General features: G+C 40.6%; 1 protein-coding gene across 1 annotated transcript; it reads left to right on the plus strand.

Moving 5' to 3' along the window:
- The first annotated feature begins 4,287 nt into the window (after positions 1-4,287).
- KDR (kinase insert domain receptor) lies at positions 4,288-48,650 on the plus strand. The gene is made up of 30 exons (XM_073608435.1): positions 4,288-4,582; positions 6,585-6,657; positions 12,204-12,400; positions 13,670-13,800; positions 17,093-17,261; positions 17,354-17,493; positions 19,328-19,493; positions 21,435-21,549; positions 21,632-21,786; positions 21,894-22,050; positions 24,377-24,500; positions 27,136-27,244; positions 28,326-28,664; positions 28,771-28,917; positions 30,335-30,466; positions 33,646-33,752; positions 34,141-34,276; positions 36,065-36,169; positions 36,247-36,360; positions 37,803-37,891; positions 39,146-39,299; positions 39,535-39,629; positions 42,250-42,372; positions 42,466-42,577; positions 43,770-43,869; positions 43,957-44,062; positions 44,205-44,350; positions 45,161-45,254; positions 45,350-45,435; positions 48,247-48,650. The coding sequence occupies exons 1-30, from the start codon at positions 4,471-4,473 to the stop codon at positions 48,458-48,460; spliced, it is 4,047 nt and encodes a 1,348-aa protein (XP_073464536.1). The 5' UTR covers positions 4,288-4,470; the 3' UTR covers positions 48,461-48,650.
- The last annotated feature ends 23,439 nt before the right edge of the window (positions 48,651-72,089 follow it).

The raw sequence follows: 72,089 nt of genomic DNA on the forward strand, positions 1-72,089 counted from the left end.
ATAACCACATGGGTCACTTGACCGCCATGGGTTGCATGGGGTGATGATGTCACATGCTCCACCTTGTCCAATTATTCTTTGGGTAGCATAGTGGCTAGGTGGTTTGCACACCTGCCTTGCAGCACTAGGGTTGTTGGTTTAAATCCCAACCATGACACTACCTGCCTGGAGACATGCTGGTAGGTTAATTGGCTCCTGTCTAAATTGGCCCCAGTATGTGTACCTATGAATGTGAGTTAGGGACCTTAGATTGTAAGCTCGGCTGGTGGGTGTTTTCTTTGGGGGGGGGGGCCGCAAACAACCACCCCCCCTCGGTTGGCGGACGGCACCCCACCCCCCATCCCTGTCTGCCATTGTCAGTCGGTCGGTCACCGCACAAACCCCCCCCCCCCCGTTGGTTGGTCATCCAGCCCTGCACTTACCCCATCTAGGTTGCAGACAGGCAGTGCTCCTACGGGTGGCGGGTGGCGGCTCCTATCGCATCTTCTTTCCCCTGCATCATGGCGGCTTCCGCCGTGCGTCTCCTCCCTCCTCCTCCTAGGCATCTAATAGGATCGCCTGTCCTTTCACCTGATCCTGACCTGCTTCACCTGATCCTGACCTGCTTCCTGATTGGCCAGGAGGAGGATCAATGTGGCAATAGTGAATATTCAATATTCACTATCGTCACACAGTTCTCTGTGCCCTGAGCCCACCCTTTTTTGAAACCTATTAGAGCCTCTGGCTCTAATCACGTGCTTCAAACCTCAACCCTGCCCCCCCCCCACCCCCATTGGAAGCCATGTGTTCCGGCGCACCGCATGTAGATCAGGAGGCCGGACGCATGGATGGAGGGGCGGTGCCCGTGCACCCCTAATGGACGCCACTGGTACTGATGTGAATGTACAACATATATGTAAAGCACTGCGTAAATTGTGAGTTTTATATGAGTACCTCTAATAAATAAAGAAATAAAAAAATTGAATGAGAAAATGCAAACCACTCTCTGAATGGCTTCCATGCCAAGTGAGTGACCCCCTGTGTTCACTACGCAGCACTGGTCCCCGAAGACTGCGAGGGTCACTATAGTATTAGTGGCTACTACACTGATTTCCAGCTTCCACGGGGATCTCAGAGGTATGAAATATGTATTCTTAACAATGGTCAAAGCTGGACCAATGTAACTATGCAAAAAAAAATGGAGTTCAGCTTTAAAGTGAAAACCCCTAACTATTAATAAAAATGTTCCTTCCTTCCTCTCACTTCTTGAATATCCTGTATAAAATAGATCTGTGAACTCACCTATTTTTAATCCAGTTTGGTTTGGTCACGTGATCCTGTAGCTCTGACTCCCCTGTGTCAGTGAGCAGCCGTTGCCGGGGAAACAAGGGCGCACTAACAGTGGCTGGGTTAAGGGAGCCTATGGGTGATGTCACTGTTTCGGGAACTCATAGCTGTTGTCGATCGCTCCTTTACATGGGGTAGCCGGAACTGCTGAGTCACATGACTGGACCAGACCAGATTAAAAATAGGTAAGTACACAAATCTTTCTTATACAGGGTATGCAGGATAGGTAGGAAGAGGGAACACTTCTAAGATTAGTTAGAGTTAGGCGTTACTACCACTTTAAAGTGGTATTAAAGCGGAGTTCCATTCAAAAGTGGAACTTCAGCTTATCTGTCTCCCCCCCCCCCCTTCCGGTGCCACATTTGGCACCTTTCAAGGGGAGGGGGGAACAGGTACCATTCGGCCCCGTCTCCCACAAGTTTGGTTCCTTCCTCCGTCGGCGAACCAATTAGAAAGAGAAGCGCGCTTTGCGCATGCACAGTAGGGAACCGGCTGTGAAGCTGAAAGGCTTCACTGCCGGGTTCCCTTACCAGGAATGGGAATGGGATGGCGGCTGCACCTGACAGCCGATCCAAAGATTGGCTGGGGTGCCGACATTGCGGGCTTCCTGGACAGGTAAGTGTCCATATATTAAAAGTCAGCAGCTACAGTATTTGTAGCTGCTTTCTTTTAAGTTTTCGTGGGGGGGCTGGACCTCCTCTTTAAACCCAAAATAAACATTTATTTAATTGCAGCTTGCCAATTCTTAGATGTGATGGCTGCATTAGTTTTCTTTTTAGACTTTCTTAAAATTTTTCCTGGTGATCCAGCCGGTAAGTCTGTTGTTTTTCAACAGAACAAGCTTTCCTGCAGATGTAGCAGTAATATGGATGTGACAAACCAGCAGGGGTGCTTACAATGATCAGCGTTTATTCGTTTATTTAAAACCTTTATTCCAAGAGAAAAAAAACTGTTGCTGTAACCGATTAAAACGTTTTGGCTTCAAGTTGTTAGAGCACTACCATTGCACAGAGCATGTTTTTTATTAAAAAGAAAAAAGTAAGCCTATACAACCATAGTAATGCCACTTTAAAGCAGAGCTCTGCCCAAAAGGCCTCCTCCCCTGCTCTTCTTTCAATAATGGCAGTTATGGGGGGGGGGAGCGGGTCCCGGTTTTGACAGGTACCAGCTCCTACTTCCACTCTAGGCAATCGGAAGAGGAAGTTTTCTTCTCCCCTCCCTCCCGCAGTCTTTTGGGACACACCACAGGTACCAGGAGGCTACAGGACCATTCACAAAGTGCGGCTCGCGCATGCGCAGTGGGCACCCGGCCGTGAAGCTGCAAGATGTTACAGCCACTTGCCCACAGTTAAGATGTCGGCACCAAAGACAGAAGATGAGAGGTAAAAATGACTGGGGTGAGCATCAAACTCTTGCTATGGGGCCCCATGAATCCTAGTTATGCCCACTTACTGACACGGCGCAAAAATGACCACAAGGGGGCTAATGCAATCACGCACAATAACATGATTCTAAATAATTAATGGGGGAGATTTAGACCCCTTTCACACTGGGGTGTTTTTCAGGCGCCTCTCATGCCTCCCCAGTGTGAAAACTCGAGTTCTTCCACACTGGAGCGGTGCGCTTGCAGGACAGAGAAAAAAGTCCTGCAAGCCGCATCTTTGGGGCAGTGTGGGAGCAGTGAATACACCGAACCCAAAACGCCCCGCCCTTTGAAATGAATGGGCAGTGCTGCCAAAGTGCCTGCAAAGCACTTCGGCAGTGCCGAAACATGGGCGCTTTTAACCCTTTCTTCGTACGCTAGCGGGGGTTAAAAGCACCCCGCTAGCGACCGAAAAGCGTCGCTATAACAGCTAATGCCGGCACCGCCCCAGTGTGAAAGGGATCTTACTAAAACTGGTGCAGCTGTGCAATTACATACCCCCCAACATTTTGAGATGGAGGAGAATTAAAGCGGAGTTCCACCCTAAAGTGGAACTTCCACTCATCGGATTCCTCCCCCCCTCCAGGGCCACAATTGGCACCTTTCAGGGGGGAGGGGGGTGCAGATACCTATCTAATACAGGTATCTGCACCCACTTCCGGGCTTAGACAGCCGCAGAATATCCGCAGATGCCCCCCCCCCCGTTGTGTGCTGGGAAACACACAGTTCCCAGCGCACAACAGGGACCAGTGCAGAGACGCAGTGCGACTCGCGCATGCGCAGTAGGGAACAAGGCAGTGAAGCCGCAGCGCTTCACTTCCCGATTCCCTGACCGAGGATGGCGGCGGGGGCAGCCGAGAGCCGAGCGATTGATCGGCTTCGGCTGCCGACATCGCTGGACCCTGGGACAGGTAAGTGTCCATTTATTAAAAGTCAGCAGCTGCAGTATTTGTAGCTGCTGGCTTTTAATATTTTTTTAAGGTGCAGCTCCTCTTTAAGAGAAAAAGGTTAATTAAATCCACAAGTGCTTTTTTTTTACCACTACTATTCCTTTATATTGGCTTTTAAAATGTACAAATGCAGAAATTTAGAATTTGGGTGAAAGGTTTAGCACTGGGAAACACTTTCTGAAAGATAAAAAGTGCATTTTATATACAACTATATGGATCAGACCAAAATGAGGAGGAAAGAGGGACAGGGGGGACAGTGCTCCAAATCAGGGACAATCAGGAGCTATGCAATTAGCAAACCAACCAGCTGCTAACTTCAGCTTCTTCAAAGAAACTTTAACTTTAAAACCTGGAAGCTGATTGGTTACTATGCACAGCTACACCAGATTTTATGTGCATCAGTTTTAGTAAATCCCCTTCAATGTCTATACTAAAAGAGATTAGTTATAGAGTATCTGATGTAAAGTGTAGAGAGGCTGGATAGGTGATGGAGCTCAGGATGAAGCTTGTACTTTCTTTAGAGGGGGCGGGGCCTCCCTGTGTGGGCGGGGCAGATAAGTTCAGGGAGTAGATGAGTCTGCCTGGTAGACTCGCACATAGAGATACAGGAGAGATAGCCGAACAGAGAGACACTCCGTGTGTGTTGTATGGTCGTCTCCACCACTGGGAGCGGCACCGAGGAGCTGACTATCACTGGGCACAGGAGCTGACCATCGTCTAGTACTGGGGAACTATACATTACTATATTGTCATTGCTGGTGTGTTCTGTACATGAGAGCCCCTGGACTGGGATGTAATCTGTCTACAATGGACAATCTGAGGATTAAGATGATGCTGCTGGGAATTCTGCACTGCTGTCTGATCGGATCTCTGATGGCATCAGGTGAGAGATCAATAAATGAAACTGTTATTAATGAATATTTTGTTAAATATGGCAATGTGAATGTGTAAAAAAATAAAATAAAAAGTGTATCTTGCTCTAGGATGGTTTGTGTAAAAGTATATTTTATAGAAATATATTGTTTACATTATATTATTATACACGATTTATATAGCGCCAAAAGTTTTCTCAGAGCTTACAATCTATAGACACATACACACACTGCTGTGTATATTAGTTGCTTTATATTACTAGACTTATTTTCAGAGACTATTGTATTATTGTATTGTCAGGGCTGTTCATTTCAATGCTATTTCACCTAGATTTTTATTTAAGAATCTAGTTTTTTTAGTAGTAAAAAACAGTATAACATTCCCTAAGTAGCAGGAGAAATAGTTCCAAAATGTTAGGAGAATCTTTCCAAAATTTTAGAATAAATTGTAGGGAGACTGTTCTGTAAGGACACTCCTCTGCTGAGCTGTGTACCTACATATGATCACTGCTCCATCTCAGTGGATGACATCCTCCAAGCATATTTACCAAATACGATTAAAAAATATTTAGAAATCACAACAAAATTACTTTTTATTTTTTTTAAACAGTGTGGATGAATTACAACATCCCCATAGCGGAAATTTTATTGTATAATTGTTCAATGTTCAAAATCCTAACACAATTCACCTGGACAGATCTTAAAGAGCTGTATTTAGATATAAGGGACCGTTAGGAAAGCAAATATACGATTCTTCCCCAACCCACCATGATGAACGGTTTATTACCTGATCATATTATATATTATTTGCACCATATGGAACCTTTTATTATAAACTTAGCATGTATTTTTTTTATAAGATCCTAATATGTTATAATATGTTATAATCCAATGACATATGGAGTGTGGATAACAAGTGTAGATCCTTTTTACTCGTTATTCTTCATTCTCTTTTATAAACTTCTCTCCGCTTACCATTTACTTTTCTGTAATTTATGCTATTCCATTCGTAATATATATGTAAGCTATATGTATATGTAAACTATAGATAGATAGATAGATAGATAGATAGATAGATAGATAGATAGATAGATAGATAGATAGATAGATAGAAATATATGTCTGTGTGTTACCAACTTCCCAACTAAAAAAACTAAATAAATATATAGATATATATATATATATAGATATATAGTCCTCAAAATGTTTCTACACTTTTATATTTTTGTTGGAAATGGTGAGGGTGGGAGGAGTTCTGATGATGGCATTAAAAAGTTGGTACGATGCTGGGAAAAAAGCAAAGCAAAGGAAGGTGTCTATGTAGAAAAGTGATGTAATTTGTTTTTGAAATTCTTAATAAAGAGTTTAAAAAAGTTCAGAAAATTTTTGAAGAGCCCTTGTATATATAGATATATAATATATATCTATATAGATCGATCTATATCGATCTATATAGATATATATATATCTATATATTTTTTTTTACACCTTTATTAGTAATACTGCCTGCATTAAGTATTAGTAATCTTCTGGTTGCGTTATACAACATTACGGGAAAGGAGATGAGAAAGTACGGAGTACACGTCACTTTCTGTAAAGTACATAGGAAGGGTGTTGGGACGCCACAGTGGGAGAAGGACAATGGTCACATGCTACCTCAGTGTGACAATATAAGGCCAGGTCCATTTTGTCTGCCTGGTATTTAGAGGTCCAGTTGTTTTATTATATCAAAAGTATTTTAGCGTTGGTCCAAACCAAGTAAGCTCATCAGATGAGGACTCATTAATTCCAATGTCACACATCCGTTATAAGGGACATTGGAACTAGCCTGGCAGAATAACAGGAACTCCACCCAAGTCTAAGAATTGATTTGCTTTGCATTTCTCCCAGGACCATCTGCAGCACCTTCCTGTTATGATAAGCTGAGTGGTGAAGGTGCACAGCGAAGAAGTTATCATGTGGATGTTTCACACACTTTTCTCTTACACCCTGTTGTTTTTTTATTCTTTGCAGATTTTCCAACTTTAAGTACTAAGGAGAGTAAGCTGGTAATACCTTCAAACAGTACACTAAACATCACATGCAGGTATTTCATAGATATACTCCAAATACAATGTTTACACTGGTTTGGTACTTCAGATATGGGTTGGGTGCCATGTGTTGGTCTAAATGCATTTTCCATGACTCAGTCTCCAGTTTTGTTACTAATGATGTTTTTTTTAAGCTAACCACTGCAATAGAAGGTCCTTCCTGTGTCCTAGAGAAACAAGAGTCAGCTTGACTCTGATACTGCAAAATGAAAGATAAAAAATTGGTATGACTCTACTTTTTTTATTCATAAGGTGATCTTTCCTTCACACCTGAAAATGCAGGAACCCCTCACAGGTCATAGTGTAACAATATAATTAAGCAACTTTCTTGAGAAATCTGATACATACATCCCTTAGGGTAAAAATGCTCCTCGGATATACAAAGACACACCCTCATTTACAGCTGAACTCCATTAAAAAAATGTTTCTCCCATTCAGGGGGGCTGAACCCACACTGCATGGTACAGCCCCCCTGTCTAACTGCTCATTTTGTCTAGGTATGCATCAATAGGCTATACTTACCCAATCCTTCGATCTTCCGTAAAACCGTTTTTCCCCACGTCCAGCGGTGGACTCTTCCAGGAAAAGTCCTGTTGTCCTCACTTCTAGAGCCGGTCTATGGGCGGGATGATGTCAGGAACAGTTCATTCATAAGACCGCTAGCGTGCGGGGGGGGGGCAGAAGCGTCAGGGACCAGTCTTGCGCTGAGGATCCGTGGATTAGGTAAGTACATCTCCGCTCTGCAGTTCCCTAGATGAGAACGAGCAGTTAACCCATACAGTGCAGGCACATGCCCACTGCATGGGAAAATTAAAATTTGGGGTTTTGAGTTCTTCTTTAATGATGGTTATGGATGCACTTGGGCCTTAAACTGACCCTGCAGACTTAAGGCCCTTACACACAATAAGATAATCGGAGGAAAACAATGCATTTAGTGAGTGATTTTTCGATAATCTGATCATTAGTAAACAGCTTTGGAGAGCCAATCATGACGGTTCATGCTAAAATTTCCGAAAGGAACAAACACGAAAAATTTTCTCGAATGATAACAGAATGAATGATTTTCGTGTAATTCGTATAGTTTTTGTACAAAAAAATAGTGTGACCAAGATCATGCATGCTCGGAAACAAAGAATACATTACAATACAGTACAATATATTACATCACTTCCGAAGTTGTATTCTGTCTTATGAGAATTTTTGTAACTTTAGTAACCCATTTGTTTTTGATTTGAGACTAGGTATTAGGGCAGGCATAGATAACTCGAATTTCAGCCATTCAGTCTGCAAGAGAGGGAAGAAGAAATCAATTGATTTCCCAATCCATGCTAACAGTGTGGATGGAGGAATCTCTATTGTATTCAGGCAGCTGCAGCATCCGTGGCTGATGGCACTGCCGAAGAGCGACTTTATTTCATAGGATGCAGTCACAGTTCAGCCAGCCACATCATGTAATGCTTTTCTGGTTATCCGAAAACATTAGTTGTTTGGCTGTCCCAAGACAGCCTTAGCATCTATTGAAGCTAGTGACCAAGTGGACAACTAGCATTTTCAGAAGTCAGCAATGGCTACCTACATATTTCTGTCATAGTAGGCTGCCTTTAATCTCTTACTCATTTGCCTGGTAAATAGTAGGTATATGCTGGTACAGCTAGATACACTTTTTCTTACATGATATGTTTTGTTTTGGGTATGAAAACTAATCACTATAGTCTGGGATCTTCTTGACTTACCATCAGTTAATACAACCCTCAAAATGTCACATTAGGCAAGTGGAAATAATTTGAGGGTTGAGTGTGGAGCTGCATCGGAGTAGGGGGTGGGTGGAGCCAGCAGGCAGAGTTGAAAGGGAGCTGAATCTCCTCCCACCCTCTGCCCCCTGTCATTCTCCTAGCAGGGCCTGGCATACAGCAAGTGTCGGCAAAGAACTAGATGAGGTGGGGGCGGGGCGGGGAGTGGGGTTGGGTGGGAGCTGCCAAAGTTTACTTTTCCTATTAACAGGCTGGTGATTGGTTGCTCAGACTGCCTAGCAACCAATCACCAGCTTGGTAATAGTAAAAGTTAACTTTGGCAGCTCCCGCTCCCCTGCCCAGTACTTTGCTCCGCTACAAGTCTCTTTGCATCCTAAATCAGAGCTATTCATTGGATTTAGTTTTTTTAATGCTATATTTAATATAGCATTAAAATATTTACTTACCAAGGCAGTAATGATGTGTACAGTGCCTATAGTAGCCAATCATATTTTATGCTTATTTTATTTATCACAGTCAGATCAATGGAATATGCTTTTTGTTAATATTGTTAAATATGTTGTTAATATTTATTTTTGTAACTTAATTCTGCATAAAACATTTAACAGTGTAATTTCATGAGATCATTTACTAGGATGTGTGTAGGGGTGGGATTATGGGCAGGGCAGGGTAGGAGTTGGGTGGGGCAACTGGTGGCAAGTAACTCATAAGGACTGGCTAGTAGCTCAGGACTTGAAATTTTGAGCCCTGAGTTAAAACCAATGCTAAATACTTCTAGTACCTTCTAAAAAATATATTCATAGACAGAAGGTATGATATCTTGTATCATAGCTAAAAGCTACAAAGTCTGGACATTTTCAATGTTTTACTTGCCTACAAATATCGGTTGCACAATGGCAACATAATGCAGTTTACCTACCACATACATTATATGGCTCACTCAAAGGATTGCGTTTGGGTGTTTCCAGTGAAGGTACTGTTAATGTTACTGTGAAAAAGTATACTAAGAGCCGGCAACTCGAATATCCTTATTCAAAACTTTATTGGCTACATAGTGGTGATATTAAAAGAGCAGCTTACACATTTCGGCGAATAGCCCTAATCATAGGATAATACATACTGAACAAACTTACCATTTATACAACCCCTACCCATTAACAAACAGGTGTAGACACATTGGAAAGAAAACATACAAAAATAGTTCCAAAAATAATTCAAACTGTGTATAATATATGTGATATAAATAATATAACAGAAGCAGGCCCTGGGATAATATTACTGACAAAAGGCAGAATTATATCTAAAGAAAAGAAAAAATACTTTAGATACCGTTCTGCCTTGTGCCGCCCCCAGTGATATTATCCCAGGATCCTTTGGACCTTCTTTTGTTATATTATTTATATCACATATATTGTACGCTATTTGAATTCTTTTTGGAACAATTTTTGTGTGTTTTCTTTCCAACGTGTACACTTTTTGCAAGCATTTTCTCTGTAATGTGATTCATTTGACATGCTATACCATCTTGCTTGTTGCTGTGCAGACTCGTACCCCTTGTTTTTTCAATTTGATCTAATAGTTTTATGATCTACGCTTGTTTGTTAATGTATGGGGGTTGTAAAAATGGTAAGCTTTTTCAGTATGTATTATGCTATGATTAAGGGTATTTGGTGAAACGTGTAAGCTGCTCTTATAATATCACCGCTATGCAGCCAATAAAGTTTTGAACACGGATGTTCGAGTTGCTGGGTCTTCGTATACTTTTTCACAGTTTGTTTCAAGTGCTTGGAGAACACTCAGATCCAGAGCATCCGTTATTCTGAATTAGCGCTGCACGATTCTGGCTAAAATGAGAATCACGATTTTTTTGCTTAGAATAAAGATCACGATTCTCGCCGCGTAACATCATCTTTCAAATTAATTCATTGAAGGATATTTTTCCCCAAAAATATATGTTTGAAAGGCCGCTGCGCAAATACAGTGTGACATAAAATATTGCAACGATCGCTATTTTATTCTCTAGGGTCTCTGCTAAAAGAATATATATAATGTTTGGAGATTCTAAGTACTTTTCTAAAATACTGATTTTAACTTGTAAACAGCAAGTGTCAGAAAAATGTTTAGTCTTTAAGTGGTTAAACTGACCTAATTTACAGACGAAAGTTCATCCCTTTGATCTAAAAGAACCAAATGATACAATGTTTATAGTTATATCTCAGCGCTGAGCAATGTTGATAAACATTTGCCTGCATAGAATCGTGGAAATACTGGATTAAGATCTTGAGGGGGTTAAATCGAGATCGCAATTTTTTTACGATTAATCGTGCAGCTCTATTCTGAATTCCTGCCTGGAAATCTGTATTCCCTGAAGTGATTGCTGCATGTGTTTCTTTTTACTGTTAATGTTACTGTAACAGTAAGACATTTTGGACGATTGTGTACTTCCAAGCCTGTGGCAACAGTATAGGGAGATACTTTCCCTGTAGGGCATGCCAACTCTGAGGGGTGTAGATTCCTTCAGTTCTTTATATCTAGGGAAGAATTGTCAGCAGCCACCTCTGGTTTGCATAACTAATTCTCAGAGGTTACTTCTGGGGTGCTAACATGGGAGCTTTCCTCCTGCCTCTCTTTTCCTTTGTGGAAGAATGAAGCTGTTGAGGATCAGGAGTCCGCATCATCTCAGGAGTAGACTTAGGGTCTGTGGCTAGTCTTTCTAACAGAAAGGGTAACAGTGGGCTTCCTGGTGGACATGGCTTGTGTGAACAAACTGAGACTGCAGCTTCTGGAGTCAAATCACTGGATTTGGGTCCTGGCAGCTAAGAATCCCAAACTTTCTCAGGAAGTGGTGCATGCAATTGGGCTCACCCAGGAAAGGTTTTTTTCTCAACTTAAGCAATTTGCTCAGCAGCACCTCATGGAGTTCTACAAAATAATGTTCTCTACCTGATGACCTGGCCACTTTCTGCTTGAGACCCCAATAGGTCCTGGTAAGGTGCCACAGATGAGAGGTTAGAGGACCTTTTTAATACTGTGGTGGGAGCAGCTCTGTAAGAGGTAGTTTCTCTAATGGGGAATTTTGCCAGGTCTTCTGTTTGGGCAAAGCATATGCATCATTCAGAGGATTTGACCCAAGGGGATCCTGCTATTAGGCAGTTTCTGGAGGATTTTCTGAACCCTTGAGTTTGTGGATGCCTTGGCTGACTCTTCACAGAGCAGCTTTCCAGGATGGTCATGGTCTGTCCATATGAGGATCCTATGATTCAAATGACAAGAGATGTGAGGACTACTGTTCAATCATGACTGTGCCCTTTCCACAAAGCCAGGTCCATAAACACCTGGTTTGATATCCATTAAGATATGGTTGGTGTTTGATGAGTTTGGTGTGGTGGAACATGAGAGCCCTGATCTCAACCCTAATGAACACCTATGGAATTATTTGAATGCTGATTATGAGCCAAGTCTTCTCATCCAGTATTGGTACCTGAATTCGCAAATGCTCAAAATCTTGTAGAAAGAGTGGAGACGGTTATAATTGCAGAGGGGCCAACTCCATATTAAATGCCAATTGTTTTGGATTGGGATATTCAATAAGCTCATATAGGTGTGATGGTCAGGTGTCTACATGTGTTTGGCCATAAAGTGTATATATATATGCATGGTGAAATAGGAAAAACATACCTTCCATATTACTTTTTAACATAACAAATTGCATCATTAATACAAGCTGTATTCTGCATATAAAGGACACTAGGCAGAAATTAACAGGATGGCATATGTCCTTTATTTCCTAGTGGGGAGCAGCGAGTAGAGTGGTCGTGGCCTATAAACCTCAGCACTGATGATAGCCGTATATCCCGAATCCAGTGTAATGAGGTTGTCAATTGCCAAATCCTTGTGGTGAGAGAGATCACAGCAAATGACACTGGAATATTCATCTGCTTCTACAAAGGAACTAATGCTAACTCAACTGTTCATGTATCTGTCATAGGTAAGTGGATTTGTGTTGTACTTTTAGATTGTGTGTACACTGTGTAACACTCTCCATCTTACTGATCTACTATATCACCTGACAAGAAGCCATATTATTCCTTATCCAGAACTACCAATCTGATTTAAACTTCCAGGGCAGATCTCAGTTTTGTTTTGTTGAACCCATAACAGTTATTTACTGTTCATGTTTTGTTAGAACCTTTTTTAAATTTGGATACTATTAAGAACAGTTAGAACATCTGCCAGGTTGTCATTGCTATTTATGTGCCCACTGGGTAGGTTCACCTTCTCTTTTTATACGGATGAGTGACCATTGTCACAGGGAAGGAAAGTGATGGGAAATCTAAAATGTTAAAGTTGTCACCAGACCCAGAGGTGCGGGGTTTTCTTCCAACGAGTTGGACACCAACAGGGGTCCTGTTTCCTTCTCTGTTCAAAGTGAAAAAAGAAGAAAAGTTTTCACTTAACACTTTAGGCCCTGTTTACATATAGGGGATTTCAAATCACGGCAAAACCTTAATAGTTGTGTGACAAACCATGCAAGAATCACGGCAAAGCATGAGTGTAAGATCATGCCTGGCTCAGAGCCAAAATTTGGTTCCTGAGTTTCTTTGGCATGACAAACATGCATCAAGGGAATGGGCTGCTCTATATGCAAAATGTGATTCAGTGCATGAATCGTGCTTTTTAAATCGCTAGCAGGATCCCGTCCAGCTAAGTGATGTGTGAACACGACTAATTCTGACACTTTGATACATGAGGTGCAATGAAAGTCAACTTAATGAATCTACTAAGCTGAACTGACAACCCAACCTACTCTAGGAATCACAACTGTGGGCTGGAACTACGAAAAGTAATCTTCCTATTTTAGTGTTTACAGCAGTGCACAGTTTCTGTAGACAGAATATGAAGAAGGGGACATACCCCGAAAGCTTGTCCTGAAAAATTGTATGTTAGTGCAAATAAAAAAAAATAAAAAAAGTATCACGGACAGTACTCAATTTTCTCTGTAGACAGAATATGAAAATGCCATTTGTAGCCAGAGTTGAATCTAGTAGTCAGACATACAATATGATTATTTACATTCACTCTAATTATAACTGTAAATTTGTAGACTTTTGTCTGATGCAGGATTAGTCTATCAGTTCAGAATACTCCAATAAAATCTACTCACTAACTAGGAACTAGTAATATCACACAAATTAAAATGTTTAGTAAATACCACAAAAAAGTAACATTTTTAAAAACAATGTAATGTCATCTTTAGACCAGGAATCTCCATTTGTGCCAAATGACAACCCTACTGTTGTGACCGTCCATGGCACTGCTTCCAGCAATGAATCTGTCATCATACCATGCCTGGCCTCAAGACCTGATCTTAACATGACTCTGTGTACGGTAAGCGACACACTAACAGGTTTTATGTTGACTATGGAATTATGGATTTCTAAATACTAATATGTCCTGGTGTTTATTAAAGCAGGACTTCAGTCCTTTTTTATCTTTCTATCTAATAAATCTTCTGCCCTTGTTGTTTTAACTTTGGATAGTAAAACAATTTTTTTCTGCCAGTAAATAACTTATACACTTCCTGCTTCTTGTTTGGTCATTAACCTAGACTTATGACATCATGCGCAGCTCTCTCTCTCTCACTCTTGTGAGAGTTTGCCAGGAAGGGAGGGGGGATGAGTCATAAGAGGGCCAATTAGAGCTGCAGAGCTGGAAGTGTGCCTATGTGTGTCTGTGTAAATCCAGGAAGTGAACAGGCAGCAGCTTCAGCTGCCCACAGTTAAAATGGTTGCAGCCAGACTCAGTGGAGGGAGATTTCTGCAGCATATTTAGCAAGTACAGAATCACAGTATATATAAAATAATATGCAAAGTGGTTGGAGGGAAGCTTCAGAATGGTAAAGATGTTTTTATTACAAATTATGTGAGCAGACTGCAATTCCTCTTTAACCACTTCCCGCCCAAGGTACGTCCAGAAACGTCCTTGAATTTGCGGGGTATATCTGAATGATGCCTGCAGCTACAGACATCATTCAGAAATCATCTTTTAGTGCCGGCGATTCCCTACACCATAAGAACGATCATAGCGGCTGTTCCGCCGCTTGACCGTTCTTACGGGCGACTAGTGGGGATGACCCCCCTCCCGCCACCCTCTGGTGCTTCTACCGGCTTGGTGAGTTGGAGACAGGATCCGCCGGCCCCAGGAGGTGATCATAGAGATTTCCGGTGGACCAAATGGTCACCGGAGTCTCTATGATCGTTCGGAGGCCGGGCGCAATGTTATGACGTCACACCCGGCCTTTGCATTCAAACGAATGGCGTCACCTTGGCTGTGAAGCCGAGATCGTTAATTTTATTTTTATTAAATAAAAAGAAAAAATTAACAATAAAAAAAATAAAAAATTTTAAAGCGCCCCTGTCCCCGTGTGCTCGCACGCAGAAGCGAACGCATACGTAAGTCCCGCCCACATATGAAAACAGTGTTCAAACCACACATGTGAGGTATCGCCGGGAATGTTAGAGCGAGAGCATTAATTCTAGACCTAGACCTCCTCTGTAACTCAAAACATGTAACCAGTAAAAACATTTAAAGTGTCGCCTATGGGGATTTTTACGTACTGAAGTTTGGCGCTATTCCACAAGCGTGTGCAATTTTGAAGTGTGACATGTTAGGTATTTATTTACTCGGCGTAACTTCATCTTTCACATTATGCAAAAAAATTGGGCTAACTTTAATGTTTTGTTTTTTTTAAAGCATGAAACTGTTTTTTTCCAAAAAAAAGTGTTTGAAAAATTGCTGCGCAAATACCGGGTGAGATAAAAAGTTGCAATGACCGCCATTCTATTCTCTAGGGTCTTTGCTAAAAAAAACATATATAATGTTTGGGTGTTCTATGTAATTTTCTAGCAAAAAAATGATGAATTTTACATGTAGGAGAGAAATGTCAGAATTGGCTTGGATGGGAAGTGGTTAAGTAGCTTAAAGAACTATCATTAAAAAATTGTTCATAGTATGTAATGTTCCAGGGGCCCGAGCACATATAGCACTTGGTGCTGTTCATGTGCATCCCTTGGATTCTAAGCAGCGTGTTCAAACAGGTTTCCCTCTCCCCGTCCAACAACGCCACTAGAAAGGACATGGATTTGTGATTGACAGCTGTGGTTTCTGGAAGCAGGGGCCGCTCTGGAGGCCAGCGATTCACAATGATCACACAGCCTGCAGTGCTGTTTGTCTTTGAGCAGTTGCTTTCTTCCTTACACTTTATGAATGAGCATATACTGCTTACATTTTATGAATGAGCGATCAGCACTGTTGGGCTGTGTCATACAGTGCACCGTTCCTTTCACTTTCTGCTCTGAGGGCCAGTTCACACCAGAACTCCATGCACGTTTCCTGCACCTCATTTAAAATGCACTGCATTTGCGATCTGCAGCGGGTCTCAGTGTTACATAATGGCACCTCAAACACAGGTTGCAAACACAGTGCGTTTGCCTGCACCAGTTCCCATGGTACAGTAGTAGCATTCAATCCGGTTGCTGTGCGTTTTGTAACATAGTACATACATTACTTTTGGTGTGGTCTGGTGCAATTTCAGCCCATTCATTTGAAATCACACTGGACCCAGAATATTTGTAAATTGCACAGGAATCCACAGAACGTTCCTGTGCGATTCATGGTGTCACCTGGCCCTCACAGCAGACATTGAGGGCAGCGGAAGCCACAGCCTCCTGCTGATGTTAGTCAAAGTCCTGTCAGGAGGGAGCAGTGGTCGTGGCTTTCCAGAGCTTTGTGTGTGTGTCTATGGCCGCACGGGTGACCACATAGCGCATGTCTTGCTAAGGAGGCACCCAGGGCAGGGAGATGCAGACAGCGCAGGCAGGAGATTTTCAGAAGCAAAAGTAAGAGACCCCTCTGAGCAATACCATTGCAAAGAGCAGGTAAGTATAACCCATTTTTTATTTTAATTAAAAAAAAAATAACCTTATATCACTTTAACTTGAACGTATATGATGTTTGGGGCATTAAAATCCTGTAAAAATATTGCCCCTCTAATCCATGTGCCCGGCCCCAAATCTACATGCAGGGCGCCAAATGCATGGATTTCATTGGGGTTTCTTTTTTTTTTTTTTTTTTGATTGGAGACTGAGGCTCTAATTGGCTTTAAAAAAGGGTGGGCTCACCCACTTGTGTGACAATAGTGAGTTAATATTCGCTATTGTCTTCCTGCTTCTCCTCCCGGCCAATCAGGAAGCGGGTCTTAAGACCCGATTGGCAGAGAGGAGAAGCGGCCATATTGGCCGGGAGTAGGGGGGAAGGCACCTAAGAGGAGACGCAGGGGGTAGCCTACATACCTCTGTTGTATGCAAAGCTTGATTCAGTAGCTTTACTTGCTGGGTCTAAATCAGAAAAATTAGTTATCAATTTTCAGAATTTTCAAAAATAATTTATTTTTTAATTTTAGGTTTTATTTTGAGACCCTCTTCCATGCCAAGCTGCTAAGCTACTTCATCATATCTGTGGGCATGTACTTAGACATGCTTCAAATTTTCCAAATCTTCTTTCAGACCATTGTGTATATCATAAAATATGTTCCCACTTTATCTCTGAACTAGGTGTGACCAGTTAGGAAAGAATAAATTCCATGAGATCATGTAAATAATGAACAATGTTTATTTCTTAGAAATTGGCAGACAACACGTTTGTTCCCAATGGACGCAATATTCAGTGGCATTATCAGAAGGGGTTTACTATCCCCAGTGGATTGGTGAGGTTTGCAGATATGGTCTTCTGTCAGACGACTGTCAATGGAGAAACATACAGATCTGACGGATTTCTTATTTTAGTTCGAGGTAAGAACAATTCAGCAGCTCTTCAGTAACAACTATACACAAGCTATCATTTGTTCTCCAGTATTATTAATTAATAATTTTTTTTTTGTCAGAGTATATGATCTATAGACTGTCAATGAATCCATATCCTCAGATCAAACTGGCTGTGGGGGACAGGTTGGAAATAACCTGCAAAGCTCACATTGCATTAAATGTCAGAGTCCAATTCAGCTGGGACTCTACTTCAATGATGGTAATTATAGTTGGTATTTATTTATTTATTTATTTATTTATGGTACTTATATAGCGCCATCAATTTACGCAGCGCTTTACATATACATTGTACATTCACATCGGTCCCTACCCTCAAGGAGCTTACAATCTAAGGTCCCTAACTCACATTCATACATACTAGGGACAATTTAGACAGAATCCAATTAGCCTACCAGCATGTCTTTGGAGTGTGGGAGGAAACTGGAGTACCTGGAGGAATCCCACGCAGACACAGGGAGAACATGCAAACTCCAGGCAGGTAGTGTCTGGGATTCGAACCAGCGACCCTTCTTACTGCTAGGCCAAAGTGCTATCCACCACATCACTTTGCCACCCTGTGTATAGTTTGTTTTTTTCATGCCTTAAAATAGAACTAAATGCAAAACGTATTTGTTAATTTTGGATAGAGTGAGGGAGGATTATAACCCCTGGCATTTTTTTCCCTTTCCTTCCTGTAGCGTGACAATAAATTCCTCCATAATGGGAGGATCCCTTTTTTGTTACCAGAACTAGTGTCCTCTATTAGAAGATTTCCCCTATATTCCTGTTCTGGGGACAACCCAAAATTTGAGATTTTTTTTTTCATTTTTGGTGGTCATAATAAACAGCACAGAAGTGGGTGTGAATTGCCCTTACAAGGATACAGCAATAAAAGCCAGTTCCAGTCCCTCTCCACTCTATCCAAAACTAAGGAAAAATGTTTTGCCTGTAGTTACACTTTTTTGTAAAGACTAAAAATGTTGGCGTGAACATGCACCATCAGAATAGTCATCTTCTAGATGTTCTCATTTCCCATCATTGTCTGTGTGTGTATGTGACTAGTTCCACAAGTTCCACAAGGATTGGACATATGCATGGATTTACACTTGAGCGTGAGCATTTTCATGTGATTTTGGGGTGTGTTTTTTTTTGTTTTGTTTGTTTGTTTAGCTAATGTAATTTAGATAGATGTTACCTGTTTTCTTATGCTTACCATAGATGATTTTTTGTTTTTGCTACAGCCGGCGGGCTAAAGGAAAAAAAATGAATGGTAATTAAATGCACACAATAGTGTTGGATAAAGGAATCCTCCCCACTGAGACATTGAGGTTGATCTACTAAAGGCAAATCCACTGTGCACCACAAGTGCACTGCAAGTGCACTTGGAAATACAGTCGCTGTAGATTTGAGGGGAAGATCTGAAATGAGGGGAAGCTCTGCTAAATTCTATCATCCAATCATGTGCAAGCAAAAATTCAGTTTTTTATTTTTCTTGCATGGTCCCCTCAGATCTACAGCAATTGCACTTCCAAGTGCACATGTAGTGCACAGTGGATTTACCGTTAGTAAATAAACCCCATTGTATTCTGAAAGTGGAGACTCTCCGCTATCAGAATACACTGATCAGCAGTTGCAGCCCATTGGCTCATTGAGAAAAATTTTCCAACAAGCCTGCTCAACAGAAATCAATCGTTAGAGCAACCACACATGGAGCAAAGTTCAGCCAGTCCCTGGTGAACTGGCCGAATTTTGACCCATCTGTGTCCAGCTTTAGGTTCAAATACATTGTAATTATTATTCAGAGTTTTACTAATACAATAGTCCAAGGGACATGCCCCAGCATTGGAGTCTTTGCCATCATTAGCAGCTAACTTTTGTATTTGACACCTTGTAAGACAAAGGAGCTTAGCTGGAAAAAAGAGGGCTGATCTTAAATTTCAGATAGTTACCCAATGACAGAATGTATTTTCTCTTTGTAATAGAATAAAATTACGGTTGTATTCCTCTGTGTTAGAACACGACTGAAGTGAAGGGTATGATGTTTGTGATTTTAGGTTAATGGAGTTGCACAAGGGAAACTCAATTCTGCACCGAGCGAAATAGAACAGTTAAGTACACTAACCATAGAAGAGGTGACTTTGAGAGACAGAGGAAATTACAGCTGCACAGCAGATACTGGAAAAATGAATAAGACTAACAGCACCACAGTCATTGTGTATGGTGAGTACTTTATAATGTCACTTTTCCTCAGAGCCACAGTCCTGGCTATTGCCTGGGTTGGATTTATATAAGGCCAGACGTGCCTCTGGGGCATGGGTTGGGGCCTGTTTCTTTGGGAAGCACTAGCTGGCTCATACAGACTCGTTTATTGTGGTTGCTCTCCCCAGCTGCTGCACTGTTCAGGGTCATCTGATTGACGTCTGTAGTTGTGGTAAAATTGGTAGATTGTATAGATTTTGAATTGTGTGGATGTATATTTATTTGTTTTTGACATGAGGATATGTAGTGCACAATAATTTTTAATGACATCCCAACACACTTACAGGTACATACCATTAGACATGGAGGAGCTTTTTGGTGTTCTGTAGGAGTCATTTTTATTTTAGTCTCTTCCAAAAATAATATGCTGTCTTAATACACTGCATTTGTAGAAAATTGTACATTTAATTGTAATTATAATCGACATTATATATTATTTATATTTATTTATTGTGCCTGCATGTTTTCATTTAGCTTAAGGGTCCATAAGCATTACTGCTCACATTGCAGCATGCATTCACACGCATTGCAACAACACATAGGAGGATATTTACTAAAATTGGAAAGTGCAAAATCTGGTGCAGCTCTGCATCGAAGCCAATCAGCTTCCAGTTTTTTTTTGTTAAAGCTTCATTGAACAAACTGGAGTTAAGCCGGCCATAGATGATAGCTGATACCACAGTTGCAGGAAAGAAAATTACTTGAATCCCCCATCAACACAGTCAGCGTGGATGGGGGAATCCCCCTGGCTCTGCTGACAATAATCGCATCCTAAAATCCAACATGCTGGTTGTACCCAAGTCAATCGATTAATAACAATCAGCCTGGCCATGCATGGTTCATCTCATCCAGTCCCTGCTGAACTGGCCCAAAGTAGAACTGTCTATGGCTGGCTTTAGAAGCCGATTGGCTACCATGCACAGCTGCACCAGATTTTGAGTGCTGCAGTTTTAGTAAATCTCCCCCATAGTGTATGTGCAATAGACTGCATGCTCGTTTCTTTCTGCTTTTTGTGCTCAAAACAATTGAATCTAACCAGCATCATGTTGCAGTGCATAAAGGAACAATCACATGCATTGACTTGCGTTGCATTGAAAACATAGATGCATTCTTTGGTCCATGGATGTGCACTGAAAGCCACTGTTTGCATGTCAACATGGCAAAACATGCATGTCAGCATTTACAAAATGGGGCCCTTAGACTATTACAGACATATTCATACTACAGCCATGCAGGCTTTTGGAAGGCCTATGTCACACTTACCAAAGGTTCTTCACTTTGTACACATTAATGGCATTCAAATGTATGCTGAATGCTATATATACCTGCATAAATCACTACCAGAAAGTTTTGGGCCTTCTATGCAACTTGGCCCCAAGGCAGTCGTATGGTGTGGTATGGCTATAGTTATGCCATTAACTGAAACACAGAGGATCTCTACTTTCCCAGCCTAGCTGGGGTTTACACGTACATTATGGTATTGCTGGATTTTCCATAGGAATTCAAAAAGGAAGTGCTCCGGTGAGAGAAACCAGGAAACTTAGCCCACAGCAGACCCATGGCTGTCACATTAGAGTTAGATGTAGGCAGAGACCTACTATCCAGGGTTACAAACAACAATAAAGAGCCAGCAGGAGATTGCAACCTACATTGTTCCAGCCAAAACATAAAACATTGAATAGTTGAACGTGATTTCCACACCCACATGTAATTTGCCTAGTAATAAAAGAAAAACACTTTAGAAAAACTATATAAATTTGTTTCTCAGCTCAGGTTTTCAGTTTAAAACATGTTTTACATTTTGTTAATTGTTTTATGATTTGATCAAGTGACTTCAGTAGTACCTTCACACTATAGTGTAAAGTGCAGAATGGTTGAGTTGCTAAACAAATGTATTTTCAGAAAAACCCTTTATATTAATTGATGACAACATGGAGAAGGTGTTCATAGTGAAATCTGGAGTTCGTGTCAAGATACCAGTAAAATTTACAGCATTTCCTGATCCTGAGGCCAAATGGTAAGAGCTTTTTCCTGAAATCCTTCCGAAAGGCACTCATATGTTTCATTCAAAAAGTAATATAGCCGTGTCTTTCTTACAGGTACAAAAATGGAAAAATCTATCACAATCACAAAACGCCATACCTCCTGTCTATCAATGAATGCAGTGAAAGGGACTCTGGCAATTATACAGTTATTCTTACTAACCCACGGACAAAGGATAATGAGAAGTACAGTTTCCAGCTGATTGTGCACAGTGAGTTAATTCTTCCCATAGAAAAGAAGTAGATAAATGTTTTATTAGTAAATAAATGAAAAAAAGGTAAAAAGAGAGAATAAAACCCACTTTATCTTTCTTCCTAGTCCCTCCGCAAATATGTGAAAAGGCAGTATCTACTTCTGTGGAATCAATCAAGTTTGGCAAACGTTCTACCCTAACTTGTACTGCATCTGGGATTCCAGCACCAGTTAACATCCAGTGGACATGGCAGCTGCTGGACGAATGCATCTCATCATCTCAGTAAGTGAACTGCTCAGGTCCTATAAATATGAAGCTATCCTTTAAAGTGGTTGCATTCTATGCATAAGTTTAGAAAAACCTTCAGTATGCAGTGTCCCCCACAACCCCTCTAATACTTACCCGAGTCCGATCCCTATCCAGCTCCCGCTGCTGTCAATCACAGCCAATGAGCATGCAGGAATGTCCCCATAGCAAGTGGCTTGTTATAGGGGCACTCAGGGGGAGCCCAGAGCACCAGCAGGGGACCTAAGAAGAGGAGGATTGGGGCTGCTCTGTGCAAAACCATTGCACAGAACAGGTAAGTATATCATGTTTGTTATTTTAAAGGAGAAAAATTAGCCTTTAGTAACCCTTTAAAATCCAACTTCAGCCAAACCTTTTTTTAATTTCAGTGTGTAAGAGTCAGGACTTTTGTCAAGATTATGTTGTTTATGTCACATGAGAGACTTACCAACAGGGCTGGACTGGGACAAAAATTTGGCCCTGGACTTCATCCAGACTGGCCCACTTTGACAGGTCTCTCCCATGACGGCTTGCCACCCAAGCCCCCCCCCCCCACTAGCCATTAGCCGTTCTACATTATTTCTCTTATAGGCAGTACCAGTGGGGAAGCTAGACATTATTTCACCTGGGGCAAAGAATCAGTTTGGCGCCCCCCCCCCCAATGGGACAAGATTAGGCAGGAAATTGAGGCCGCCCTCCTTCCAGATCGTATGATGAGCTTCTCAGTGTTGACTCCTGAGCATCATGTCTGTATTCAGGCGCGCTGCATAACTAGCCAGGGAGAGGAGGTGAGCACTGGGGGGGGGGGGGACAGAGGACCGGAGGGAGGCAGCGGTCCACTGTCACTGAAATCGGCCCACTGAGCCATCGGCCCACCGGGAAACTCCCTGTAGTCCCAATGGCCAGTACATGCCTGCTTACCAATAAAAAGTTGTCCCTAGGCAGCGCTTGCATTAACGTGCATAAAATAATCAAAAATATAGCATCATGAATTATCACAACCATCAAACTATCAATGCAAATATGGAAAAAATATAGGAAAAAAATATATAGATAAAAATAGAAAAGTCCTTAAAGTGAACTAGTGCAAATGTCTTTATAGAATATGAAACCGGAAGCGACACACAGGAACAACCGGACAACAGGAACTAGTGCAAATATCTTTAAAGAATATGAGACCTGATGTGACACACAAGAACAACCTGTTTTAAGGGGTTGATCCTGTGTGTCACTTCCGGTCCGCAGGTGGAATGCATGCCAGACCGTATGTGTCTATTGACTTACACAGTGCTACTCTGCTCACAGGATTTGGTTGACAGCAGCCAATGGCTCCTGCTGTTGCCTCTGTGAGGGGGGAGAGAGGAGAGAGCTGCAGATGGGCACAGTGCTGGCTCAATATAGGACTCAGGTAAGTCTACAGGGAGGTGTAGGAACAATACAAACACTGGGACATGTTTTCCTTTATGCAGGGAATGCCTTAAGGTAAAAAATGTCTACCCATTAGAACCACTTTAAGCTAGCTATTCCCAAGCTAAAGGGAAGGTCATGAAGTGTTTAATATTGTTAATGATGGCAGAGGCATCTTTTAATGCTCTTAAGATTGACTCAACTAAGTGGCATTACAGAGTTGGCACACTCCCAAATGAGAGATCACTACTGTAATGGATCTCTTTCTGATCAACTCAGCCATAGATACTCCTTTCTGAATGAACATTTTATCATGTCTACTTTGGTACAGTAGTTTGTAGTCATTATTAGGCTCACAGTTCTTAATGTTATCTGGGTGAAAGGCCATCCCAGAGGAAACGTGCTGATTGATGCACAGATGACAGACAAGGATCTTGTGCTAAGCCTACATAGCTTCCCTTATCAGACCCCTGCACAGGCTCAGGCTTCCTGCTTTGGAGACCAGAGCATTCCGCTTTCCTGCTGTTGTTGACCAGATGACTTCCTTAAGCATCTTCCTTTGGAACCATAGCACTTCCTACCATCCCACAGAAAAGTCTTTTAGAAGGCATATGTGGCTCTTCTATTTAGCTTCACGTGGAGAACTACGAACTTATGAATGAACCTGTTTTTTCTATCTTCTATGAGAGCCCGCCTCTGCTTCCTCCCATCCAAATATTGGATCTAATTTTGGAAAGGATGCTGGCTGTTCAACTTTTCACCCGGATAATACTATTTTTTTAGCATGTATTGATCTTCACATGCTCCATTGATCTAGAGTGCCACATAATGCTTGAGTGTCTTTTTTCATAGATCTTTGTTATGTATGCTGATTAATGCTCGTGTTATTAAAAGGTCTGCATTTCCTTATATTCAGAGTGCACAGTGAACAGAGGAACACTTACAGCTGCCCAAGTTGGAGGAATATTCTGGACAAACATGGAGGCAATACAGTTGAGATGCATGAAACTCCCACAGGTGTCATAGAAGGAAAAATAAAGGTAAATTTAATTTTAAATGATATAATAATTTTATTTTTGGTATGCTATAAAAGGGCAACAAGGGAGAAAAAGGGTTATTTTAAATTTATAGGTAAATTTTTATCACTCATAAAAGCATTAACATGTTAAATCACTTTCAAAAGTATTTTCAATCTTCTTAAATCTGCAACATTCATTAAAATTATACTTGGCGATCCCCCCATGAAGGTCCTTGTTGTAGGATCACATTGACAATGTTCTTTCACTGTCTCCTAAATGTTTCCTGTGTTGTCACACTGCCACACACTCTCCCAGCGGAGAATGACATTGCAAAAGAATGATCCAATGGATGGTCAACTGTTATCACCATCAAGGAACCCACCCCACGCAATGATGTGCAGTAGTTGCTACTGTGCATGCAATCAATTTCATGCTCATTAAAAATTAGGGAAAACATAATATAGTACATAGGATAATGCGTCCCCTTGTTTCATCTTTGTTTCAAAGGTATAGATGACTAAGATAATATTTGTAATGCTGTGTCCTAGGCAGCAATGGGGACAACGTTCACTGAATAATCAATTTACAGTATGTGTCTAAAGAAACAAAGCTCATGTGAGATTCTGAATAATCAAATTTTTCTATGCCTGCTAAAGTGGAAGTTCAGCCTAAAACTAAAATCTCTAAATCTACTTGCAGCCACAATCTAAGACTAACCTATCTAACCCTGTAAATCAAAAATCGTTACACATACCTTTTCTGAAGCCTCTCCGGTCCGGTCTCCAGTGGCGGAAGCTGTGTGCAGGAGAAAGCCAACAAGGGCTGGGAAGTGACATCACCCATAGAGTTACTATGGGGCTTCCGTTGACGGCTGCCTCTTCTGCACCCGCCTACACAGAGAAGCCTGACAGCTCATTGTGGGACTGAACTGGACTGAAGCGGCTTCAGAAAAGGTATGTATAACGATTTTTGCTTTACAGGGCTAGATAGGTTAGTCTTAGATTGTGGCTGCAAGTAGATTTAGAGATTTTAGTTTTAGGCTGAACTTATACTTTAAGCTCCAGGAAGATATAAAGGCACACATTATTGCAGCTAGGTAGTCATTAATAAATCATTAATAAATCATTAATACATTTTTTATTGTGTAAGTAACTGAAATAAATATAATATCAGGTTCTTGTCCCCTCCCTATACAGAAACAGTCACACGCTTATGCCCCGTACACACGGTCGGATTTTCCGATGGAAAATGTCCGATCGGAGCGCGTTGTCGGAAATTCCGACCGTGTGTGGGCTCCATCGGACATTTTCCATCGGATTTTCCGACACACAAAGTTGGAGAGCAGGAGATAAAATTTTCCGACAACAAAATCCGTTGTCGTAAATTCCGATCGTGTGTACACAAATCCGACGGACAAAGTGCCACGCATGCTCAGAATAAATAAAGAGATGAAAGCTATTGGCCACTGCCCCGTTTATAGTCCCGACGTACATGTTTTACGTCACCGCGTTTAAAACGATCGGATTTTCCGACAACTTTGTGTGACCGTGTGTATGCAAGACAAGTTTGAGCCAACATCCGTCGGAAAAATCCTAGGATTTTGTTGTCGGAATGTCCGAACAAAGTCCGACCGTGTGTACGGGGCATTACAGTGGGAGGTGTTGGGGCAGGACTGGGAGCCAGTCAGGGGTGCTGCATACAAATATTCCTACAAGAAACATGATGATAGGAGGAGAGAGTAGAGGGATGACCTCATCTGTCTCCTGTTGCTCTTTCCCTGTCATTCAGCAGGCTAGGGACAAGAGAGTACACTATCCTTGCTAGAGTCTACAACTATCACAAGGAAAGTCAGGTTGGGGAATACAGAAATGCAAATCATTTAGCTGTATATACATACACACATATATATATATATATATATATATATATAAATAATATGTGTATTTATCTGCTTGTCTGGAGCTTTAAAGTAACTTGAGAACATAATTCTTTATAAAATATTTGCATCACTAATACCCAGCTTTTTGTATTCTTTCTTTAGACTGTGAGTAAGCTGTTTATAGTCCCGACGTACATGTTTTACATCACCGCGTTTAAAACGATCGGATTTTCCGACAACTTTGTGTGACCGTGTGTATGCAAGACAAGTTTGAGCCAACATCCGTCGGAAAAATCCTAGGATTTTGTTGTCGGAATGTCCGAACAAAGTCCGACCGTGTGTACGGGGCATTACAGTGGGAGGTGTTGGGGCAGGACTGGGAGCCAGTCAGGGGTGCTGCATACAAATATTCCTACAAGAAACATGATGATAGGAGGAGAGAGTAGAGGGATGACCTCATCTGTCTCCTGTTGCTCTTTCCCTGTCATTCAGCAGGCTAGGGACAAGAGAGTACACTATCCTTGCTAGAGTCTACAACTATCACAAGGAAAGTCAGGTTGGGGAATACAGAAATGCAAATCATTTAGCTGTATATACATACACACATATATATATATATATATATATATATATATATATATATATATATATATATACACATATATAAATAATATGTGTATTTATCTGCTTGTCTGGAGCTTTAAAGTAACTTGAGAACATAATTCTTTATTAAATATTTGCATCACTAATACCCAGCTTTTTGTATTCTTTCTTTAGACTGTGAGTAAGCTGTTTATTGCAGCAGCTAATGTTTCTGCAATTTACAAATGTTCAGCCACAAATGAAGCAGGAAAAGATGAACATATCATTGCTTTTCTTGTTACACGTAAGTTTAGAAGAAAAAAAATGACATTTCCATTATTCTTAATGAATCTTTGAGGTTATTAAAAAGTGTAAAGTGTATTTATGACAATCAGTCTTGGGTTTATTTAATAGCAAGTCAAATTCACTTTTACCTGATCTGGTACCTGAAACAAACAGTAGTTTGCAGAATTTGGATAAAATGCCCCTTTGTCAGTGTTCTTTTAGACTTTGAGTTTCACTATATAATTGTTATAGGACAATAGACATTATAGTGAGACCAGCCATGATTCCACATCTAAAATATGAATTTTCAGGTATGTTACCTACTGGCCATAGATGGAATGTTTATTTGTCTGATCAGGCAAAGATTCAGTGAACTTGTACATAAAATAATTACCTTCATGTACAAAACTGATAGAAAACAAATAACCTGGCAAGGAAATAACTGGTTTTCCAAGATAATGCAAAATCATTCTCTGCAGACCAAAATTAATGAGATATTTTATGACAAATACCCATGGTAGTGGGATGGTGATTTGCTGTGACATCTTTATAAATTATACTACAACACTAGCATATGTAAAGAGGATGATAAAGAATTTTTAGAATTTTTGTTTTGTTTCTCAAAAAGGCAATCATTCACATTTGTCATTAATTTAGTGAGGTGAGCTAAAAAATTGTCCAATCTATGGTCAGTTATCCTTTAGTCAAAGAAGGTTTTCCCCACTTAGGACCATTGTTCTGATTGCCTACTTCCCACAAGTAATTGGGCTGTATGGAAGCCATGGAGTGCATAATAATACACATAGTAAATGCAGCTGGTATAGTAGGGATAAGTGGTAATTGTAATAGGTGTCTTTTGGTTGGTGTAGTAGGTGCTCAGCCTTAGAATATTCAAAGACGGTGCGCAATGTCTGAGATGTCTGCTGACTAAGAATTATGGCATGCAGTTTTTATTTTTTTGATAAAGCAGTTCAAGGAGCAATAATGGTGTACAATAATATAATAATGATATACAATATAGTAACCAAAATCAAATAATCAAATTTCACTTTCAGTTGGCAACACATTGCAAGATGACTACTGATACTTTTGTCTTTCAGGGGAGCTTAGCATCAGCATGAACCCTGAAGACAAGCTCACCGAACGGGACAACTTGACCCTCAGATGCACCGCTGATAGAGATACATATGAGAAGCCAGCCTGGTTCAAGTTGCGCTCTGCTAGACCAGGGTCAAAAGTCAGTTGTGAAAACTTGAATGCTTTAAGTACCGGTAAATGGAAAATGGATTCCACCATTGTGGATACAGATGGAGTAAATATCACCTCGGAGCTGTATTTACAAGACATCTCTTGGCATGACCAGGGTGTCTATATGTGTAAGGCATATAATAGGAAGATGAAGAAAACTGAATGTTCTACCACAGAATTAAATATTCTTGGTAAGACTGTAATATTAATAAAAGAGACACATTTGTATTCATATGCAAATAATGAAAGTACATGAATGTGCTTCACGGTATCTTACATTTTGCTGTTTTCACGCAGCACTGAAAGCTCCCTTCATTTCCCCTGAACTGAAGAACCAGACCACCAATGTTAGTGAAACAGTGGAGGTGCGCTGCCAAGCCACTGGTACTCCTGATCCAAGGATCGTTTGGTTCAAAAATTCCCAGGCTCTGGTTGGAGACTCAGGTAACAAAAGATGAACAATAATCTCATATAAAGATATCAGATTAATTTATTACACAGGCAGATGTCTCTATTAGAACAATGGATAGGGAGATATTTGTCCATCCTCAAATGAATGACTGGTGTGTCATTACCCAGCACAATATCTGGCTGACAATAATTGTGGTTTGTGCGTGGTACGACTCATTATTCCCTTTCCATAGAAAAGGAAAGTTTTGGTCATGCTCAAATACATATTTTCCAACTCATTGTGCAACAAAGAGCAGCTCCAACTAAAATAATGGAGGATGTTGTACATGACTATGCTATCTGCCATCCTAGAAATAATCACAGCATGGTGGGTACTGCTATAACCGGTCATTGTAATGTCTTTCTAACCTTAAATTATTTCCAGCCAGAACTTTGTAAGAAGTCAGAATTTTGTTTTTCATTTTGGATGGATTAGAGAATGGTTAAAATCTCTGACATTTCTTTTGTTATTTTGATATCAATGGGAAGATTTTCCTCCACTTCTTATCTAGAGACACAGCAGAAAGTAGAAGATCTCTCCAAAGTAAGGGAAAACCTTAGACAGTTGTCACTGAAGTGAGTGTCCCCATTGAAAGATGCTGTCCAGAGTTCAAAGTTTTAGAGTTCCCCCCAGTAAGACCTCTAACTACGGCCATTCCAGTTAAAGTGGTTCTAAAGGCTCAAGGTTTTTTAACTTTCTCTGTGCAGCAGCCCCCCAGCCTCCCTAATAGTTACCTGAGCCCCATCACTATCCAGCGATGTGTTCGAGAGCATCGGCTCTCTGGAGACTCTCCCTTCTCATTGACTGAGACAGCAGGCGGAGCCATCGGCTGTCAGTCACAGCCGGTGAGCTAATGAGACAATAGGTGGGGGGCACGAGCTGCAGGTCTGTGAGTGAATGGACACGCAGTGCAGTGGTTGGGGAGCACGCCTGATTTGGTGCTCCATTAGAAGCTGCTTGCTCTAGGGGCACTGGGCAGGAGGGAGGGAACAGGAGCACTGGCAGGGGACCTGGGAAGAGGAGGATCTGGGCTGCCTTTTGAAAAACCACTGCACAGAGCAGGTAGGTATGACGTGTTTGTTATTTCAAAAAAAAAAAATCAATGTCACTTTGAGGAGAGAAGGCGATTCACGCCATTGAGAATACAGAAAGCAATAAAAACATGACAGAGATTCTAATCCCTCGCCACCCTGTCCATACTAAAAAAATGGCTTTAGCTAAACTTCAGACTATTCAAAAGTCATTCACACATGCTGGGACAGGAAGTGAGGTGAAGTCCCCCCAATGGGTACACAAATAGTAACAAAAATCTTACAGAGGTTCTAACCATTCTTCACTCAGTTAAAAAATCTTGAGTATTGGGCTTCAAAATCATCACTGTATCCAAATGATTTTTTTCTTTATTTTTAGGGGTTATATTAAGGGACGGTAACAGAACATTGACTATACAACGTGTAAGAAAACAAGATGAAGGGTTTTATTCCTGCCGAGCCTGCAATGATTTGGGTTGTGCACAAGCAGAAATGTACTTTACAGTGAACGGTATGCACTGATTCATAAAAAATAATAATATCTCTCTCTATCTCTGAATATATATATATATATATATACATATATATTCCTGTGTTGACTTCCTCTCATCAATGTAAAGACAGACTTTGCTTATTATTATTTTGACGTTGTTTTTAGTCACATCAATCTTCAAGAATGTTCCAACATTTTACCAATAAGCCACATGTTTATTGACAGGATATAATTAATTTTAAAAATCAATATAATCCACTTATAGATCAACATTGCATTGAGAATATTGTCGCCAGAGGCCACCCATAGACATAAGCTTTTCAAACTTACAGTCAACTAGAGGACTGTACAGAGATTCGTGCAAATGATGATTTCATAAAAAAAAGTAAATGTTTTTAAAATACCCCTTGCATGGTGACAGATACAATTAGAACAATATTCCCTACTGCAGGAAATGTGTATGGCCATGATACTCTGATTACTTTAGGAGGACAAGAATCAGTTTACTTTAAAAAAAAAATCATTTGTTGAAGGGGAAAGATCAACACAAAATCACTAATTTCATTAATTTTCTATAGTGTTTTAGGTCTGTGGGTAGCTATAGAAATGTGGACTTCTTTTTTTTTTTTTTAGAAAAATGTCATGCTCAAAACCTCTTGTCACTTTTAATGTTGAAATTGAATTTGATTAATATTTTTCTTTTCCTGGTTCCTCCCTTCCCCTTTATCAGCATGTTAATGAAATGTTTAAATAAAACTTTTCTCTTTTCATCACATAACTTTTTTAGACTGTCGTCCCTGGGTACCTGTGCTTCTCTATGTAATGCAGGCAGATCATGATTGGGGGGGGGGGGGGGGGGCAGCAGGGTGTTGTACATACCTTCCTGAAGAACCCTGTCCCAGCACTTATTTTAGGAGCTTTGATGCAAGCAGTGGTCTGGCACTTGGTAGGAGCTTTTGGAAATATCTAAAATCCAGTCAATGAATGAAAGGGAAGGGCCAACACAGTAAGGCCCCTTTGACACATGCGGACCGTTCATTTCACGATATGCAAGTGTAGGCGCAGTTAACTGGAGAAAACAGCAAAACAACCCTAACCCACAGACTAGTATGTATGAATGTATCTTAATAAAAAACATTTAGAACATTTAAAAATATCTCGGAATATGGAAATATATTTATAGGCAGGTGCATGAAAAAGCCACAATAATAGGTATATATTTATGTGGTATTAAAAACACTTATATATATGGGAAAAAAGTCCAGAGGTCCAAAACCAGGACAGTAAGTCCACATATAGGGCTGCCTTCAATGGGAACTGAAACCGGGTTCCAAAATCCTGAGGAGAAGCACAAAAAGAGAGAGGCGCCTCTAGGTGTAGACATTTAGGAAGTCATCAAGAAGGCATATAAATGATGGATATCCCACATTTATATGCCTTCTTGATGACTTCCTAAATGTGAGTATGATTGACACATGATTTATGAATAAATTGTTTTTACGTCTACACCTAGAGGCGCCTCTCTCTTTCTGTGCTTCTCCTCAGGACCGTTCATTTCATCAGTTCAGTCACGTCTTTTCACAGAAAAAACTGATGAAGTTTTCATCAGTTTCTCATCAGCTACTCATCATTTTTTAATCAGCTGCTTATCAGTTTCTCATCAGTTTTTCACCAGCTGCTCATTAGTTTCTCATCAGTTTTTCATCAGTTTTTTTACCAATCGACTACCAATGCAAAAACGGATGGAAAACAGACTGTTTGTTCGTTTTTCCTCTGATCTGTTTTTTTTACGCAAGAAAAATACAGCTTTGATCCGTTTCAAAAAAACCATCTTGACAGATACGGATGTAAACTGATGTAAATGGTTGATCATCAATTTACATCTGTTTTTCCATAGAGATGCATTGATGTCAGTTTTTCATCCATCAACGGATAGATGAAAATTGAACAAATGGACCACATGTGTGAAAGGGGCCCTAGTCTGGAAAGGTAGGGCTAGATGATGTTGGATGTCCTTTGGGTCCTTTCACATGGGCGGCCTTCTGATCCCCACTGAACAGGTGGATGACAGGCTCACTGTGCAGACGGACCTGTCAGAGCCCCGCTCTCCTCTATGGGAGATCTGGAGATCTGATGAAAACGGACCACTTGTCTGTTTTCATCCGATCCCATCTGACCTGCCAGGCGGATGGAAAATAGGGTCACCATCCATCTGGATTTCATGGACAGGATCAGACCGGATAGCGGCGGATGTCAGTGAACATGTCACTGCTGACATCCGCCGCTCCATAGGAGTGAATGAAGGGTCCGATCAGCTCCGCCTGAAAAACTGACAGGTGTACCTGATCGGAAATCCTGTGTAAACGGGGCCTTAAGTTGGGAAATAAGTCAGTCTCTGTTTGACATGCTTCAGCTTCTAAGGCACAAAGGCAGTAAAATTAAAGAAAGCTATTTCAGTACAGGTTAGGAGACTGTGCAACTGTGAAAGCCTAGGGTAAGACTGGAGTACAGGGTGCAATGTTTGTACATAAAGTGTATCTTAAGCGAAAACTTTTTTTACATTTTTGTAGGGAAGATTTTTTTGCTTTGCCATCTATTTTCCCATTAGGAGAATTAATTTCATGTCCTCTTAATTCAAGAGGAAAACTTTACAAACTGAGGGAAATCCCCTCTTTGAGAGTTCTCACAGTGACAAGTGTCCCTAATGAGAATGTCCCCTCTATTCCTGTTCTAGTGAGAGCTTAAAATTTTTAATTTTAGTTTACTTTCAGTCCTGGTGACAATAATCACCAGGACAAACAGAGTGAGAAAATTGCGAAATAAAAAACGTATAAGGTTTTGGCTTTACAAATACTTTAATAAATAGTTAATAATTGTTTCATAAATGGTTAATAATGGAAGTTTTTTTTTTTTTTTTTAAGTTTTCTTACCAGCAGCTGGGAGGCCTGCTAGATAGGATGGGACTGTGCAGGATTAGAACTAGGACATTAAAAGCCAGACTATACTATACGTAACCCCCATGCAATGCTAAACTCATCAAATAGGAGAAATGTTCTGTTGAACCAACATAGCTTGCCTCATTTTCCTCAGTAATCCTCCTTGCTCAGACTTAATGGATTGTGTTTGATGACTTTACAGCTACCCTAAAACAGAGAGCAGACATAAACTGTCAAATGTCCAATTGTTTCCCCCCCCAGGCTCTGAAGAGAAAACAAATCTGGAGCTCATTATTCTGGTTGGCACCGGTGTGATTGCCTTGTTCTTTTGGATGCTTCTTGTAATCATCCTCCGGACCGTAAAGAGGGTAATGAATCAAGATTCTCTACTGTTCAGTATTTGCCTGGCATGACAAATTAAAACTGACTGCAAGCCCTTTGTTTCTTGTCCTTCCCATTGTACATTTTCCTTTTCAATGCCACCAAACTGTTCCATGATTTACTAAGGGTGTATTAATTTGGTTTTAATTGCAATTGCCCATAAAGAAAACATTCCTGGGCATTTATTTTCTTGTTATGAAAAAATAAGTTAATTATGATCCGTGTGAACACTCTTTGGGAAATGTGTGGGACTGTAGAACTGAACTATAGTGGCCCTGCTTCTTCAGTATTATACAGTAGTGGCACAAAGGGGCATTATTTTGTCATTTATTTCACTGTTATGGAAAGTTAACCAGATGTGTTGTGTGTTTCCAGCCCAATGAGGGGGAACTCAAGGCTGGCTATTTATCTATAATTATGGACCCTAGTGAAGTACCACTTGATGAACAGTGTGAAAGACTACTCTATGACTCAGCAAAATGGGAGTTTCCAAGAGACCGCCTCAATTTAGGTAGGATATTGTATTATTATTATTACTACAACTAGCCAATAGCACATAAATATCGTGAAAAATATTGACTCATCCATTAAATTCTTGCCCATCAGAGAAATGTATACTCTGATGCCCACCAAAAACCAGAACTCTTGGGGAAAAAAAGAACACACAAACACAGGAAAATACCCAAATGTTAAGTTGGCCATAGGTGAATCCTTTTTTTTATCAGCCAGACGGCTGATCAAAAAAAATAAAAGAACAGATTCCCCAATCCACACAATCAAGGTGGATGAAGGAATCCTCTCAGCTGCATTATTGTATTCTGACACTGGAACTCCTCTGCTGTCAGAATACACTGGTCAGCTCTGATTGAAAGAAAAGCGTTCCTTCTTCCCATTTCAAACAAGACTTCTTTCTAGCAGGAAGGGCCATAGATGGACCGAAATTTCCTGCTGAATTGGCCAAATTTCAATCCATTTATAGTCAGTTTTACCATGTTTGGTTAGATAGAATTTAATGGCAAGTACCATGATTTTTAGTAACATTTAGCAGAATTAGTTTCTATTCACATAGTGCAACCTAAAAAATTAAAGTGGTTTTAAACCTCTGACATGAAATACGAACAAAGCACATCCTTCTATACTGTGTACTTGTCTTTATCTAAAGCATTGAGTGTGATTTCTCTCTGCTGCCTGGTTCCTCTGTTATCTGCATGAGTCACTTCTGAGATAATTGGCGACAAGGGAGGAGAGCTCCAGCTATGTAAAATGTTAGTTTTAGAAGGCCATAGAGAAGAGAGAGCTGGTACAACGTATGTAAGAGGATTTGTTTCATCTCTGTGTATCAACTGAGGATATTCACTTTACTGGGTATATGTTAGGCCCTGCAACCACTTTGAGTGTGACTTAGAAATGATATTTATGAAACACAACACTACACACAATGTTCTTTGACTTTATTATATATACAAAGTGATATTAAAGTCTTGGTTTTTTTTTAAATAACAAACATGTTATACTTACCTGCTCTGTGCAGTGGTTTTGCACAGAGCAGCCCAGATCCTCCTCTTCTCAGGTCCCACGTCGGTGCTCCTGGCTCCTCCCTCCTGCCGGTCTCCCCATAGCAAGCACTCTTGACCCGCGGCTCTGTATATCCATTTAGACACTCCATCTCCTGATTGGCTCACTGGCTGTGATTGGCTCCTGCTGCTGCCAAAAGCCAATCAGGAGTGCGAGTCCCTGGAGAGGCAAGGCTCTCGTGGACATCGCTGGATCGAGAGACGGCTCAGGTAAGTATTAGGGGGGCTCCATGCACCTCCATGCATTCTGTGCCTTTACAACCACTTTGAGTCTACAAGCCATGGGGTTGATTTACCAAAGTAGTAGTCTGTTCACTTTGAAAAGTGTATGTTCATATTGAAGTGAATGATAGTCAGTAAGGTGAACCTGTTGAAATATGGATAGTTACAAGAACATGATTTTTGCCAGTATATAATTGATCGATTGAAATAAACATATGCTTATCTTATTTACTAAGCTCAATGAACATTTACTTTGCTAAATCAATATTCTATATTCCTTTAGTAAATGAATCCTACTGTTCATATCAGATTCTACAAACAGTGATACCTCTGAGACCACAATGTTATGCATTTCAGAGCTATGAGTCTATCCACATACAACCAATTCAGCATTTATTCCTGTTTGACATGACTTGGATTCATTATTTTGATGACATTTACTCTGTAAGGCTGAAATCCCTCCTTATAATTAATTCTCATTTATAATATCTTGCATTACACAGGGAAACCCCTTGGTCGTGGGGCTTTTGGGCAAGTTGTGGAAGCCGATGCATTTGGAATCGATAAAACTGGCACTTGCAAAACTGTTGCAGTGAAAATGCTGAAAGGTGAATTTGAAGTTCTTAACCAATCTCAACAAAATGTTGGCTATTTTATATTTTTATGACAGTATTTTTTTTTACAGAGGGCGCAACTGATAGTGAATACAGAGCATTGATGTCAGAGTTAAAAATCCTCAGTCATATTGGTAATCACCTGAATATTGTGAACTTGCTTGGAGCCTGCACCAAACCGGGAGGTGAGGACTCCTCATTCGGTCTACTAGCTTTCTATTTTTTTTTTAATATTCTTCTCAATGCTAAATGGGCAACTGTCAACCTACTTTTGAAGTAGCCTGACATAAAGAATTATTTGTGCTTCAAGTTTGGTTCTGGCCAGAATATTTTTAATACAGTTTGGTAATGTCAGGACATCTGTCAGCTTTTATTGCTTTTGGAGTCACATTGTAGGATTTTTCTTTGCTCCCTGTCCTGCTGACCACTGTCTCCGGGACAGGAAATAAGAGTAATCTAGAAGGGACACAGGCAGCAATGAAAATAATTTGTCAACAGTTTCTTATGCTATGCTCAGGTTTTAATTGCTTTTTTATTATACAGAAATTGCCTGTTGAGGCTGCCAGTTCTCTGTTTAGTAATGGAGCTCCAGTGCCAGACTGACAACGCTATGTAGCTGCCAATGAAATCAATCAGCTTTCTTGGTGGTACCTGGAAGCTTCCCCACCTCTTGAGTATTCATTCAGACTGGGCCAGTTGGGCACGTCCTCTAATGTACCTGCACTGTAATTCAGGAGGTAGCTCCAACAGTGCTCAATTTGAACCTGCCCCTCTTCCCAGTCTTACTCTGGCTTATAGTGCAAATTTGCTGTATCTCCCTTCTTGCTTTAATTGTCAGTCACTTGAATATTCTCCACCTACTGCCCACAGAAGAAGGGACATACCTCAAAGGCTTTGTAATCATGTGGCTCCACATAAATATGGAAAAATAGGATATTTATTGAGCAATAATGGATTGTTTTCATAATGAAATAACTGGACAGGTTTTGAAGTGCCATGGAGACATTGGTTGTATTTTGCTTTTCCTTCTACTGAAAAAAGTTTTCATTGATGCTTGGATCCTCCTTGAAAAGATTTCCCCAATGTCCTTTTTTTCCAGTGACTGCTGTCACTGGGACAAAAAAAATAGGGGGAATTATACCCAATGGGTACACAGGAACATAATCTTGCAAGATTTTGAAGTCTTTTCCTCCCCATCCAAATCAAAGAACAAACATTGTAACTTGAACTCAATTTTAATGTAAATTATTTTAAAACTTACATTCTATAATTGTACATACTGGGTTGGATCAGTGGAAAAAAAAAAAAAAAAAAACATTACTGAAGTCAGCCATAAAGACTAGACTTTGTTGGACTACTTTAAATCTTCAAAGACTGCAAAGTACTCCTACAATCCATATTTGGGGGTTTTATCTAATTATTATTTATGTTCTTTTGAGAGTTTTATCTTTTATGGTCTGAAACAGCAGGTACATGGCAGGTGAAGTCACAGAGTAATGGTGCCTTAACACCGGTGAAAGGGATAAGGTTGTCATTTTCAATGAAGATTTAGCAGTTATTGCTAATCTGAATGAGGGACAGATTGGAGGTATAAGAATACAAAAAAGTTTAATTTTCTTTCTTACAGGTCCACTGATGGTAATTGTTGAATACTGCCAATTTGGAAACCTATCTGCATATTTAAGAAGTAAAAGGAATGACTTTGTTCTGTACAAGGTAATTATAAGTTTATGAAACACATAGCATGTTCTTTTAATCATTAAATGTGTTTACATTCCTAAGTGTTTTAGGCTTATTGTATTGAATTGCTGTAGATGGAGTGCTATTTGGCCTCTTTCCTGTCTCCGTCGTCTGATCCCACAGACAAGAGGCAGAATGCTGTTACGCAGAAAAAAATACTTGCATATAAATGCAGCCTTAGCACTGGGCAAAATTATACATTTTGATACTGTATTAATGTGTCTACACATAAACAGAATGGGTATCTGTTCCATTCCCATTAAAACATTTTAACCAAATTAAGCCTTGTTTACGTATTTTTATTCTGGTACTTCATTGATTTGGTTCCAGAAAGCACCCTATCCCATCTACACAGGAGAATAAAAATATTTGGCTGTATAGCCAGATTGTTTTTGGGTGTCTACATTAGTACATGAGATACGAGATACACAAGGCCTGAATCTTGAGTGGGATGTGACACATTTCTTGTCTTGGTATGGGTATGGATAAAAAGGAGACGTGTTTTGTCTTGATGGATATATATAGAAAAGGAATTCCAAGACCCGTGGGATCATTTGTTAGAGGTCATGGATATATATAGTGTGAATATATATTTATTTATTAATAGGATTAAGGTACTTTTGAAAGGAATATGATAATATAAGGGTTACTTGAGTGACTTGTATGCTATAAATTCCATCCAACTCAAACATCACCCATCTGTGATAAAGATACTTTGAGTGGAATGCAAGAGAGGGTGGGGCTGAACAGCGAGCCCATGCAAATTTGAATAATGTTTCAAGCACAAGAAGTAGTGCTGTGCTGTAGAGTTTGTTGCACCTGGTTTCTTGTATTGGTCCTATTAAGCGTGTACCTGTGGACTTGCTTGGCCAGAGATTGTACATAGACTAAATTTAAGATAAAGCTCTTGCTAATTGACTTTTCAGTATATTTTTGTATTGTGGAGAAAAACCAGTGAAAGGCATATATCTATTTTCCTGTGGGACCGTCTGTTCCTTCTACCTGTAGGACCCTCTGTTTCACACCACCTGAAACAAAGCTTCGGGAGTAACACACTTGGCCACTATAGTGTCCACATATTCTTTCATTTACTTTGTAATAGAATATGATGTAAACAACATACTTTAGTGAACCTTAATAAAAAGTGCAGAACATAGAAATGTAGCTGAATATTCAAAAATTGAAAGTTCTCTCTACTGACTGACAAGCTTATATTTTCCTGTTTTGCAGACCAAGTCTGTGAGGTACAGACAGGCCAGACAGCACTATGTGGAAACACCTAGGGATCTAAAGAGGAGACTGGACAGTATTGCCAGCAGCCAGAGCTCAGCTAGTTCTGGTTTTGCAGAAGAGAAATCTCTGAGTGATGTGGAGGAAGAAGAAGGTAAGAGATTTATATTTAGCGTGGCTCGAAAGGTTTTTATATTGGACTTTTAAACCTTCAGATTGATGTTAATACTCTATGACCCATCACAGGGTATTTCCTTCAGGACTCATGCGGCAGAGGTCTCAAAGTTTACAATATGATAATTTTAATAGTGTTATTTCAAAATGTGAGTTAGACACCTATAGGATTGTCAACAGCATGCAATTTCTAATGGGATTTTTCCTATTTCAAGTTGAAGAGGTTTGCAAGAACCAGCTCGGCATGGAGGACCTTATCTCATACAGCTTCCAGGTGGCCCGTGGCATGGAGTTTATGGCCTCACGTAAAGTAGGTGCTTCTTTTTTTTTTTTCAGAGAAAAAAAAAAGTAATTGGATGATTGGTTTACAGTGGTAATCTGAATGTTAAAAACCTTGATATAGCTGATCCCTCAAGGTCACCATAATGGAAATTTCAGCCACCGGAAGAATTGAATGCAGACAAATTATTTATAAATGTAGCCAAACTGTATTATTATATTAAAATTCATCTAGAATATACTGCTGGAAGACTCAGCACCTCATTATTTGTTAAGTATAAAATTGATGCGCTTTAAATAAATAGTGCACAATATGCTGCTGCGACTAAGCTTAAATCCAGGAATAAAAAATGCATACATGTGAATAAAATAGATAAATAATTATGGTGCTAATACATGTGTTAAAATTGCCAAAATAAATCTTCAAATTGGTGATGTGACGGTGAATATAAATAAAATAATAATGACACTCTGAGTACAATGTCCAGATAGAGATAAATAGTGGGGGAAAGTAAAAATAATTAAACAGTTCCTTCCCTTAATCCAGATTGATTGACTCACTGGGTTAGATCGTTTGTCTCAGGATATTTAGTTTTTCTTGCATCCCACTTCAGCCATAATACTGCTGGTGATTCAGCTCTCAGGATAAAGGTTTTATGCAAAGCAAGCAAAGAAAAAATAGATCATTGTGCAGTGAACTTACTAGATAGTGCACAAGCAAAACAGGGACAAGAGATACACTCACAAACTCCCGGTCTATTAGAAGCATTCAAATATGCAGATTGCAGTCAGCCGCTGTGGACGAAGTTTCCCATAGAGAAACAGCTGCTGTTAACCTTCAGGTGTATTGCAGCACTGAACGTCCTAAGCTCCCAGGAGGAATATGTTTTTATTACAAATTATGTGAGCAGATTGCAGTTCCTCTTTAACCGCTTGCCGACTGCCCGCCGTCAATTGACGGTGGCAGAATGGCACTCGTGCGCAAATTGCTGTAGCGGTACGGCGGGCCCTTTAGAAACTATAGGTGGGCTCACACTCGTGCCCGCTGCGTCCCTGACAGAGCAAAAAAAAGGGAATTTGTGTGTGTAAAAAAACACACAAATCCACGTTCTGTCAGGAGTGAGGAGACTGATCTGTTATGCCTAGTATATAGGAACAGCAATCGTTCTCCTCCCCAAGTCAGTCCCATCCCCACACAGTAAGAACATACACTGAAGGAACACTTTTAACCCCTTGATTGCCCCTAGTGTTAACCCCTTCCCTGCCAGTGATATTTATACAGTAATTAGTGCGTTTTTATAGCACTGATCGCTGTATAAGTGTCAGTGGTCCCAAAAATGTGTCAGAAGTGTCTGATCTGTCCGTCACAACGTTGCAGTCCCAAAACCAAATCGCAGATCGCCGCCATTACTAGTAAAAAAAAAAAATTATAAAAATGCCATAAATCTATCCCCTATTTTATAGACGCTGTAACTTTTGCCCAAACCAATCAATATACGCTTATTACGTAGAAGAATATATATAGGCCTAAACTGATGAAGAAATTCGTTTTTTATTTTTTTAATTTTGGGATATTTATCTTCTTTTGTTTATAGCGCAAAAAGAAAAAAACGCAGAGGTGATCAAATACCACCAAAATACAGCTCTATTTGTGGGGGAAAAAGCACATACATTTTGGGTCAGGTCCCATTTTAGTCAATGAGAGCTGTCTTAATTAGCACTACTGAAGTCGCTCTGATTTTAGAAAAGTTTCCTGTACTACTTAAAGGCGACTTCTATCCCACTTGTGCCCATAGACTTTAAGGAGGATTTGTGAAAAAAAAGCATTTATGCTCAAAAAAACTCAAAGGAGCTTGTAGAAGCTCAATAAAAACGTGCACAAGAGCACAAAAAAAGCACACTCTTCTTCAGGCTGAAATAAAAGCTCAAATGCCTGTAAAAGCAGCTTTTTTTTTATGCTGCAGTGTGCATGAGGCCGAATTCGGATCCTCATCTTAATTGATGTGATTTGGATCCGACGTGACAGGAAGATTACCCAGGCCTTCCCTGAAGTTGCCTCAAAGTTGCCTTGAAGTCACATTGCTATAATCTTTTTATATGGACTATAGACTAAAGGACTTATGAATAAATGGTTGTCGAAAGAATCATCTGAGTTTCCATTATTTCCTGTGGGGAAATTCGCTTTCATATACTGTACAAGTGTTTTGGATTACAAGCATGTTTCCAGAACTAATTATGCTCGCAATTCAAGGTTTTACTGTATATGAAAGTCTTCCTTAAACTGATATAAAATATGCTATTGCTGCAAAATATCCTCTTAGGCTTGGTTCACACTGCTGCAGCGACAAAGTCGTACGACTTTGCCTGCGACTTTTCCCTGCGACATCCTTCCTGATCCAACTTGGATGCTATTTAGGAGCCTTTTCTATGGCTGAAATCGCACCCAATTTGGACCATTGTAGTGCAGAAACCTTTTCTTGTTTTGTATCAGTTAAGATGGCTCTCGACATTTCATGCGACTTGGGGTCTCACAAATCGGATCCCATGTCGCAGCAGTGTGAACTGAGCCTAAAACAGAATGTTTTGTTTATCTCAATTTCAATAAGTTGCAGACACAAATAGTTTAATACTCTATACTGCTGTTTTTACAGTGCATTCATCGGGATTTGGCAGCTCGTAATATACTTCTGGCTGACAACAACGTGGTCAAAATCTGCGACTTTGGCTTGGCACGTGATGTTTATAAAGATCCCGATTATGTACGGAAAGGAGATGTAAGTAATTACAGTTCTAGGGTATAATATCTTTTTTCTACTGTTATCTTGTTTTTCATTATTTGCTTCTAACTGCTCAACTTCCTCCTGAAGGCTCGTCTTCCTCTCAAATGGATGGCGCCAGAGACCATTTTTGACAGAGTCTACACTACACAAAGTGATGTGTGGTCATTTGGGGTCTTGCTATGGGAAATCTTCTCATTAGGTGAGTCACACAAATATATTTCCGCCTTTGTAGAGGAAAATAAATGCACAGGAAATCCGTGTGTTAATCTGACCATGATGCCAATCCTAATGATTCATCATAGAAGTTGCTGGATATAGTGTACTATTAAATATTTATTTTGTACAGATCATTTTTATATGTATTGGCTAATTCAAATAAGTTGATCCAACTCCAGTCTGTCAAAGCCATTATTATATGATTACTATGGGGGTTATTTACGAAAGGCAAACCCACTTTGCACTACAAGTGCAAACTACAATTGCAAAGTACACTTGGAAGTGCAGTCGTTGTAAATCTTAGGGGTATATCTGAAACGAGGGGAAGCTCTGCTGATTTTATCATCCAATCATGTGCAAGCAAAAATGCTGTTTTTTTATTTTCATTGCATGTCCCCCTCGGATCTACAGCGACTGCACTTCCAAGTGCACTTTTAAGTGCACTTTGCACTTGTAGTTTGCACTTGTAGTGCAAAGTGGATTTGCCTTTCGTAAATAACCTCCTATGTGATGTGTTGCCACAAATAGTGCTTGTGTTTTTTTGGGGGTTTTTTTGTGCACTGAAGTGCATTTAGAGCATATTTAAAATGAATAGGTTTCTTCAACTTTACATTAATGCCGCGTACACCCGATCAGACTTTCCGACGGGAAATGTTGGATGTGAGCTTGTTGGCTGAAAGTCCGACCGTGTGTATGCTCCATCGAACATTTGTTGTCGGACTTTCCAAATGTTGGCTAGCAGGTTCTCACTTTTTCCGCCAACAAAACTTTGTTGTCGGACTTTCCAATCGTTTGTACACAAGTCCGTCGCACAAAAGTTCACGCATTCTCGGAATCAAGTACGAGCCGGAAACGCTCAGTCTTGCAAAACTAGCGTTCATAATGGACATATCACACGACTATTGAACTTCCTTTTTATCGGCTCGTCGTACGACTTGTACGTCACCAAGTCCCCACGTTCATAATTGTTGGCCAACATTTGTGTGACCGTGTGTATGCAAGACAAGTTGGAGCCAACAACCTTCGAACAAAAATCCATGGTTTTGTTGTCGGAAAGTCCGATCGTGTGTACGGGGCATAACACAATACACATTAACAAATTAAAAATAAAAAAAACACATTTATGCAACACAACCATCTGAATGGGTCCTAAATGACCAACATCTTTCTTTTAGGTGGATCCCCATATCCTGGTGTTCAGATTGATGAATATTTCTGCAGAAGGTTAAAAGAGGGCACACGGATGAGAGCGCCAGATTACGCAACTGTGGAAATGTAAGTCACCCACACAGCAGAAGGAACATCAGGTAGACCTAACAGTAAAAAGGGTTTCACCTGCTGACTTGATTTTTTTGGCACTAGATATCAAACAATGCTAGACTGCTGGCATGGAGATCCCCTACAGAGACCCACCTTTACTGAACTAGTGGAACATCTGGGAAATGTTTTGCAAAGAAATGTGCAATTGGTAAATCATTTTCTCTTGTTTTCACCTCACTTGAGCATATTTCCAAAAAATTATCAATAGCATTCAAAAAAGCAATTTACTGTAAGAGCATAGGACTCTACCATGTGCCATTTGTAAGAGTTGCATCCATTTTTCTTCTTAGGATGGAAAAGACTACATTCCAATATTAGTGACTTCGAACACTGAAGAAGATTCAGGTCTCTCAATGCCGACCTCACCTGTTTCCTGTATGGAAGGAGAGGAAATGTGTGATGCAAAATTCCACTATGACAGCACAGCCGGAATACGGTACTGACCTAATTATAACCTGTATTTCCTACAAACATGACATATGTGGCAAAGAATTTTTTTCAGATTTATAATTTTGATTGCTGCCTCTTGTTTGGAAGTGGTCACATATAGAGCCAGAGTCCTGTTTTTTATAAGAAATCCAAAAGTCAAAAAAGATTACATTAAAGCCTGACTCCAGTTAAAACATTTTGTTTTACAAAGAGTGGGAACTAGTTAGAGCCTCTGTCATGTTTTTATTACAGTCTGTGTTCCTGTTGGAGGGATTTACTCCAATGTGCGTGTGAAAAGATTAGAAATTCTGACATCGCTTTTATGTCCATGCCTTGTTATCCTGGTAGCTCTTTTATTTCTTGTAACACATAGCAGTCATAGTAAGTGAAAAACGAACTCCCCAGCGGGGGTCACAGACAGAAATAAATAAGGCCAACAATTTTTACTGTTCCACAATCTATCCTAAACTAAAAAAATGGGTGTAGTTAGGATTTTAAGATAATTTGTATTGGGGCGCTATTATTGCTGACGGCCCCTTCTGAAAATGCAGGTCCCCTTTCGATCATGATAATCTAATGGCTTCAATACTTTGGGAGCCAGCAACCTAGGACAGAGAAGAATTATGCAGATTAGATGGACTATTTTCAATTTGAGCTTCATGAACTTAATTGGTCTTTTTATTCTTGCCTCCCTGACTGTACCTTCATAATGATCTGTTCTATCGTAATGCAGAGTGTGCAGGCAATGGCAGATCATATTTTGTTTGCATTTTAATTGCTCTTTTAAAATATATCTAACATCATTCATTGTCTACAGGATAATCCAAAATACAAAGAGAAATAGCCGGCCTGTCAGTGTCAAGACATTTGACGACATCCCTGTAGAGCCCGCAGTGAGAGTAGCCCCTGATGTAAGGATGATTTGCATTGGCTGCATGCTGATTCATATTATTGCAATATTCTTTGAATTGTCCACCAAGTATTAAAACTGTTGTTTATATTTTAGGATAACCAGACAGATAGTGGGATGATACTTGCATCAGAAGAGTTGAGGACACTGGAGAACACACAAACGGAAGCACAGTTATTTAGGTAGATTAAATGGCTTTTATTTCATTATATTTGACCTCATGTTTCACTTTTATTCGGTAAGAACTGTTTTGTGTTGCTCCACATCTACCAGCTGAATTCTAAACTTTTTTCTCCCGCTGTTTTCCAGTATAAATTTTTATCTGTTTGGCGGTTATTAGGTAACATGAACAGTTCTGACACCACTAAAAAGACTGATTGCAAATAACAAGTAACTACAATATGATTTCTTTGCCCTGCTGTTTAATGATATCACCCAGAATTATATGCAAATATACTATAATTATAGTTAATTTTAGTTAATAGTAAACTGTTAATGTCTATAACTGTGCATAGTAAATTATTATAACAAATTATGTAAGGCCCTTAACAGTCAATAAGATTGTATTTTAAATTTTCTCAGTTCAGGTTTGACAAGTGAAAAATGAACTTTCTCTTTAACAAGTATCAGTTGATTTATGTGTTCCTGATCTGTTTAATTTCAGTTCTAGCCGTAAGCATGTCCTTTCACAGTCAGATTTTCAAGCAGTGGAGCTAGCTTTAAACACCCCTGGTGAATGTAGGGATTAAAGTCTGTGTATCCAAAATTGATATTTTAGTTTTTACTATTTGCTGTAGTGTTTACTTATATCTCTCAGAGGCTCTATTTCTGAGATCACTACTTTAGTTTATGGGTCTGCATATCAGTTGTGCTCTTTATGGGGGCTCCTGCCGTCCCTGTTTTTTATTTTATTTTACTGATATTTAAAAAAATGTAGCAGGACAAAAACACAAAGTATGAGAATGTTGTGACATTTTTTGGTTGATAGACAGAAACAGTCAAGAATTATTACAGGAAGATCTTGCTGTAAGCGTATCTAATGCCCCGTACACACGGTCGGACTTTGTTCAGACATTCCGACAACAAAATCCTAGGATTTTTTCCGACGGATGTTGGCTCAAACTTGTCTTGCATACACATGGTCACACAAAGTTGTCAGAAAATCCGATTGTTCTAAACGCGGTGACGTAAAACACGTACGTTGGGACTATAAACGGGGCAGTGGCCAATAGTTTTCATCTCTTTATTTATTCTGAGCATGCGTGGCACTTTGTCCGTCGGATTTGTGTACACACGATCGGAATTTCCGACAAAACAAAATTTTATAGCCTGCTCTCAAACTTTGTGTGTCGGAAAACCCGATGGAAAATGTGTGATGGAGCCTACACACGGTCGGAATTTCCGACAACAAGGTCCTATCACACATTTTCCGTCGGAAAATCCGACCGTGTGTACGGGGCATTAGACATACAGTATAATAAGTATTATATAGTATAATAAGCCAGGGGCTCACTTAGCCCACATGGATCTAAACCTTTGGATTAATTATCAGTTTTGGTAGGCTGACACTTTAAAGGCTAAGTCCAGCTTTTACAAAAAATAATAAATGCATATATATTTGCAGAAAAAATGTGCATTTATTATATTTTTTTGCCTGCAAAGCATTGCAACAGTGATTGGTGGATCGCGGATGCAAAGCCAGGCTTGTGCAGACTCTTCCTCCATACAAAGGTAAGGACTTTCAGTTAGAGAGCTGTAAGAATTGTCAATTCAATCGATTACGAGTGCAGTTATCACATTTGCAACATGTTACATAATACACCCTAAATACTGGTGTAACAGGTAATATGGTCCAAAAGTCTTTAAAGGAGTTGTAAACCTTCGTGTTTTTTCACCTTATTGCATTGGATAAAAAACACCTGGCAGTGATTGGCAGCCCCCCCGTTTTACTTACCTGAGCCCTGGAACTTGACCTGGCGAGGACATGCTGTCTCTCTGCAGGGGGTTCTCAGCTCTTGATTGGATAGATTGATAGCAGTGCAGCCATTGGCTCCCACTGCTGTCAATCAAATCCAATGACGTGAGCGCCGGGGTGCGGGGCCGAGTCATACATTTGGCGGCTATGGATGCCGAATGATGGACTCAGGAGCGCGCCCGCAAGGTAACCCCCTTGGGAGAGCGCTTTTCCTAGGGGGTTATCTGATGTGGGGAGGAGCCGCGAGGGCCGCCGGGGGACCCCAGAAGAGGATGATCAGGGCCACTCTGTGCAAAACGAGCTGCACAGTGGAGGTAAGTATGATATGTTTGTTATTAAAAAAAAAAAAAAACAAACAAACCCTTACAATCACTTTAACTCCTTCACAGCAAGTTTTCCTACATAGTGTAAAATCTATAAAAATGTTGACTGTTTCCATAAAAAAAGAAATCCTTTCAGCGTGCATGAGTTTCAGTAGCGTATAGTCAGCTCTCATTGAAAGCTGCCTTTTTTGTGGCCAACTTAAATCTGGAATTTTTAAATGTCTGGATCCAGATAATGGCCATTCAGAATTCTTGACCCTTACTTTATAGAAAGCTATACTTTGAGTTATTTTTTTTTTTTTAATTTGCAATGTCCTACCAGTATTGTTGAAAATACGAAAAGTTACAATATGAATCTTACATTTTGTGTGTTTTAGACTATTTGTCTATAGTAATGTGCATCCAGGTGTTAAGCCTCTATTGTAGAGAATATGTTGTACCACTGAACAGTTTTGCACAGAAACCCTGCAATGTACTACCAACAGCATCACTAGCGGTACTTGTCATAACCAGCTCTAGCTGTGACAAATTTAATCACACTAAAAAGCTATATTTAAGTCTATAATAATTGCTAGGGTCTTACCACTCAAAAAGGTAGTTTTGCGATGTTTACTGATTTAGTAATTTTGGACATAGCACACTGTTTAATAAACCTGAACTGCAGTTGTAATTATTGTATTTCGAATTCATTTTAGTATTCTGATGCCAAGTAAAAGCAAAGAATCAGTCACATCTGGATCCTCAAACCAAACCAGTGATTACCAGTCTGGATACCACTCAGATGACACGGAAACTGCACACGACACTAATGAAAAAACACAGCTGCTAAAAAGGGAAAGTTCACTTGATATCTGCTACATGGAAAAAAAAACACAGCAAGCTGTTATCGAACTGAGCACTGAGGTATAGACACTCAGAACTGTTAACATCACACAATGCACTAATAGAGACTGAAAATATGGAAATCTACTCTACATGAGCACCGTTGAAGGACAGTATTTCAGTTCTCTACAGAACTAAGTCCCCTGGATGTTTCAGTACCAAGTCATAAATAGTTTGGACTCAAAATTATTGAAAATTAAAAGTTTTTATACTGTTACAGTAACAGGGTATGGATCATTGGGAGCCATATGTCATATCTGGACACTGAGTGCCTCGCAGCTAAATTTCCTAAAGACTTTTGAGGTTGGTAGTGTACCTGCATGCCTTCTATCAATGCCAAGCCTGGGAACAGATCTACAGTTGTTAATGGCAGTATGGATTTATAAACAGACACAGCCAGAACATCACTGATGGAACTGTACTGGGTTTCATGGAAATCTAAATATGATAATAATGTTACATGCAGAATTTTGAATGTTATTGACATGTAATTGTATACCTGATTACAGATATGCCACATCTATTCCAGTATTCAATGGATACATATTACAGTACTGTGTATCCTTGTTTGAGACAATTGTACAAAATTGTTTCATAGATGAAACAAAATAAACTTCAGTATGTAGCCCTATCTGAAGCTCCTTTTGATGGCACGAAAAGTTCATCTTGCTATCTGTGCTGTAAATCTGAGATCGTCCCAATAATGAGCCTTGTTGCCAAGCCTGTTGCCACTCAACTGGTGGCCCTCAAGAAACTTTGAAAGTCTAAATTTGACTGGGTAGTGTAGTCAAAGGTTCACTATTGATCTCAGTTGTTGAATAAGCCCAAATGTATGTCATTTGAAGAACAGGAGTCAATAAATAATACACTGGCTTCTTGCTATATATTAGTTGCCAAAGCTTGGTCTATTAATGATGTTTTATGCCTGTACAATCTGTATTGTAATAATAAACAATAAGTCAATAAGAGACATGTAACATATGGAGTTAACTCTGCAGTAACTGTTTTTTTTTTTTTTGCTGTATTCAAAAATGCAAATGTACGGGTCCAAAGAAGTGTGTATCATCCATTATGCACCACCTTATACCATCACCAAGAACCTCCTTGGGATATTGTCTCACTAGGGGGCAATGCAGATGGTTCAACATTTAAATATATATGCACTTAGTACTAAACTGAGAACTGTGCCTTTTTTTCAGCCACATTTTTAGGGGCTGATCTACAAAAGGACTAGAACATATTTAATGTGAAAACTCACTTTGCAAGGAATACCCAACCAAGTGCAAGGAAAATTAAAAACAGAGGATTTTTTTGCTTGTACATGATTGGATAATTTATGTCAGCAGAGCTTCACTTCATTCACTAAGCTATTGAAAAATTCCACTGAAAGTGAAAATTCACTTTGCTAAGTGAACAGTCTAAATCAACCCCACAGACACACACTTATCAGATGTAGTATTAACACTGATAGAGATCAAATAAATTGTATATAGCTTGTAATTATTTTCCTGTAAAGTCATTAAGAACACGGTGTTGTACCTATTTATAGCGCAACATAATGGAAACAAATGTAATATATGTTATTTATAACTATGTGGACTACAATGTCTTAATTGTGTATCAAGATAAACAAATTTTACATTTAAATCATCAGCTGTAATGTATTTTTATTTCATGTTCTTTGTGGAATCCTAGCTGCCTGATTTAAAGTGAATCTGTGGCCAGGCTATAGGCATTTAAGTGTTCACATATTTCCAACTTTCCTTGTTACCCCCACCCAGCAGTGACTAAGCAGCTTACAGTTGAAGGGATCAGTGAGGGTTTGGTTTAAAGTTTATATACTGCTTGTTAAGAATATGTAAATACACAAATGTCCATAATTTAGCCACAGTTTACATTTGAAGGATAAATTATCAATTAAGGTTGTGCATGTATTGAAAGATGTGTTTGTTGGGTAGTGAATGCATTATGGTTGCATTGATAGATGCAGCCATGCTTTTAACATTGGCAGTGTATTGATTATACCTTTATGTGTTCCAAATGCAAGCATTTTTCCTGTAGATTTGTGTCCTGCACCAAGTACCGAATGAATGTCTATACAATTCATACAGTCCCCGTGCAAAAAAGGAGATGCATCTTTTTACCACAAGGGAAAGCACCAACATATAAATAAGTAGAAACTCAAATTTTTTAAGTTCACAAAGATGTCTGTAATAGACAAAATGGGGGTATTACGGTTGAAGAAATTTGAAATGAACTGCTGATTGTATATATATATATATATATATATATATATATATATATATATATAAGGAACCTTTTTTTTCCTATGCAGAGAGGGCTCGTGACTGTAATAAGACTTTTACAGATCATCTAAAATGTTTGTTACCTAATATATGGCTCTGCTCAGCTCAAGTATGAATTGTAAAATATTATATTAATGAATGTTATTGGTACACTAATTTTGTAGAACAATTTTATTTTAAGTTTATGGTCAATAAATGAGTGTATGAATGTGCTGACATGTTTCATATTAGCTAATGGATGAAAAAGCCTTAAAAACTCTTAATTCAAATTTCATATAAGCTATTTAATGAATATTTAGATCAACTTTCTTTTGTTATTTTTTTAAACTATGTACAATGTATAATTAGTCTGAATTTAAAGATGGAATAAACTATTTTTACAAAAAATGTTTCCTGACCTGATAATGTACAATGTGCATGGTATACAGTACTTGCTATAGAAATGACAATATACTGGTGAAATGATATTTATCCTTTTGAATTATTAAACTTAAAGGACAAATATAGAACTTGATTATTGTAACTTTATGAGCGTGTAAGATGCAATATATATACTGTATTTATGTTATGTTTTTGGGTTTAGATAGGATTTAAAAAAATTAAAAGGAAACGCGGTAGATGTGAAGAGGCAAGTACAACTTTTAATCTAGAAAAACAAGCTTGGTCATGTCCCTACAACCTCCCAAACCTCGTAGTCCACTAATGGTATAGTCAGCCTTAAAGCAGAACTCCTGTTTGCAAAACTAATCTAGCTCAGATTGTTGTTTTCTATCATGACAGCTGCTTTTAATGCATGCAATAATCCTCAAAATCTCTCTCTGTAGCTTTAACCAAACTTCTGAATGTACAACAGTTTACTGGAGTTCTGCTTTAGGATTAGATTAATACGAAGACTTGGGGCATGGGAAGAGGCTAAACTAAATATACTTTAAAGCAAAAGTTTTGCTTGGTTATTCCCTTGAAACCTCCCAATTCTACTAATGATCCACCACTTGGATAGCCAGCCTTAAAGTGGAAATAAACTACAACCTCCATTGATGCAATCTTCAGCACCCAACCTTACCTAGTGATGACATTAACATGCTCACATGCCTTAAATGATCATCTACACACTTATATTTTAATGGCAACCCTCTGAAGTCCCATCTGTTATCCTGATTTCTGTCCATCCAGAAAGCTGGAGATGTGGCTGTGACATCAGTCTCTTCCACTGGTTTATACCCACTGTGGATCTGCCAGGGACCCACCTTAACAGGGAAACCGCTAAAGCCAATAGAGGGTGTTCTAACCTTTAAGGATTCAATTAACCAACAGCTAGAATCCCTCCATAACACCAATTAGTTTTTTTCTTTGGCTGGAGTTACATTTAAAAATATACATGTTCCAACTTACATACAAATTCAACTTAAAGTTGTTGTAAAGCCTAAATATTTTTTACCTTTGCATTCTTTGCATTAGGGTAAAAAATGTTTAGGTGTCAGCATTCCCCCTCACCCTTTACTTTCCTGAGCCCTCATTTTATCCAGCACTGTGCACATCTGCAGCTCTTCTCTCCCCTCACTTCCGGGTATCACTGGCTTTGCAGGAGCACCGGGAGCCATTGGCTCCGAGTGCTGTCAATCAAAGACAGTGGTTGAGGGTTGAGTCCTGCTGTCAATGGTCGCAGAAGCGGGGCTTGGGTGCCAGCACACACGAGTGCCCCCATGGGAAGTGGCTTCCCATGGGGGCACTGGACAGAAGTGAGGGGCCAGGAGCGCTGACGGGGGATCCGAAAAGAGGAGGTTTGCAGCCACTCTGTGCAATTCCATTGCACAGAGCAAGTAAGTATAGACATGTTTGTTATTTTTTAAAATTTACATCTACAATCATTTTAAGAACAAACCTACAGACCCAGGGACTGCCTGTACAGGCTAATCTCTTGCCCCTGGCACTCTCTTCAGCTGTCCACCCTCTAAACCCCATGCCACTGCACAAATAAGCAGACATTCCTTCTGCTGCCTTGGGAATCTCTTCAGCCCAGGGGTTCTTGCTCTAACTCATGTGTCAGCTTGACCTCAGAAGCTGTGCCCCACCCTGGCTACCACCTTCTCCCTCAGAACAACTCTTTTTCTTTGGAGCATGTGGGGTTAAAAATGGTACCTGGTACTCATTAATGTCAGCAGCCCTTTCCTTCTCCAGAGGGAACCCTCTATACTGCTTGGTTAGCTGGGATCAGTACTGATTGTTCTCTTACCTATCAGGGCTCTGAATTCCTAATGTTGCTCTGCACCCTAATTATTCCTCAGGTTGTTGGCTCCAGTGTCTGTCCTGGTACCTTTTGATGGCATCGGCATTGTAGGGCACATTTTGACCTTTTGAAAAGAACAGTCCCATCCTTTTTCTTTTCCTTCACCTACTCTTGAGGCTGAAAGTAAGAAACCTGCTAAGCTTTCAGAGACATCATCAGCATGAAGATGCACCTCAGCTTTTCCAATTGGGTGCAGGGTTGCTAATTCTTGTGGATCCTTGGGTAGTTTGCCCTTAAGGCAACCAGGTGCAGAGACTGCCCATTTAAGTTTACAGCCTAATCTCTTGCCTCTAGCACTCTTTTCAGTTGCTTACCCTCTACCCTCCACTCCACTTTACAAATTAACAGACATTTCCTCTACTCCCTTAGGGGCTGTTCAACCAAGGGGTTCTTGCTCTAACTCTTGTGTTAGCTTGACCTCAGGAACTGTTCGTTACACTGGTCAATACCTCCAATGCTCTCTTCCTTGGGAGAATGTAATGTCAATAGTGGTACCTAATACCCATCAATGTCATCAGTCCTTTAGTTCTCCAGAGGGACCCTCTGGCCTGCCTGGTTAACTGGGATCAGCAGTGGTTGTTCTCTTACATAACAGGGCTCTGAATCTCCAGTTTTGATAAGCACACCAAGTACTTCTTAGGATGTTGACTCTAGAGTCTGATCTAGTACCTTCTCATTGCATTAGCAATGTACAATGTACAATGTAAGACACTCAGATGACCTCCTGTGAAAAGAGCGGTTACTATTTGCCCTAATGAGCGATACCTGGTTTTTGTTTGCCAGTGTCTGGTCCTCCTGTAGGTTAAACGGTCCCTGGGTATGTTTTCCAACTGTGTATTTAGCCGCTTGCCTGGAGTTCAGCTTAAATACCAAACATTAGCTTAACCAGGTGCATCTCAGACCCTGCATTACAGTTAAAGGATGTCAGAGGAGGGCCCCGTGTCACTTTGGACTGTCTGCAGATAGAACAAAAAAGTCTCCTGCTGCAGGTATCCTCTGATATGAACAGGGAATGCCTGATTGACTTTATGGAACCTGTTCACCTGGGGTTAGGCCCTCTTTATTGGTGGATTCTGATATTCACGAAGAATGCACTTTTTCCCTGGTAAAGTAAAACTAAAATCAAAATGTATTTTTTCATTTTGGATAGAGTAAGGGAGGGTTATAACCCCTGTACCCCATAGGGGAGATTTCTTTTTACTTCCTGTCCCATAACCAAAATAGAAAGTTGGAGGAAATCCCTTCAAAGTGAGGGTATCCCATGGCGACAACAGCTCACAGGAACTATTGTCCCCATTGGAAGATTCCTCCTCTATGACTGTTCTGGTATCAACCCAGAATTTGGAATTTTCTTTTACTTTCAATTTTGATGACAACAGTAAACAGGACAAATAGAGAGGGTAAATCTGCCTAATGGGGGCACATATAGCAATAAAAACTGACCGGTGTTCTAATCCCATTTCACTCTATCCAAAACTAAAAAATAAATGTTTTGTCTTTAGTTGCACTTTTAGGACTCTCTTAGATTGCTTTTTTACATCCCGACAGTAGATGACTAAAAATGAAAAACTTTTTGTGTCCCTCAAAAGACCAGAAAGAAAATAGGATTTTTTTTACTCACCATAAAATTATTTTGGGATCGATTAGGGAACTTAAGGTACTTTGTATTTATGATCATGCGCTTGGTATTGCACACTACAGACTGACCCATGCTGGAAATAGGGGGGTTATCCTGGGCTGGCCAACAGATTTTTTGTTTGCCAGTGTCTGGTCCTCCTGTAGGTTAAACTGTCCCTGGGTATGTTTTCCAACTGTGTATTTAGCCGCTTGCCTGGAGTTCAGCTTAAATACCAAACATTAGTTTAAAAAAACGCTTCAGTCCCAGTCACATTGTTTTAAGTAAAATGCAATGTCTGATGTCTAATTAACCTGGCATTGTCAAAAAAGCCATGTAACTCTCCATATGGCAGGGTTTATTATGAGATTCCCAGATGATTCCCAAAACAGAAATAAGTTGAAGCACAATTCCAAAGGATAAATGTCATCGGTATATGACATAACCATTAAAAACACCTGGACATTGTTACTGCCCAGCTGTGTTTCTGAAAAATAAACACGTGCTTCATTCTTTTAGCAATATGTATTGTACAATATTACATTATGCACAATAGGTGCAAATTCAATTTAAGTGATTTTAAAAAAGGAACACTATATGTAGGGCTGCCCCCCCCCCCCCCCCCCCCACACACACACACACACACACACACATTTGGGATGCGAAGGAGAAGAATGAGGTGGCGCACTCAACATGCTGCTGCATAATGTAAGTGTGGAAAAACATCACTAACAGCAGGAAGACTTTAAAACTTAAGCCTACGTTCAGAGTGCAAAGGTCAAGAGTATGTAATGTATAGAGTAAATGAATCAGGAGTATGCATAGCTCCCAACTGTCCCTGATTTGGAGCAATGCCCCTCTATCCCTCTTTCCCCCTCATTTGTCCCTCATTTTGGTCTGATCTATATAGTTGTATATAAAATGCACTTTTTATTTTTCAAAAAAAAGTGTTTCCCAGTGCTAAACCTTTCATCCAATTTCTAAATTGCTGCATTTGTACATTTTAAAAACCAATATGAAGGAATAGTAGTGGTAAAAAAAGCCCTTGTGGATTTATTTAACCTTTTTTTTGGGTTAATTCTCCTTTAAGGGGGTGTGGCAGGGAGCGTGTTAGAAGTATGCTATGTACAGTCTACTATACAGAGTAGAGGTCAGGATTACTTGAGACAAAAATGCAGTTGCATGGCGCTGTGTAGCCTGCACATTATGGCAGGCCCACCTGCCTGTTTGCCCTCCTTCAATGACAGGACAGAGCTGAAGCTTTGTTGCTTCCTCCTTCAGTGCCTCCATCTTTTTTGCCACTTCTTCTGGTTTCCATGTCACATGTCACTTTTGCTTTTGGACGGCACATGTGCCACAGGCAGTGTACACTAATTAAAAACTTGTTAAAAAACTTTAGCAAAAAACTTTAACAAGTTTAACAAGTTTTCTTTAAAAAACTTGTTATGGAAGAAGAGAAAAGATGCTTTTAGCAGAAGCAAGGAAACTCCTTCTCTTAGCAATGTTTAAAAAATTACCTTGCCTCTGCCCAGCATAGTGCTAACACAAAGAAAAAGCAATTTGCCTTGTTTCCTAGGAAATCAGTTCACACCATTGTGTTGCAATGGGGTGTGCTGGAAAAAAAAATTCTGTGTTCAGTGGTGCAGCTCTGTCACGTACCTAGTCAGTGAGCCTGACGTGTAGAGGAAGGCCTCTCGTAAAGCTCAGTTGCCACTAGTAGTGAGACAGCAGCCAGAGGAGTACGGCAAGGTATGAGTGCCTGTAATCAGTCCAGTAGTCTGTGTGGCAGCAGTCAGCAGGTGGATGTGGCAGCAGAGCAGTAGATAGTAGATAGTGGTAGTAGATGAGCTGGCACAGAGCTTGGCAGGCAGCAGACTGTAGTAGGCAGCTGGAAGCAGGAACCAGATGAGAGCTTGCTAGATTGAGAGCTTTACAACTTGTCGCCTAGGCATCCCCACCCCCAGCAAACAACTTCCCCCATCAAGTAAACCAAATCAAATCAGCAACGGGAGATTTATCAAGCAGAAACAGGTGGCAGAAGCAGAATCCAAGGACAAGCAGAGGTTGGGGCAGGTAGTAGACAAACACAGGTCAGAAGTAAGCCGGATCAGGATCTGAGGTCAACATAGGTATCAGGAATGACACACAGAAGCTGCAGACCAAACAGCAATGAGCCTATACTGAAGCCTGTTTAAATAGCCCACTTGATGCCAGCATTAGTGACAGATGCGCCTATGCCCATCTGCACATATGTATGCAGTGAGAAACTCATCTGCACTATGGACATGCCTTCCCTGACAAGCTCACTGGTGTGAATGAGCCCTAACACAAACACAGATTTCTGGCATTCAGGTAAACATTTCCAACATTCTTCCCCAACCCCCAAATGCAAGCAAAATCTTCCCTAGCATAAATTTAACCCACAAAGCAAATACCCCCACACCCACCCAAGAACAAATCTCTTCCATTAAAAGTCCACCCAGTGCCAGGACAAGGTCATCCAACGCTCAGGGCAAAGATGTCAAACTGCGCCCCCCCCCCTCCTTCTTTAGAGTTAGTAGTGATGTTGAGGTCACTACTCCTGTCAGTCTTGTAACAGAAGCAACTGTCACAGGGCACCCCCATCCCTACAATAAGTCATTGCACCAAGGGCAGCCACCCCACCTGCCCACCCCTTGTCCCGACCCTAGGTCCACCTACAATAAGCAAAAATCATTGCCAAATGCAACTCTTCCCAGAAGAAGTGCCCTAAAAGCAAGAATCTCCCCCATGAAGTAAAAATACTCTCCCACCAAGCAAAATTTCCCCCCAAAGTAAAACACACCTTTCCTTAAGCAACTCATTTAAAGCAAAAATCTGCCCCCCCATAAATTTCGTCCTTTTACACCTAGGAATCCCCACCCCCAGCAAACAACTTCCCCCATCAAGCAAACCCCATATCCCTGCCTTCATAGCAAAAATCTCTCCCTTCTCAAGATCCCCCTACCCCCGGGATTGATTCCACCCGAGAGCAAACCTACCCCCCAGGCAAATATTTCTATCTCTTACCCCCAAGACAAGATCCTACCACAGCACAAATCCCCTCCTAAGCAATCTCCCACTGCAAAACACCTCCACCCCAAAAGCAATCCCCCACAGCAAAAATATCTACCTCAAAAAATACTCCTTCTACAAAGGTTCCTGCCCCCAAAGTAAACCTCTCTTCACTCAAGCACACCCCCTTCCCTTACCCAACTTGTCCAGTAAGCACCCCCACAAGAAAAATCCCTCCTTCAAAGCAACTCTCCCCGCCCATCACAGAGCTCCCTGCTTACAAGACATATCATTCAGGCAGGAATTCGCACCCTGTATGCCAGACTTCAGAGAGGCAGGGGAGCTTCTCTCTCTACATGAGGCAGTCAGAGACCGTGCACATACTACGGGAGGCAATCAGGGACCATGCACAAACCACGGGGGTAGTCAGAGACCGTGCACTTACTACAGGAGGTAGTTAGGGACCATGCACATACTACAGAAGATGGTCAGGGACCATGCACATACTACAGGAGGTGGTCAGGGACCATGGACATGCTACAGGGGGCAGTCAGGGACCATGCAGATACTACAGAAGGCAGTCAGGGTCTGTGTACAAACTACAGGAGGTAGTCAGGGACCATGCACATATTACAGGAGATGGTCAGGGATCATGCACATGCTACAAGAGGCAGTCAGGGACCATGCACATACTACAGGGACCATGCATATACTACATAAGGAGGTCTGAGACTGTGCACATACTACAAGAGGCAGTCAGGGACCCTACACATAATACAGGAAGCAGTAAAGGACCATGGACATACCACAGGAGGCAGTCAGGGACCCTGCACATACTACAGAAAGTAGTCAAGGCCTGCAGATGTATACAGGGTTGCCATCATATGAAGATATTGAAGCAGGAAAAAATCACCTCGTGTGAAAACCAGGAACAACAGACTAGACAACGGACTTCTTAGGAAAACAGACACCCCACCTGACTCCTCATCAGCATGTTAAGTGTGTCGCTTATGAGCTTTTGCAGTGTATACATATTGGCAATTACGTCACAAAATATATTTCCTCTTACAAAAATTAACTCTTAAAAACATATTTTTGCAAAAGCACCTCTTTCCCTTCAGAGCTTCCTGTAACTTTTCGGTTTCTTCATTTGCATATCTATCTGCTTTACACATCGGCTAGCAAGTTGCATATAGCAACGATACATCCTGTCTTCAAATAGCACAAGTGGGTGTTTTTGAGGACTTTTTGCATGTCAGGAGTCTGCTTGTGTCTTTACAAGTGAAATACATATATACAGTATCTCACAAAAGTGAGTACACCCCTCACATTTTTGTAAATATTTTATTATATCTTTTCATGTGACAACACTGAAGAAATGACACTTTGCTACAATGTAAAGTAGTGAGTGTACAGCTTGTATAACAGTGTAAATTTGCTGTCCCCTCAAAATAACTCAACACACAGCCATTAACCGCTTCAGCCCCGGAAGATTTTACCCCCTTCCTGCGATTCGGCACTGCGTCACTTTAACTGACAATTGCGCGGTCGTGCGACGTTGCACCCAAACAAAATTGACATCCTTTTTTTCCCACAAATAGAGCTTTCTTTTGGTGGTATTTGATCACCCCTGCGCTAGCAATCAAATAGTCACAGATCTAGATTCATATACTATTTGCATAAATATATGAGTGCATTAATGCTGTGCATAGTTGGTGAATCACATAACACAATCAAAAAGTGCTTAAAACTAAAATAAACTTGAATAAATTAAGTGCACAGTAAATAATAAAACATGTGAATAGACATAAAAGAGTCAAAAATATCCTGAGTGATAAAAGTAGATGAAAAAGTAAAGTTCATTCATCAAAATTCAATGAAGATGCATCAGTCCCATGTAATGTAGTAATGGCGGTGATCTGCAATTTTTATTGGGACTGGGACATTATGGGGGACACGTCGGACAATTTTGACACATTTGTGGGACCATTGGCATTCATACAGCGATCAGTGCTATGAAAACGCATTGATTACTGTAAAAATGTCACTGGCAGTGAAGGGGTTAACACTAGGGGGCGATCAAGGGGTTAATTGTGTTCCCTAGTGTGTGTTCTAACTGAAAGGTGGGGGACTGTGTAGGGGAGATGACAGATCGCTGTTCATACTCTGTATGAACAGACGATCTGTCTGTTCTCCCCTCAGAGAACCGGAAACTGTCTGTTTACACACACAGATCCCGGTTCTCGGTGTGCCCGAGCGATCGCGGGAGCCCGGCGGTGATCGCGACCGCAGGGCACACGCATCGGCTCCGTGGGTGAGCAGGGGGCGCGCGCCCCTAGTGGCCAAATCTGGAAATGACGTAACATGATGGCGATTCGCGCAGCCGAGCCATGTTGCTGCAGTATAACTGCGGTGGCTGGTCGGCAAGCGGTTAATGCCTAAACCACTGGCAACAAAAGTGAGTACACCCCTAAGTAAAAATGTCCAAATTGGGCCCAAAGTGTCAATGTTTTGTCTGGTCACTATTATTTTCCAGCACTGCCTTAACCCTCCTGGGCATGGAGTTTACCAGAGCATCACAGGTTGCCACTGGAGTGCTCTACCACTCCTCCATGACGACATCACGGTGCTGGTGGATGTTAGAGACTTTGTGCTCCTCCACCTTCCATTTAAGGATGCCCCACAGATGCTCAATAGCGTTTAGGTCCGAGACATGCTTGATACCATCTGAACCAAATAGGTTTATCTTGGTCTCATCAGACCAGTAATCCATGTCCTAATGCCGCGTACACACGAGCGGACTTTCTGGCATACTTGGTCCGGCAGACCAGAATCCGATCATGTGTAGGCTCACACAGACTTTTTTTTCCCCAAAAGTCCGCTGGACCTAGAAATGAAGCATGTTTCAAATCTTTCCGTCGTAAGTCCGCCGGACTCAGAAATGAAGCATGTTTCAAATCTTTCCGTCGTAAGTCCGCCGGACTCAGTTCCTGATGGAAAGCCCGTTCGTCTGTATGCTGGTCCGACGGACCAGATACGACGCAAGGGCAGGGTATTGCATCTCACGCTTGCTGCAATAGGAAAAAAAAATTCCTATTGCGGCGAGTGCGGGACATTCCAGGTCCTTAGGTCTGGTATGCGTTTTAAGGGGAACCCCCTACGCCAAAAAAACGGCGTGTGGTCCCCCCCAAAGTCCATACCAGACCCCAATCCGAGCACGCAGCCCAGCTGTTCAGGAAAGGGGATGGGGATGAGCAACCCCCCCTCCTCCTGAACCATACCAGGCCGCATGCCCCCAACATGGGGGGGTGGGTGCTTTGAGGGAGGGGGGCCCTGCGAGGCCCTACCACCACAAAGCACCTTGTCCCCATGTTCATGAGGACAAGGGCCTCTTCCCGACAACCCTGGCCGTTGGTTGTCGGGGTCTGCGGGCGGGAGGCTTATCGGAATCCGGGCGCCCCCTATAATAAGAGGGCCCTCAGTTCCCGGCCCCCCACCCTATGTGAATGAGTATGGGGTACATGGTACCCCTACCCATTTACCTAGGGAAAAAGTGTCAATAATAAAACACACTACACAGGTTTTTAAAGTAATTTATTAGACAGCTCCGGGGGGGTCTTCTTCCATCTTTGGGGGTCCCTCCGGTTCCTCTTATCCCAGCGTCCGGTTGGTTCTTCTCTGCTCTCTCTGGCCTCTTCTCCCGGTGTTCAACCTCTGCTCCCGGTGTTCCAGTTCTGGTATGGACTTTGGGGGGACCCCACACCGTTTTTTCGGCATAGGGGGTTCCCCTTAAAATTCCTACCAGACCTAAGGGCCTGGTATGCCCCGCGATGGGCCTCGCAAGGTGTCAATCTCGCCGATAAAAGCAGCGAGATTGACTTCCTTTTCTAGTCCCATCGTACCCGAGTCACGGACTTGTCCGTGTGTGGGCAAGTCCGTTCATTCTGAAAGTCCGCCGTAACTCCGGCGAAAGTCCGTCGGGAAGACAGGCGGACCTAGCCTGTCGGAAAGTCCAGTCGTGTGTAGGCAAGTCCGTCCATTCAGAAAGTCCAGCGGTAGTCCGCCGGAAAGTCTGGCGGGAAGAACGTCGGACCTAGTTTCACAGAAAGTCCGGTCGTGTGTACGCAGCATTAGTCTGCTTGTCTTCAGCAAACTTACCAAGACATGGCCGTCTACCTAAACTGACAGGCAAGGAGAGCATTAATCAGAGAAGCAGCCAAGAGGCCCATGGTAACTCTGGAGGAGCTGCATAGATCCACAGCTCAGGTGGGAGAATCTGTTCACAGGACAACTATTAGTTGTGCACTTCACTAATCTGGCATTTATGGAAGAGTGGCAAGAAGAAAGCCATTGTTGAAAGAAAGCCATAAGAAGCCATAAGAAGTCCCGATTGCAGTTTGCGAGAAGCCATGTGGAGGACACAACAAACATGTGGAAAGAAGGTACTCTGGTCAGATGAGACCAAAATTGAACTTTTTGGCCTAAAAGCAAAACACTATGTGTGGCGGAAAACTAACACTGTACATCACCCTGAAAACACCATCCCCATCATGTTGTGGGCATGCTTTTCTTCAACAGGAACAGGGAAGCTGGTCAGAGTTGATGGGAAGATGGATGGATCCAAATACAAGGCAATCTTAGAAGAAAACTTGTTATGCCACGTACAGACAATCGGACATTCTGACAACAAAACCGTGGATTTTTTTCCAACGGATGTTGGCTCAAACTTGTCTTGTATACACACGGTCACTAGACATGTGCACACTGAAATATTTTGTTTTGGAATTTCGTTTTCGTCCGAAAAATAAATTTATTTAGTTACTCCCGAAATTAGTTTTTATTTATTTCGTTTTTCGTAAAAAATTGCATTCGTCCGAAAATCCAAATTAAGGTCGAATCTGTCATTGAAGGCTTATGGTATCTGTCGAATGTTCAAAGAAGATTCGACGGAGCAGCTAAACTGTATGATGCCGTATAGTTTACCTGCTTCGTCGAATCTTCTTAGAACTTTCAACAGACACCATAAGCCAAAGTACATGTGTACTTAGTACTAGCTATTTTACTGCTCCTCCTCTTTGGTTACAATCAGCCAATAACATTCATCATCATCATTATTTTTATTTATCTTTTCTCCCCTACGTCGAATCTTTTCTCCCCTACGTCAAATCTTTTCTCTCTATGTCGAATCTTTTCTCTCTGTGTAGAATAATCTTGGACTAATAGAGCTAAGGTTGGGCACATTCGACCACAGGTTTGATGAACACAACTCGCTATTGTCAGCGTCATGTCGAATCTCCTATCTATATCGAACTGTTGTAGCACGAAAACGAAAATAAAGCATTTGTTTATGTCGGATCTTTCATTTTTCGGATTTTGCACTTTCGTTATCGTTTGTTAAAACGATAACGAAAATACCTGAAATTCGGACAAAAACGAATGCACATGTCTAACGGTCACACAAATGTTGTCGGAAATTCTGAATGGCAAGAACGCCGTGACATACAAGACGTACGATGAGCAGAAAAAAATTAAGTTCAATAGCCAGTGCAGCTCTTCTGCTTGATTCTGAGCATGCGTGGAATTTTATGCGTCGGAATTGTGCACACACGCTCGGAATTTCCGACAACAAGTTTTGTTGTCGGAAAATTTGAGAACCAGCTCTCAAACATTTGTTGTCGGAAATTCCGAACGTGTGTACGCAGCATTAGAGTCTGCAAAAGACTTGAGACTGGGGCAGATTTTCACCTTCCAGCAGGACAACGACCCTAAATATACTGCCAGTGCTACAATGGAATGGTTTAGATCAGAGCATATTCATGTGTTAGAATGGCCCAGTCAAAGTCCAGACCTAAATCCAATTGAGAATGAGAATCTGTGTCAAGACTTGAAAATTGCTGTTCAGACGCTCCCCATCCAATCTGACAGAGCTTGAGCTATTTTGCAAAGAAGAATGGGCAAAAATGATTTCACTCTCTAGATGTGCAAAGCTGGTAGAGACATCCCCAAAAAGACTTGTAGGTGTAATTGCAGCAAAAGGTGGTTCTACAAAGTATTGACTCAGGGGGGCTGAACACAAACGCACGTCACACTTTTCAGATATTTATTTGTAAAAAATGTTGAAAACCATTTATCATTTTCCTTCCACTTCACAATTATGTGCCACTTTGTGTTGGTCTATCATATAAAATCCCAATAAAATACATGCAGTTGCCTTTCTATTTCATGTGATCCATATGAAAAGCTTTTGAGAGGGGAAAACCATATCCAAGGATAAGAGAGGAGATATCCATCCCTAAGGGATTGGCTGAAGCTGTAAGAAAGAAAAGCCTGTGATTAATAAGAGTGAGGTGAAAGCACAATTCACCTGGTGGTGGAAACACTCGCTTGCTTTATATGAGAAGATTGTTGAGGAGCACAGCGTTGGATTAATACACATTATAAAGACTTTTATTATAGGTTTATTTTATTGCACTTTGTTATTTTTGTTTCATCAAGTCACAGATTCATTTAGTGTGATACATTGTATGCGCAGTGGAGCGGATTGTATGAGAATAGAGCTGCACCATTTATACAGTATATACAATAATTAATTACATTTAACTCATATGGACTATGGACTGTGGACATGTAACATAACCCATCATGAATAGTTTTAGAATAAATATATCTGTGATAAAAAAAAGAACTTGTAGCATCCCTGATAAATACCCATTTTCTCCAAATCTGCAGAGATTTGATACATAGCTTCAGTGTGTGACCACTTAACATGGTATATAGGGTAAATGCACATAAAGTCGCTAAACATTAAATCGCAGATCTGACAAGTACTGAGAATTGACACAATTGCATATAGGGTAAATGCACATAAAGTCGCTAAACATTAAATCGCAGATCTGACAAGTGGATAAACGTGAAGGTAAAGTTCGTGGCTAGCTTCATAAGTGAATAAAGAAGTGGAGATGGTCGGATAGTGCACCAATCACCGTATTCAAACCCGTGCTCCACACGCCCCTCTGGGGTTCAAACTCACCACAAAGTTGCGGATAATAAGCATTCACGATCTCCCACTGATTTTCTGCTGGGCCGGCTTGGAAATCCACATCATCAGCGTATATAAGGAAAAAAGACAGGATCCACATAGAGTAGTACTATTTTCCAAAGGATTTATTAAAGATGTGTGTTGTCCAAGTTGTATATAAAAAAAAACCTTGCTGTTTCACATAACTGCTGTCAATATCCTCTCATCCAGTGACTTAGTGTCAGGTTTCCAAGCTGACAGTGTTCAGCCAAAGGAACAAAAATGGATCGGAAATGCCAAAAAGCTGTGCGGGAGACACTGTAACCAGTGAGCCGCTCAGTACAAATCCTTCCCAAAGACTATGCTGGACATTAGAGCGCAGTATATGTAGATCTATTCAATACGCCATGAGATCGTTCCCTAATCGATTTAGTCTAGCCGACTTTATCAAAGGGGTTTGACCTCATGGAAGAAATTATTCACAAAGGACAGGACAATACCTCCAATCCCAAGGCTAAAGGAGAGAAGAAGGGGCTGCAGAGCAGGATCCTGAGTCCAGAAAAAGAAGGAGGGTAACAGATTAGGTGGCATCTTTAACATCAGTGGAGCCACACTCTCTCATAAAGAAATGAATATTTTGCACCAAGGCCTCAAATGTGGTCTGAAGAGACCGCTGTGTAAGTTTGATGCATATATTAATGTACATAAGTTTATGAGAAAAATCATTATTAAAAAACACTTCCTTAATAAAATTTCAAACCCTGTAAGCAGAGATGGTAATATGTCAGTTCCGGTTGACAGTGGGCTGAGAAATAAGTCACTGTTCAACCACAACCATACAACTACACAACATCTTGAGGTTTTCAAGGGGCTGGTATTACGAGATTTGGAGGCACTTACTCCTAATAAAAATGTAAATCCTAGACACATTAAAGAAGGAATAGAATCCCTTGAATCCAGAAAGGATATAGTGATCAGACCTGCGGACAAGGGGGGCGGGGTGGTTATTATGGCCAAACAATATTATAATGACCAGTTGTCGGAATTATTATCGGATAGTAGCACCTACCAGGAATTAAATGGTGACCCCACCACACAGTATAGATTAGAATTAGAATGCCCTCTTGGCTCTGAATTGGGCCCTTAGTAAGAGGGACGATCTTCCACACTCCCAAAAAGTTTTTTGAGAAATGCGTTGTACTTTTGTTTAAGTCACAACTATTTTTGGTTCCATAGTAAGTTTTATACCCAGAAAAGAGGTGTGGCTATGGGTGCAAAATTTGCGCCCAGTCTTGCCAACCTCTTAATGGGGGAGTGAGAGGACAAAACCGTCTTTCATAACAGAAGGAGTGAACTCCTTTTCTACAGACGGTATATCGATGACCTCCTACTGATATGATTTGGCCCTGAACCTTCATTATGTGCATTTTTGGATTATCTGAACAAGAATGTAAACAATATAAAACTTACGAGCCAGTGAAGTAAGGAAGAAATTAACTTCCGCGATGTGACCATTTACCGTGCCTGGGGTTAAATTACAAACTATTTTTTCAAAAAATTTCAAACCCACTGACAGGAACAGTTTCCTCCCCACACACAGTGGGCAACACCCCCTATAGCTCAGGAATATTCCTAAGGGCCAGATGATGAGGGTGAGGAGGAACTGCTCAACATCTGAAGATTATCTAACGCAGTCTACAGTGTTAAAAAATAGATTTCTGGAGAAAGGATACAAAAAAACAACATTTAGAAGCAGTGGTAGAAGAAATTGGACTGATCCCTAGGGATGAGTGTTTGAAAGAAGATACCTTAGGTCCTAAAAATACGGAACATGAATGGGTGTTTCACTCTCAGTTTAGAGAAAAATATTTTTAATACACACTGGCATGTCTTGTTCTTGGACAGATCTCTGGCTACGGTCCTTCCAGCTAAACCAAAGTTTGTATACCGTAGAGGTCGTAGTTACGGAGATGCTGTAGTAAAAAAGGTCCTTGACCCCCCCCAGCCATCTTCCCACTTTTTGGGACCAGGAGGGGTTTTTTTCCTGCAGGAGATGTAAAGCCTGCAGGGAAGTGAGCAGACCACATAGAGGGGTAAAGACCTTTTTTTCCCCTTCCAATAACAAAGAGTTCATGATTAAACAGTTTATGACATGCAATACGATACATGTAGTGTATGCCCTAACTTGCCCTTGTGGCTTATTATATATTGGAAGAACCAAACGCCTTTTGAGAATACATGTAGCAGAGCACATTCATAATATACGCATTGGTTTTAAAGATCATAATTTATCTTTACATTTTAAAATCTACCATAATCAGAACCCTGCTGGTCTTAAATTTTGGGGTATAGACCACAATAAACCCTCTTGGAGGGGTACCAATTTGGTGAGAGTATTATCCAAAAAGGAAACGGAGTGGATCTATTTAACAGATAGCCTTGCTCCTAGAGGGTTAAATGTGGATCTCGATTTGAACTGTTTTATTAGAGATTATTAATTTTTTAGATTTTAATTTTTTATCTATTCCTTTTTTCTTGACACGGGGCTGACTTTGTTTAATGCTTTGGACACTGTAATTTTTATTCCGAGTAAATCCTCTGTTTCAGTTATTCAGAAATAACAAGAGAGGTTTTTATTTTCTATTTTTGATATAAGTTGTACTGTGAATGATCCTAGTGAATATACACTATATTTTAGTCTAGGAATATTAAGAGTAAAGCGTACCACCTATTTTAATGCATTTTAATTAATTTGTGTTTGGTATAGAGTGTTGTGTGAGAGAGGTGTTATTAATAATGATGTACATGATTTTTGTAGATTCTGTGATCCTTTGACTTAATGCCGGTTCAAATTAGTAATCTATTTGACCTCCTTGTTTCCTTTGGAACTCTCAGGTTGTGGAGTGCACCTGTTTAACATGGCAACTGAGAGGGATACAAGGAGTTAACACTAATTGCCTTCACACAACACTATTTATTCTGACACGCCATGCCATGAGGTCAAACCCCTTTGATAAAGTCGGAAAGACGAAATCGATCAGGGAATGATCTCATGGTGTATTGAAAAGATCTACATATACTGCGCTCTAATGTCCAGCATAGTCTTTGGGAAGGATTTGTACTGAGCGGCTCGCTGGTTTACAGTGTCTCCCGCACGGCTTTTTGGCATTTCCGATCCATTTTCGTTCCTTTGGCTGAACACTGTCAGCTTGGAAACCTGACACTAAGTCACTGGATGAGAGGATATTGACGGCAGTTATGTGAAACAGCAAGGTTTTTTTTATATACAACTTGGACAACACACATCTTTAATAAATCCTTTGGAAAATAGTACTACTCTATGTGGATCCTGTCTTTTTTCCTTATATACGCTGATGATGTGGATTTCCAAGCCGGCCCAGCAGTAAATCAGTGGGAGATCGTGAATGCTTATTATCTGCAACTTTGTGCTGAGTTTGAACCCCAGAGGGGCGTGTGGAGCACGGGTCTGAATATGGTGATTGGTACACTATCCGACCATCTCCACTTCTTTATTCACTTATGAAGCTAGCCACGAACTTTACCTTCACGTTTATCCACTTGTCAGATCTGCGATTTAATGTTTAGCGACTTTATGTGCATTTACCCTATATGCAATTGTATCATAGTACATAGTATCAATTCTCAGCAATTTGACAGGAGCGCCGCTTTGATATTATGTGTCTTTTCACATTTGTTTGTTTAATGTGACAGACTGTTGTATCTCATATTCATTTATTTTTCAGTTTAAGTGGCAGCCAGATTATATATTTCTCTCCTATTGTGATTAATCACAGTGCCAGCATGTGTTAATCTGTTTGGAAACTCATTGCTCTGGGTTGGAAGGAGATAAGTGAGCCTAGTTTTATTTCTTTCCTCTTTTTTTCACTTAACATGGTATACCCAAATAGAACTGTGTTAGTGAAAACTTTTTTTTTTCATCACAGTAGTGGGTTACATTTTTGGGGGTTTGGGGAGACCTGGGGGATTGGGAAAGTGAAACACCGCTCAAGGTAAGTCTTCACCTATCCCACATCCACTGCACACTGATGAGTGCTAGCCTAGTTTATCACAGAAGTCCCGATGTGAAAAAAATCTGGTTAGCCCCAATTCCGTAAAATCACTTTTATTGATGCATAATTCACAACAACAATCCACAATGTACAGATGAGGGATATAGCATACAGCTATTGTTTTTTACACCATCATAGGTGCTTAATTATAGCTCAAATGATATAGCTATATCATTTGAGCTATGATTAAGCTCCTATGATGGCATGAAAGCATTAGCTGTATGCTATATCCCTCATGTGACTGCATATGACTTTTCACGTTTCACAGCACGTGACTGCATCTTTAGTCTCTGTCTTCCCTGCTGAAGCCGGTAAGTTGCAGTATCCATTATGACTCAATCCCCCAGGTGTGAAGAAAAATCTGGTTGGCCACACTTTTATAAAATCACCTTTACTGATACAAAATTTCAGAACAACAATCCACAATGTACAGATGTAAAATTGGGCTCCAAAAAACTAGTGCAATATTTGACACTGTTTTTGATAAACTAACGCATCAATATATGTTTGCATTGATATAATAGCAATTCTCAATTAAATTCTCAAGGTGCTTGTCAGATATGTTCTAATTTTACCCTATGTATCATCCTTGAAAATAGTTGATCACAAATATAAGTGCTGCTGAAAACTGATGACCTGGATAAGGCGTGATTGTGAAGAGTATTCTTTGGGAAGTTAAAACTCAGAAAAGTCTAGTATAGAAAAACTGTCAAATATTTTCTGCCTCATGTGTTCGCTAAGTGTAAACACATTTTTGCAAGTGTAGCACCCTCTAGTGTGTGCTACTAGTGTGAGAGTAGGCAAACTTTATCCTGACTCATGAATAATCCTGTGAGTCTGAATTTGGGTCAGGGTTATTAGAATTCAGTGCAGCATGACTCATACAACAGCTCCCCGGTGCCTCCTCCTGGTTCTAGAATGTTGGAGAATGTTCTGGAAAGTAGAGGGTGGGAGGGCTAGGAGGGGCTGTTCTGCATATTTAAGGGCCCTTAGCCAATCCCCAGAAGGTGGGCCTGGCAGGGGACTAAGTAAGCCCTTAAATAGACATGAGTCATGCTGGGCAGGGAGTCAGGTGGAAGATGGAGATGCAGTGCTGAGGAGACTATCGGTGGCCTATGTGGCGAACCCCCTAGTTTGCGGGGGGGGGGGGGGTGCTGTGCCTAGGACTGTGGCTTGGGTACTGGCCTGGAGGGATCCTACCACAGGAGAAGTTGGCTTTCCTGAGAGGCAGCGAAAGCAGGGACAGAGTGAATACATCAGCACGGTGCAGGGACTGACAAGGGGAGAGACTGCCACATGTAACAGGTCTCTCTTGAAGACAGCGGTGTGCTTGTCTTTCCACAAACCTTGCCCTGGAAGCTCTCAAGTGAGTCAGTAGGGTAGACTGGTGAGGTGGGCTGATAAAGATGCAGACAGGTCGTTCAACATTTCCTGCAGAAGTAGAGCTGGGACCGGTGTTTACAAGCGAGTTGGAGATACTCCAGGATGCATCTCACAACAAATGTTCTACTTTTCCCAAGAGACTGAGAGTTCCTGGCCTGTAAAGGGCTGCTGCTGATCTAACAGAGACTGTTAGTCACAAAAAGAGTGAACCAAACAGAGCTGTACAGAAGAAAAAATCCCAGAATTTTTAAATAAGTTTACTATTTTGTGTTTGGCCGTATTCATACACGTCTTCTGTAAAGAAAGAGGGTTTTTACTTACCTGGTCTAATGCCTAATAATGGAATCTTTGCTTTCCTGCGGAGCGCGTCTGACATGCCCGTGTCCCCCACACAGATCTTTCTGCCAGCACCTACAGGACGCAGTAATGAAGCAGGGGCCAGAATCTGACACACCCAAAAGTATGTTAGATGATGGGTGGCAGTTGTTATCATGAGTAGGGCTGCATTTAAATCAGGGCTGACAGTACAGGTGGATCATTGTCAAGAGAATAGTTGATCAGTCACAAAGGTATTATAGAACAAATTTCATTAGCCCTCCACCCCTGAGATAAAGTGATTTCTGTTAATTCCATAGACAATGATTGCATGTCGAATAGAAACCTGTAAAAAAAAAATAAATCAGTGATTGGATTGTGTACTCATAGCTTTATTCCATTAGGATTACTTTATGTAATCGGCACTGGAATAAAGTAATGGAATCGGTGTGCACATGTTTACTTTGATCCCAGTTTTAGTCCAGTTAGTGAAATATTAATACGTATAGATTATATTTTTTATGTAAAAATCATGTAACACTGCGCTATTACAGCCATAGTAAAAATGATGTAACATTTAATATTTGAACAGTTTCTGTTTATATTTCAAATTACGTGGGCTTTCATACACTGAAAATGATTTCTCATCTTGACCACTGCGTTGGTTTGTGTTTTGTACTTCTGTTATCTGGTGCTTTTTTTTCCACCAGTAGCACTGACAAATAGCTAGCTTTAGGTTTTAATAAATTAATTATACCTTATTACCAAATGGTTATGCAAATAAAACAAAAAAGAGGTGCCATGTGAAGAGAATTAACCAGCAACACAATTATAAATAAAAACATATCCTGCAGGCCTTTTGCTTTTCCCCATACATGAATACAGTAAGAAGGACATCAAACATTTGTGAGAAAGCATGACTGTGTAGGTGAGCAAATGACTTGGTATGTACAGTCAGCCGGCTGTACGGGAAGAGGAGAAGAATGCACTGCAATGCCTCGGAAAGGAAGAGGAAATGGGATTCTGTCTAACAGATGAAATTATTCTGCACAGATTTACAAACAAGGAGGAAGACTTTGGAGGCTTCTTATGAAAAAAACAAGAGAAAGGAAAGTGGGCATCAAAACGTAGATGTTGCTTGTATTGACCAATCAGAATACTTGTTTCATCTTCATAGAGGATAAAAAATGAAATGTGTTTGATCACTATGAACAAGTTACAATTTAAATTTTTTTGGTGATCTTTTTCAGAAGGGCTACATTTAGGCCGCACAGAAGTGACCATCAAAGAGAATCAGCAGATTCTTGACAGCGGTTCTCAACGCACTGCCACTGAGGCTGTCAGATTGTACTTCATACAAATGAATGTATGGGGTCGCTGCTGTTCACATGTAACCGATCTTCTGAGTGGTTACGTACGAAATGAACCCCTGGTCGATCTTGGATGCAGATAGTAATGGGGGGAATTCAATACAGCTGCTGCACCACTTTTCTGGCATTAATCACTCTTGTTAATGTATTGTGCCAAATTAATTAAGCATTCTTATGAAAGTGGAGCTGATTAAGACCAACTCTCATACAGAGAAAGAAACTGATTTGTAAAAAGTGT

This window comes from Aquarana catesbeiana, linkage group LG01, assembly GCF_042186555.1.
Source record: "Aquarana catesbeiana isolate 2022-GZ linkage group LG01, ASM4218655v1, whole genome shotgun sequence".
In the NCBI taxonomy this organism is placed as follows: Eukaryota; Metazoa; Chordata; class Amphibia; order Anura; family Ranidae; genus Aquarana; species Aquarana catesbeiana.

What these genes read in the sequence shown, in the direction of transcription:
- KDR (XM_073608435.1), top strand. Translation starts at nt 4,471, where the DNA reads ATGAGAGCCCCTGGACTGGGATGTAATCTGTCTACAATGGACAATCTG. An exon ending in TCATAGAAGGAAAAATAAAG is followed by an intron (nt 24,501 to 27,135) that starts GTAAATTTAATT and finishes TTCTTTCTTTAG; the next exon opens with ACTGTGAGTAAGCTGTTTAT. An exon ending in ATGGGAAATCTTCTCATTAG is followed by an intron (nt 42,578 to 43,769) that starts GTGAGTCACACA and finishes TCTTTCTTTTAG; the next exon opens with GTGGATCCCCATATCCTGGT.